Source organism: Lucilia sericata, unplaced genomic scaffold, assembly GCF_015586225.1.
Source record: "Lucilia sericata isolate MDLA Ls3-8-SP2 unplaced genomic scaffold, ASM1558622v1 Contig000389F_arrow, whole genome shotgun sequence".
Classification (NCBI taxonomy): domain Eukaryota; kingdom Metazoa; phylum Arthropoda; class Insecta; order Diptera; family Calliphoridae; genus Lucilia; species Lucilia sericata.
In genome coordinates, this window is record NW_023994407.1 from 112,210 (window position 1) to 184,298 (window position 72,089).

A 72,089-nucleotide genomic window follows, 5' to 3' on the forward strand; every position below is an offset into this window, starting at 1 on the left:
TGGCACGCACGTTTTATTTGACCTAAGGACGAAGCCTATTGAAAATGGTTAAAATCGGTCCATTATTTCACCAGGCCCCCATAGAACAGAACCCCCCGAAAAGGGCTTCTGAGCTTATAATTATGTTAAATATACAGATATATCGATGAAATACGGCACAACTAAGTTTTATAGAAGTCTTGATGACCCTGCCAAATTTCATAAAGATCGGGCCACATTTGACCCTAGCTCCCATACAAAGTCCCCTTCAGAAAATTACTTGAATGTCCCAAATTAGCTAATAAACATGAATATCGCGATGAAATTCAGCACAATAAAATATTATGTAAATATAAATATATTCACAAAATTTTATCGGGCTTGGTCCATATTTGCCCCTAGCCCCATATAAAGCCTTTTTCAGAAAATTAGTTTTTCATCCATAAATTGCTTAAATGTATCGGAACAAGGGAATATTGAAGATAAATGCGATATTATGAAAAATAAATATTCATAACTGGTGAATGGTATCATATGGTCGGCCACGCCCGACTATACTTTCTTACTTGTTTTATATTAGTACCTTTTTAATTAATCAAATATTTGTAGAAATAAGTTTTCTTATGTGACCAATACAAGGGGTCCTTGTAAGGGAGGTATGACCAGTTATGGACCGATCGGAAAAAAATTTCACAGTAATATATCTGTATATAAGAGAAATACTTGTACCAAATTATAATGATATCTTATATCCAAATTATATGGATATCTTAATTTAGTAATGAGTTGTGTGCATTTAAGTGATTTTCGGGAGGGGACCTTGTATTGGAGCTATGTCCAATTATGGACCGATCCAGAATATTTTTTCTCTGAATGAATTCTATTGACGTATGATTTTCATTTGTAAAATTTTGTGAGGATATCAATATTCTGGCGGAAGTTATTAACAATAAACTCATTTTCCGGGAATATGTACTTTTGTATGAGAGGTATATGAAATTGTGGACCGATTCCGACAATTTTTAACAAGAATCAAGCTCTCATGTAGAAACGAATGTTTGATGATTTTCATGGAATTATATCGCATAGTTTTCGTGAAAATTATATCAGAATGTGTAAAAAATGCTTATTTTTTCGGAGTTGTTTTAAATTTTGATTCATAACTTTTCCCGATGTGAACCAATTTTGCTCATTTTCAATACCAAACAACTTAGGAAAATGAAGAACATTTTGGGTGAATTTGGTTAAATTCTATTTTTTCGTTTTATCGTGAGTGTGTTTTACACCGACAGACGAACATAGCTAAATCGACTCAGAATTTGATAAGGGCCCAGAATATATATACTTTGTTGGGTCTCAGATGAATATTTCTTTGTGTTACACACGGAATGACAAAGTTATATATACCCTCTATTACCACTGATGGTGGTGTAGGGTATAAAAAAAACTAGACATTGTGAAAATAGGGGTAAATTTTTATACCCTGGGGCCCAGGGAAATTAGTGGAAAAAATGAGAAAACTAGGGAATATTATTCTTAATGAAAGTTGACAGAGGGCTTTGTCTTGGGGTCTTAATAAGGGGCAGATGTTGCAAAAATTTGGGTTTTCCAATTATCTCGCTTATTTTGATTACTACGACTTCAGATGCTACAATATTTCTGAAGACAATTAAATTTCCTACATTTCAATTGATGACCATTTGTATATATTTTCGATATTATTAATTTATAGCTCATTTTTATAATAAACAATATCAATATGTAAATTAAGATTAATTATTATTAATTGAATAATTATTAATTACTCGTAAGTAATTAAATTCATATATGCATGCTTCGATTCCTAAAGCATCTACCTCCCTTTTCAATCTCAATTACACTAAAAACGTTTAAAGATCGATGATAAATTGTTAACATAATTCAACATTGTAGAACGACACAATTAATAAAGAACCTGGAATGTTGTAAATTATCTGTTTAATCGGAAGGTACCAAGCCAGACGCTGACAAAGAGTTTTAAAATACAAGTGGGCGTCATAACCAAACAATATGTGGTTACGAAACTAAGAACAAAATTCTTGAATTATGCTCATTTTGGCATCATTTGAATATTGATCATTTCCAGTTTTTCTTACCGAGCAAATGGTGAACACGTCGTCGACATCAACCTCTAAGATAAGGGTATCTCAAAAGAATCCGCGAAAAACGAGGAAGTAGAATCTATACGGTCGATGAAAAGAACCGCCATCTTCAAAGTTGCCAAAAAAAAGATACCGGAACGGGTGAGTAAGATAGAAGATCTGATCGATAACAAGATCGTGGACAACGCAATCGCTTCAAAGAATAAAGAACCAATAGAGAGCATGAGCTGCAACGACCTCTGCTATACAGTATACGATGCCGATAACCCAACAGGCAAAATTCCATTAAACCTACAGAGTAAGATAGAAGATATGATCAATAATAAAATGGTGGACAACGTAATCGCTTCAAAGGGTAAAAAACAATAGTGAGCATGTGCTGCATGGGCGTGATGTTGATGAGGTTGGAATCTAACCAATGTGCTGGCACACTGAAGAACTTGGTGGAAAGTATCCCCACCCCCTGAATCCTCCCCATCAAATTTTTTAAAGAGGACCTTATATGAGAGGTATGTTCAATTATTCTCATAACTTTTTATATACTCCTCATAACTTTTTTTAGACCGATTTTGGTTCATATAAAACTTGTTTACATTGAATATCAACGCTGTACTCGCATTGTTATGCCAATAATTAGCGTTAATGTAATTTTCTAAAGAGGGCTTATATGGGGGTAGGGTGAAATACCGACACATTCCGTATGAAATTCGGTAGCAAGATTAAAGTTCGTATAAAAGTTTATTATGTCGAATTTCATAACCGTTTCATAACTCGTATTTTTAAGCCATCGTTTAAGTAATTTTCTGTAGGGGACCTTTTATGGGGGATAGGGTCATTTATGGGCCGATCCAAAAAATAGAAAATTGGTACATAGGTTTTTTTTTTTCTATAATATTGAACCTAAAAACATGAAATAAAGTATTTATAGTGTGTACATATAAAAGGGACTTTTTGGTTAAGAGAAATCTGGAGGAAAAGATTTTTTCCACTTTTTTGTTCTATGAACTGTACAATCTTTGACTTTTATGAACATACGCAAAATCTATAAAAGGGGACTTTCTGATACTTTTTTTTTCGTATTGAAAATGGGCAATATCGGTAACGTTTTCGGATAGCGCCCATGCAAGTGGACCCCCGACAAACAACTTTAATGGGCATATCTGTTTCAAAAGTACGAGTATAGCGATGAAATTCGACATAAATAAGTTTCATATGATCCAAAATCTCCCTACCAAATTTTATGAGGACCCTACCCCCCATATAAGGCCAACTTCAGAAAATTTGTTTAACGCTCATTACTGGCTTAAAAATACTAGTATAACAATAAAATTTGACATAAGTAAGTCTCTTATGTCAAATTTTATGTTGATCGGTCCATAATTGACCCTACCCTCTATATAAGGTCCCCTTCAGAATATGACTTTAACGCTCATTACTAGCTTAAAAATACGAGTATAGTGATGAAATTCGACACACATAAGTTTCAATGAAGCCAAAATCTCTCTATCAAACTTTATGTGGATCGGTCCATAATTGTCCCTGCTCCCTACCCTACTCCCCATATAAGGTGCCTGGCTTAAAAATACAGAATACAGAAAAGTGATGAAATTCGACACACATATTTTTTATACGAGTTAAAACCTCTCTACCAAATGCATTGAGGATCGGTCCATAAGAAAATTACTTTAACGATCTTTGCAGTCTTAAAAATACGTGAACAGTTATGAAATTTTATATAAGAAACATTTATAGGAACGTAAATCTTCCTACCGAATTTCATGCGGAAAGGGTCGGGAAGTGATATTCGATGTAAAGATGTTTTGAATGAACCAAAATTGGTCTAAAAAATTTTTATGAAAACCGGTCAATTTTTAACCCTATCTCTCATACAAAGTCCACTTCAGTTAATTTGATGAGTAATATCACCCTGATGTTTATAGGGGAGCATTCCTTTTAAGGCATACGGTTTAATGGTGGGTATATGAGATTCGGCACAGCCGAATAATTTTTTGTTATAATTTTTTTGTACTGGCTATTCTATTTAACACATCATGGTGAAGGGTATATAAGATTCGGCACAGCCGAATATAGAGCTCTTACTTGTTTGTTTTTAACAACAAACATTTTCCAAGAAAAGGAGCGCATAACAGGCCTGATAGTAGCCTAAGTGGATTTGATGTAGATACTGCAGATCCTCCTATCAGCATAACCTAACCTTATTTCGATTATTCAGGTATTCCAATACGAAATTCGCCAAAAGCTCACCTCAAGCCAGGTAATTGGTTAGAATCATCAAATGATTGTGTACTTCAATGGGAACCACAATCTCCCAACCTAAAACGCATTTGATTAACATGGATCAATGTAGCTCAGTTTATTTAAGGAGATAGAGACTAAAAAGTACGACATCACAAACTAACAAAATGGCTCCTATGCCATCCAGATGAATTTCAAATCAATTCTGTCAGACATGCTTAGACTAGTCTAATCAATAGATAAGTCCATATAGACTACTGCATAGTCCATTCAATAGACTACCCATGGACTGCTGAATGTAATCTATATATATATATAAAATTCTAACGTTACTTACTCACTGACTGACTGACTGATTCATCATCGCAAAGCCTAAACGGTTGAAGCTAAAGAGCAGAAATATGGACAGGAGACTGGTCTCCCAACAAAAAGATCCACTAAGACGGGATTTTTGGAAATTCGAATGTTTAGGGGGTAAAAACGGGTAAATTCGGTAACCTCATATCTCCTAAACTAGAAAAGATACAGTTTAAAGCTTATTGTCGTTCATTTAAAAAATAAGCGGACAGGTGTCTGTATAAACATTTTTCAAATTCGGCCCCTTTAGGGAATAAACGGGTAAAAACTCTATTTTGGTACTTTTTTTGCACCCCATGTATCTTTTAAACCAGAGTACATTCAAAAAATATTTTTAACTCCTTCATAACTTGACGAAAAAATAAAAATATGAATTTAGTACTTTTTTGATTTCGGACGTTCAAGGGGTGAAAATTGTACCTATTTTTGGTACTTTTTGCATAAAACATTGTTTCCTATGTATTGATTTGTATTAACATGTGTATGAATACTTAATGATGGGCTCCTACTACGGTATTACAACTTTTTATAATAAACTGTTTATCACTTCAATACGGAGAAAAAAGTACTAAAAGGGTGAAAACGGGAAATTTGATTTTATTCAAACTCACTGACCCAATTTTAACTAAATATACCAATGGGGTGTTACTTGGAACTCCGGTACAAAGGACAATTTTTTTGGTACTTTTTGTGTTTTTATACCCTACACCACTTTAGTGGGGAGGGTATATTGGGTTTGTGCTGATGTTTGTAACGCACAATAATATTGGTCCTATACCCACCTTAAAGTATACCAATCGGCTCAGAATCATTTTCTGAGTCGATTTAGCTATGTCCGTCCGTCTGTCCGTCGGTCTGTCCGTCGGTCTGTCCGTCTGTCCGTCCATCCGTCCATGTAAACCTTGTAATCAAACTACAGGTCGCAATTTTGAAGATAATTCAATGAAATTTGGTACATGATCTTCTATTGTCCCAGGGACGAAGCCTATTGAAAATGGTTAAGATCGGTCCATTATTTCACCTAGTCCATTATTTCAACTGAACCCCTAGAATAGGGCTTTTAAAACTTGTAATCAAACTACAGGTCGCAATTTTGGAGATAATTCAATGAAATTTGGCACATGATCTTTTATGGTACCGTAGATGAAGCCTGTTGAAAATGGTTTGCATCGGTCCATTATTTCACCTAGCCCCCATACAACTGAACCCCTCGAATAGGGCTTTTAAAATTTGTAATCAAACTACAGGTCGCAATTTTGGAGATAATTCAATGAAATTTGGCACATGATATTTTATGGTACCGTAGATGAAGTCTGTTGAAAATGGTTTACATCGGTCCATTATTTCACCTAGCCCCCATACAACTGAACACGCCGAATAGGGCTTTTAAGTTCATAATTATGTTTAATATACTCATATCTCGACAAAAGTTGTATACAAGACTTGATGACCTCCACGAATTCCATAATAATAGGTTCTCATATGACCCTATGAAAAGCCCCCATCAAAATTTCACTTAAATGTCCACAATTTTATTCATAAACGGCTTAAGTATGTATATCTAAGGCAAGGTACAATTCAACTTAAATGCTTTATTATGTCAACTAAATCACATTATATTTTTGTCAAAGGTGTAGTCGGCCTCGCCCGACTATAATTTTTTACTTGTTTATAATATGATCCTATCATATGATCCTAGAAATATGATATTAAGCATGTGGAGCCCGGTTAATGAGATTCTATTAAAAGGGAGTTTTTCATACTTTTTCGTTCTTTAAAAAGTAATTTTTGAATTTTCTATAACATTGAACCTAGGAACATGAAATTAAGAGACAATGAGAATCTATGAAATGACACTTTTTGGTACTTTTTCGTTCTTCAAAAGGTTCTTTTTGAATTTTCTATAATATTGAACCTAGAAACACGAAATTAAGCATGTAAAGACCGAAGTAAATGAGAACCCATAAAAGGGGACTTTTTGGTACTTGTTCGTTCTTTAACTGGTACTTTTTCAGTTTTCTATAATATTGAACCTAGAAACATGAAATTAAGCATGTAGAGCCCGTAGTAAATGAGAACCTATAAAAGAGGACTTTTTGGTACTTTTTCGATCTTCAAAAGGTACTTTTTGAGTTTTCTATAATATTGAACATGAAAACATAAAATTATACATGTAGAGCCCGGAGTAAATTAAAGCCTATAAACGGGAAATTTTTGGTACTTTTTTGTTCTTCAATGGGTGCTTTTTGAATTTTCTATAATATTGAACCTAGAGACATAAAATTAGGCATTTAGAGCTCGGAGTAAATAGGAACCTATAAAAGAGAACCCTTTGATATTTTTTCATTCTTCAACTGGTACTTTTTGAGTTTTCAATTAGAAATATAGAAACTCAAAACTAAGCATTCGGGGACTTATATGAATGAAAATCTAAAATAGAGTATTTTCTGGTACTTTTTCGTTCTTCAACTGGTACTTTTTGAATTTTCGATAATATTGAACTTAGAAACGTGAAATTAAATAGAAGATGTCTTTTGTTATGTCTTCGAACTTCAACTGTAACTTTCTGAGATTTCTAAAAGATTGAATATATGTATAAACATAAAATGAAACACGTGACCTGTTAGAACGAAAATATATAAAACGAGACTTTCTGGTACTTTTTTTTTAATAATACTTATTGCATTTTCTATAATATTGAACCTAAAAACATAAAATTGGACACGATGCTTCCTGAGTGTATAAAAATGTGTATGAGAGGAACTTTTGGTTGAAAATTTGACATGCACCATCCTTATTCAAATCTAAAAAAGAGAGTTTTTGTTACATTTTCGTTCTCCAACTGATATTTTTTAGAATCAATTATTATTGATTGAAACTCTATGAAAAATTGAACCTAGGAACCTGTATGAAAATCTATAAAAGGGGACTTTTTGATATGCAGATATACATAAATTTATATTGGACTGACTGAAAATTTACAATAATATTTATTTTATTTCATTACGATGAGGGTAGCGAAGCACACTGGGTATAGCTAGTAAGAAATAAAATAATACACAGACTAGTAGTCCGTTTAATTGTCCATACAATACTCAATAAACTACGGCTTAATTCATAGACTAGTCAATAATATATAATATTGATTAATATATAGACTAGTCTATACGTTAGTTAGTCCATAGATAAAGCAAATTGGCAAATTTTATTCCATAAAACCAGCCTAATTTTTACTACACCTAGGTCTTCTCCGAACATTTCTCATTTGGCGCAAATTGTATGTATGAGTTAGAGATAAAGAGAGTAAAATGACTCTTTAGATTATAAATAAGAAAAACTAGTCACTAGATTCAATGTTGAAATCAAACAAAAACAATCGCCAGTTTCATCATGTATTAAATAAGCCTCAGTTGTAGTTTAGCTCAAGTACAGTTTGGATCTGAAACTAAGCGAGCAAATACTTAAAAGCTATAGCAATTGTTTTCTTAAGTAGTTATGTACTGATAAATAAAAAATCGAATTTTATTAATAGAAATCTCATTTGTGTAGATTATTATTATTCTACACAAATTCGGAAAAAAATATTAAAAAACTTTGTTTAAATATTTTTATTAATCTTAAATAAAACTAAATCATGGAACGAACAATAAGTTTTTCATTACTATTTTTAAAAATTTTAATATTTGTAAAGGCGAGCGGGTAAGTGCTTTATTAATTTGAATACCTTAAAATAATAGAAATCTCATCGAAGTCTCTCCGTCTATAGCTTAAGTACATCAAATCAGAATTCTCGACCTACAAACTAAATTTTCCCACCAGATTTTATTCCAATATTTATATAAATTTTCTCTTTCAGTTTCTACTCAATTATAGCTCCTGGCACCATACAGCCTCACTATAACTATTCAGTCATTGTAACTCTACATCAAAATTCTGAACCAGCAACAATTAAAGTGGGAATAAAAGGACCATCATATAGTGAAGAAAAAACCATTTATATTGCACCATCCCATACAAAAGTCGTAAACTTCGAAATACCTAAATTACAAACAGGAACATATCATTTAGAATCGGAAGGCATTAAAGGATTAATTTTCAAAAATTGCACTATATTGAATTTTAAAAATAAAGAACCTAAAACTTATATACAAACGGACAAAGCGGTTTACAAGCCCGGTGATTTAGTACAATTTCGTATTATTGTATTAGATGAAAATACAAGACCTGCCCAATTAGAAGAACCTCTAAATTTGGATTTTAAAGATGGTGCCGGCAATTTTGTAAAACAAATCAAAGATGTCAAATTAATCAAAGGTGTTTATAGCGGAGAATTTCAATTATCTGATCAACCAGTTTTGGGCAACTGGCTGATTGAGGTAAGTTTGGATGCTAATAAAAATCATACCAAAACTAGAAAGAAATTTGAAGTGGCCAAATATATGTTGCCAAAATTTAGTCTTGATGTAGAGACAGTTAAAGATATTGCCATTGATGACCCCCTGAAAATTACGATACGTTCCAAGTACACAAATGGCAAATCGGTTAAGGGTAAAGCTACTATTACAATATATACAAAAAATGTCCAAGCTAAAACTGAAAAAATCATCGATATAGATGGTAAAGGTCATATTGAAATCGATCTGAAGAGAGATCTTGATGAAGTATTACCCAATTTTAAGGATCATTTAGATTACCATTACTATGTACCACCAATCGATATACTGGTTGTCATGACGGAAAAATATACAGGACATAAACAAAATAAAACGGTTTCAGTAAATTTACACCCTTTAAGGTACAACATTGAAGTCCCTCAGAGTATTTATGAATACATTGCCAATGAAACATTTCAGTTAAAGGCCTTTATAAACAATGTTGATGGATCACCTGTTCGGAATGGAAAACATATGGCAAAGCTTTCGATAGGGACAAATCGTCGATATTATCCTGAAACAGTCTTTGAATTTACCAGCAAGCCCAATGAATATGGTCTAGCTGTGTTTAATGTGACTATACCTACGGCCGATTACTTCTACAATGTGAAAGTGACTTATGTCGATCAAACAAGGCTTCTAACCAGTTTAATGGGTAGAAAAATAAGGAAGAAAAATAACGACATCTACTCTGGCGATGAAGATGTGGGGTCTTTGAAGTTGATCAAGAGAACAGCAAAGCAATTGATATATTCTTTAGAAATAAATATTTTAGGATAAATTGTATATAACATTTTCCTTGTTTTTTTAGGCTTCGACTTGATAAAGACGTTGTCGTAGATGTAAAATCAAACAAAAATATTTCATACTATGTATGTCTACTCCGTTGTAGCCCGTGGCAACATTATTAAACAGGAACATGTTAAAGTAACAGAAAATTTTAACTCATGTGAAATTAGAATTAAACCTTCCTTTGCAATGGTACCCGTTTCGCATTTATATGTCTATTTTGTACTTGATGGCGATTTAAAGTTTAAAGAAATGACACTTGATTTTCCCAGAGAATTTCAGAATAAGGTACATACATATCCTCATCTTAATATAAGAAAGACTTTAAATTATAATTCGTAAGGTGAATGAAATCTTATTAAAAACCGATGGTTAAGTTGAAAGAAAAGTTTTAATGCAGTTTAAGATGTTTATTAAACAGTTATTATTTGACAAATCAAAAAAAGCTTTTTGAAAAAAGTTTATACTTGGAAATTATACATAATAGATTGGAAAACTTACATTATTGAAAAACCAGTGTTACACAAGTCTTTCTTATATTAGGGTGACGATATGTTTATATCGAATAATATCAAAATTTTAAGAAATAACAATATGTATTCAAATTATAAAGATTGAAATCACTGCTCAGAAAGAAGCTAAACCAAATGAGAAAGTTACTTTGAATATCAAAACAGATCCACATTCATATGTAGGTCTATTGGGTGTGGATCAAAGTGTACTAATGTCAACATCAGACAATGATTTTGATTCGAATAAAATTATTGATGATATAAGTTTATATGATACTCTAACACCTAATATTGGTGGTTATGGAAACTACCCGGGTAGAACATCGGGTTTGATTACCCAAACAAATGCCAATTATCGTTATTATACTGGTAAGTTTTTTAAAAATTTTCTTCTTTAACACTACTTAATGGAGTGTCCCGAGGAACTGCCTTTTCAAGAATATCATGTAGGAATACCTCTCAATCTATACGTAGTAATTAGCACGAGAAAAACAAAATAAATATCGTTTTGGAAAGAGCCTATGTTCTTTACCAGCGATTGAAAATTTTGATCTCAGTACAATATGTTAAAAATTTTTTGAAATCTTTTCTAAATGGGTCTCAAAAATTATGAGGGATGTATTTTTATCTAAAGGCTAGTTATGCTGAATGTCATCGTGTTATTAATGGTTATTAAAGTAAATTCGGACGTTTAAGATCTTTTTAAAGGCGGCTTTGTATGGGGGCTAGTGACAAACGACGGCCGATCATTATAAAAGTCGGCATGGTCATTTATGCCTATCTAAAACTTAGTTGTGCCAATATTAGTATATTTGACGTAGTTATGAGTTAAAAACCCCAAATCAGAAGGACAGATTGTGTGGGGTCTAGGTGAAATAATGGAGTGATTTCAACCATTTTGGACAGCTAGCCAGCCAGCCGGACAGACAGGCGGACATGTCTTAGTCTACTCAGAAGAAGATTCTGAGTCGATCGGTATATTTTAATACCCTCCCCCATTATAGTGATGTAAGGTATAAAAACATAAGGAAGTATAAAACTCAAATTAAAATCCATTTTCAGACTATCCCGGTATACATTATAAACCAATAAATGGAATAGGGTATCCTGACCTTCTATCAGTACTACCAGATTTTCTAGCAGCTGATCTTCCTACTGCATATCGTGTTTCATCCAGTTCCAAAATGAAACCAAAAGAAAAAGTAATTGGAGAAAATTGGATTTTCAATAATTTAAACAAGTACGAAAATTTAAAATCACTTCTAACATTCTCCAATTAAATTATTTATTTAAATTTATGTCAATTTAATTAAAATATAATAATAGTAATAATAATGTAATATTTTTTTTCATAATTTCATCTATTTTAAGCACCGATAAAAATGGCTTGGCTACTTTCACCAAAAACATACCCGATACCATTACTTCTTGGGTAGTGACTGGCTTCTCTTTGAACGATGAAACTGGGTTTGGTATGGTGGCAAATCCTACAAATATTAAAGTATTCCAGCCCTTCTTTATGACCACTATTCCGTAAAGCCTAGTGAAGTTATATCCATACCCGTAGTAGTCTTCAATTATATGGATAAAACCTTAGATGCTGAAGTTACCATGGAAAACACCGATAACGAATATGATTTCATTAAATTATCTAATGGAATTGAGGAATTAGTTTTAGAGGACAAACAACGTGTTAAAAGAGTAAGTGTGCCCTCGAATAGTGGCAAAACTATGTCTTTTATGATACGTCCCAATAAGGTGGAAGAAATTACTTTAAAAATTAAGGCTGTAACACCCTTGGCTGGTGATGCTATACATCAAAAACTTAAGGTAGAACCAGAAGGTGTTACTCAATATGAAAATCAAGCCATTTTTATAACTCCCTCTAAAGAACCCTTTAAGGAAACTCTTAAAACTGCTATACCCAAAGAAGCTGTATTGGATTCTGAATATTTGGAATTTTCTGTGGTTGGTGATATTTTAGGTCCCACTATTAAGAATATTGATAAATTAGTCCGTAAACCTTATGGTTGTGGTGAACAGAATATGGTTAACCTTGTGCCCAATATTTTGGTTTTACACTATTTGGATGCTATTAAACGTGAAATGCCGACTGTGGTTGAAAAAGCTAAAAATTATATGGAAGTTGGTTATCAGCGTGAATTGAACTATAAACATAAAAATGGTGCTTATAGTGCTTTCGGTGAGGGCAGCAGTGAACCGAATAGTTGGCTTACCGCTTACGTGGCTCGTTCCTTTATACAGGCTAAAAAATATATTACTATTGATTCGAATGTCATTGATGAAGCATTACAATATGTGGTATCAAATCAATTGGAGAATGGTCAATTTAAACAGACTGGACGTTTATTCCATCCGGCTCATCAGAATGATGTTGGTTTTACGGCTTTTGCTTTATTGGCCTTTTTGGAAGACATGGTAAGTATTAGTATTTCTTATACTTTTCATATTTCATCTAAAACTTTAATTATTTATCCATTTTTCTTCTAGGACTATTCTAACAAATACAAATCAGAAGTCGAGAAAGGTATTAAGTATTTGGTGGATAATATTGAAAAGGAAAGCGATACCTATGCTCTTGGCCTGGCAATGGTGGTCTTAAAGAAAGTACAACATCCTAGTGCTGACAAGCTAATGGAAAAACTCGAAAAATTAGCTCATGAAGAAAATAGTATTAAATGGTGGACAAAATCGTCTAAGGATCATAACAACGATATTGAAATAACAGCGTACATATTGGAAGCTTATGTATACACTGAACCAGCTGGAAAACTTTTACCCATTATTAAATGGTTGATAGGTAAACGTAATAGTAATGGTGGTTTCGATTCAACACAAGACACCGTTGTGGGTCTACAAGCTCTAATCAAATTTGCTGAAAAGTATATTGCTGGTGGATATGGTAAAATGACGATTAAGTTTGAGGCTCAAGATGAAGAGGGAAAAGAAACCACTAAGGGTAGTTTTTCGGTAGATAAGGAGAATTCCTTGATTTTGCAAACTCATGTGGTAAGTGTAATAAGATTAATTGTAACTTGCTATATAACTTATAAACTTTTCTTGTTCTTCTATAGCTTCCCAAATCCTCCCGTCAAATAACATTGGAAGCCAATGGTGAAGGCTCATCACTGGTACAATTATCTTATCGTTATAATTTAGCCAACAAAGATGACAAACCTAGTTTCAGTATTAAGCACACAATTCAACCAACCGATTATCCCAGTCTATTAAAAATGGATGTTTGCTCTGAGTTTGTTCCCGGCGCCAATAGTGATTTAAAACAATCTAATATGGCCATTATGGAAATATATCTACCATCTGGTTTTACCGCCGATACCGATAAGTTCGATGCCATACGTCAAGCCAAACAAGTACAACGTGTTGAAACCAAGAATTCCGATACAGCTATTATTATATATTTCGATTATCTAACGGCTGGTGAAGAGGTATGCTTCAATGTTAATGCCGAGAAGACTCATGCCGTTGCCAAGCAAAAGTCAGCCGCCATCACCATGTATGATTACTATAATTCGGATCAACGTGCCACTGTTTACTATGAAGTCAAGTCATCGTTGTGTGATATTTGTAAAGAGGGTGAATGTGGCAAAGGCTGTGAAAATAAAGAAGCCAATAAAAAGGCATAAATACTAAAAAATATTAAAGAAATAAATATTAACAATTTATTAACTTAAGTAATATATATAAAATACTAATATGTATGAATATAAATAATTCACAAAGATTAATAAAAACGGTTGAATTAGAAAAAACAAGTTAGAGTGCTATATTCGGCGATACCGAATCTTAAATACCCTCCACCAGCAAGCTACTTTTTATTAAAGCCCATTTAACTATATAATTTTTAGATAACTTGACAAAATTTTTGTTTCCGTATTGAGGGTACTAACATTTATGCATATGTGGAACTAATTTTGATTAGGTTCATGAATTTTTATATTAATAGGCCAATTGCAAACATTTTAATATAATGATTTATCTATACACAAACATACTCATGTCGAATTTTATCTGGATATAATCATTTAATAATGAATTAAGTGGTATTAGTATTAAGTGATTTTCAGAAGTAAAATTGCGTATAACGATTTATATATACAAAATACACATTTATGTCGAATTTTATCCCTATGACTTTGATTATCAATGTGCGTTTAAGTAATTTTCGTAAATGATCCTTATATGGGAGTTGTGACCAATTATGGACCGATCAAGAAAAAATTTCGTATAATGATTCATATGCAAAAAAAAAAATAAAATTTAAGTCGAATATTACTCCAACTGATTTATTAATTAATAAAATATATGCGTTTAAGTGATTTTCGGAAGTGGACCTTATATAGGAGCTATGACCAATTATGGGAATCTCCAGAAAAATTTCGTAGAGTGATTCATATGTATGTACACAAAACATATTTGTGTCGAATTTTATCATGATAGCTTTATTTGACAATGAAATATGTGCGTTTAAGTAATTTTCAGAAGTGGGGCTAATATAGGAGCTACGACTAATAATGGACCGATCCGAAAGGAAATTTGGTAGAATGATTTGTATGTACACAAAACATATTCAGTTCGAATTTCATCACAAAAGCTTTTTTATTATATACAAAAGCTATATAATAACTTCCGTCACAATATCGATATCGTCACAAAATTTTACAAATTAAAATCTTATATCAATAGAATTCATTCAGAGAAAAAATTTTCTGGATCGGTCCACAATTGGTCATAGCTCCCATACAAGGTCCCCTCCCGAAAATCACTTAAACGCGCATAACTCATTACTAAATTAAGATATCCATATACAATTTGGTAAAAGTATTGCCCATATGCATAGAAATATTACTGTGAAAGTTTTTTCTGATCGGTCCATAATTGGTCATAGCTCCCATACAAGGTCCCCTCCCGAAAATCACTTAAACGCGCATAACTTATTACTAAATTAAGCTATCCGTATAAAGTTTGGTACAAGTATTGCTTATATGTACAGAAATATTACTATAAAATTCTTTTACTATCGGTCCATAACTGTTCATATCTCCTATACAAGGTATCTTCCCGAAAATCACTTAAACGCACATAACTCATTACTAAATTCTTTATAAAGTTTGGTACAAGTATTGCTTATATGCACTGTGAAATTATTTTCCTATCGGTCCATAATTGATCATAGCTGCTATACAAGGTACAAGAAATACATTTAAAGGCACAAAACTCATTACCAAATAGTGATACCCATAAAATATTTGGCATAAATACTATTTTTGTAGACATATGTAAATGTTATTTTAAAATTTTTTCATGATCGGTCCATCCTTGGTCATAGCTCCCATACAAGTTTCCTTCCCGAAAATCACTTAAACGCACATAACTCATTATCAAATAATGATATGGATGTCAAACATTTAGCAAAAATATTGCTATTATATACATAAAATACACTATAAAATTGTTTTACGATCGGTCCATATTTGGTCATAGCTTTCATACTAGGTCCCCTCCAGAAAATCACTTAAATTACCAAATAATGATATAGATACAGAATTTTGAAATTTTGTCTTTATATACATAATTAGTCATAGCTCCCATACAAATAAAGCTATTGATACAAAATTTGGCACAAATATTAGTTTTATGTACAAAAATTCTATTTCAAGATTTTTTTACGATCGGTTCATAACATGTGTGCGGTCGGTCCCATACAAGGTTCCCTTCAAAAAATCACTTAAACACACATTACTTATTACTAAATTACGATATAGATACAAAATTTGACTGAAATATATCTTATATGTACAGAAATTTAGCTTAAAGATTTTTTTACGATTGGTCTATATTTGGTCATATCTCCCATACTGCGCCGAAAATCCCTTTAACCGTATTTAACTAGTTGCATTATCAATTTGTGTAGAACAATATCTATATATATAAAAATAAATGTATGTTTGTTTATTTGTTTGTTTGTACCTTATAGGAGGCTAAACTACTGAACCGATCTTCTTGAAATTTTCACTGTGTGTAGGGGTACGACATGTAAAATTTTTAAACTCGTGCCATTTTTTTGTTTTTCACCCAAATACAAAGATTTTTATATTTTGTGAAAGCGCTCGACGAGATCTTGAAAAAACATGCTTGGACATACTACTTATCTCTTATAATATCCGAGTTATAGGCATTTAAAAATTTAGTGATACAAAATTTACCATACCTTGGTCCGCCTTTTTTTGAATACCGGGCGTAATTTTGGACCAAATGGACTCAATTTTTTCTTGTTAGTTAGACAACAAAATTTCCAATAATATACAAAAAATTTCAGATCAATATTGTTTACAGATCCAAAAATATACGTTTTTTAATTTAAAAATTCAAAAAATTTTAGATTTTTGGCGTTTTTTTTTGCCAAAAATGTGTCTTAACTCTTTTATTAATAAAATAAAATTTTTATTAAGAACATATAACAATTTTATAGTTTTCTAAAAGGTATCTTTACGCAGAACGCTTTGGCGTAAAAAACTTGTCCTATTTTTTGAAAATGTTGCCACTGCGTCCTTCCGAATATGACCTATTTTTTATCAAAACTTCAACTTTGGGCGACATGTTCTAAAATCCCAAAGCTGGGATCAGAAAACTGAAAGCAGTTTTGGAAACCTCAATATGTTTTCTATTTACTCCAAAAGTATTTTCCCAGCCCTGAAAGAAATGTGGACCCTATGGGCAAAAAAGTAAAAAATCCCATTTTTGGGATTTTCATTCCTATTTTTGGGAATTGCGGGATGCCCTTTGACCTTTTCAATTTTTTTTTTTACATATTCTTATTTGAAATGACAAATTTAACAAGCGTTGAAAATTTCATTGAGTTTTGTTCATAAATAAAGATTTTGTCATATATTACATATTTGTTTAATTTCTAAAACTATGATTTATATCAAAATTTTAATAGGATCGCAGATAGCTACAACAATTTAGTCCATATTTATCCCTTAATATCATTTTTTAGTTAGATATGGAAATTCTCGACCCTTTACAAAAAATTTCAAGCCAATATCTCAATTACATTCAAAAATATGTTCATTTAAACCTGTGTCCTTTAATTTCATCTTTTTCATATTTTAGTATTAAGTATGACAGAACATACATTTGGTGTTGAATAAAATATTTGGACAATTTTTAAAAATTATTTAGTTAATTATTTTATTAAAGACTATAAAATTGTACACAGAAAAAATTATCAGTAGTTTATTTTCAATTAACATGTTTTTCTCTTTCTTTAGTTTTAATTTAAGCAATTTTTTATTTGTCTTAATTATCTCGTTGTTTAAAACCTAAGTTTACAAATTTGATTAAATTTTTAATTGATTCAATTAGTTTTTTAATTGATTGAAAACAATTTTCTGGCCAACTTTTCTATTTTAGTTTTTTTTTAAATATTTTATTTTGATTTCTTATGCTAACAATGTTTATAATTCCTAAATAGTCAATACGATTTTAGGCATATAATATTCAAGTTTCCTGACAATTTATAAAATACTTTATATGTTCAAATTTGATAATAAAGTGATATTTTTTGTAAATGCTCAACGCATTGTTGAAGGTCAAGCATTCCTTTAACATTGTGAGTAATCAGTTAATAATTTGATTGTTTTAATCATCAACTTAATTGGTTTTTAATACATTTTCTACCAAACAAACTAATTCATTTGATTAATAAATTAATAAAAATTAGAATTTATTTTTATTAAATATTTAATTTATACAATTAATGAATTAATCAAATTTAAATTTTTTCTCAATTATTGATATTAATTGTTCTGATTAATTCGTTATTTGAAAAAAAAAGTATTTTTTAAATTTTTTTACAAATTTGATAATTGATATCATCATTTTGGTGATAGGTGCAAAACTTGCTTGATACAATTATTTTCATAATTGAAACATATTTTTAGTTTTTTCTGAGTATATACAATAAAAAAATTATAATTTTATTATGAGCCACGCACAACAACACCTAAATCACCCCACACAAATTACCTTTCCCGCCCACCGAAATATAAAACACAATTTAATACAATATCATCAGTTAGTATAATAGCTATTTTTATTTGAACTGTTTATCTTAAACATAATACAATTAATTCTTACAACCTACTTATATAGTTAATTCCTAACACTACTTATTTTCTATAAAATAATCTGTCATATCGGTATACATATCCAGAAGGTAATATAAGTCCTTTAAATCTCCCTTGTTTTGAGATGATAGAGTTTCATAACAAATCCATCTTTTTCGCATAGTTTAAAGAACAGGATCAGAAGATAGAAGTAAACTATTAAAAGTATCTTCATTCTGTGATTGCCTGGAGCATTTTCTTGAGCTGAATAGTTGAACATGCTTAAAATCTCGATTCCTCGCTTCCTGGGCTTCTTCTGTTAACTCTCCAAGTGGAAGAATATTCGATTCAATTATTATTTGACCATGACACAATACTTTGTGTACTGTTGGTGTTAGTTCCCTCCATGGATACAGAGATACAAGTAAATTAGAAATTTCAGATGTGTATTCCCCAAATCGATTTTCATTAATTTTATGTTTACTATTCAGTGCCATTAAAATAGTTTTAACTCTTCGAAGCAACTCCTTGTCGATTCCAGTTATTTTTGAAGTAATTTCAAAATCACGAAAAAACCTTCTCGACGTATTACCGTCATTTGTACTACCGCAACTTGAAAGTGGTTTGTCGACGTTTAATCCCATCTGAACTTTAAATTCTTCTTGGATTCTGCTTTTTTCCGTAGCTCTCAGTTCTTTCAATTCTTCATTATTTTTTGTTGATTTTGTAGGATAGTTTGTTTTTTTTTTTCCTGGATCGCCTTGTATGATGGTAATATATTGTGTCCTTTTTCATGCAGAGCTTTCCTTAATATTTGGTACTTATTTCGACTGAGACCCAGTTCCAACATAAGCGCTATTGCTTCCTCTTCAGTAAAATTTGATTATGATGTTGGAGTTGGTATACTTTCCACAATTCGCTTAAGTCGTTTTGGTGATGCATTAGGAAGAATAGTTGCAATATGTACGACATCCATATGTTGGTTTTCCTTTTTCAGCATTTCGTTAAATGTATCAGCAATTTCCTCATTTGAGATTGAAAAAAGTTTTTGTGTGACCCTCTTTTTTTACCTTGAACATAAGTCTTCGTATGACTTGCAAGGCGCTCCTGTTGATGTGTTGTAAGTTGAGATTTCCGTAGTAGTTTCCATCCAACTACAAAATTTTAATCGAAATTTCTTTTGATTTCCATCCACAGACTTACTTTTTACATCAAAAAGTTTTAAAAAGTTTTCAATTTTTGATATGCCTGTTTTGTCTACTTTTCTACTATATGTAGTTTTTATATAATTTGAAATGTCTTCAATTCTTTCTGGCCCTTTTGAAGATATACTAAATAAAACGGAACACAACTCTTCGTACTTTAATGTAATCTTCATTGTAGATTTATTAAGTATGGTACTTAAAATCTGAGAAGTTTACTTATATACCAATTCTTGTCATTTCCGATACAGGTATTCCAAAGTAAAAAATTACGAATTGTCTACCTATTAACATTTAGGACTATATTACTATAACCTGTAATTCAGTCATTGATATTTCTTATTAGTGAATGAATCGAAATTATCATTACCTGTATATTTTTACCTACATGATCATAAACGAAACAGAACGAAATGATCTGTCGAAAAAATTTAGGTAAAAAATAGTTATAAATTTTTGAAAATTTAAGCATAATAGGACCTTTCAATTATAAGGATAAGCAAACAAATAGAAAATAGGTAAATATAAGATTTAAATATGTATGTGCTGTCATACTTAATACTAAAACATGAAAAAGATGAAATTAAAGGACACAGGTTTAAATGAACATATTTTTGAATGTAATTGAGATATTGGCTTGAAATTTTTTGTAAAGGGTCGAGAATTTCCATATCTAACTAAAAAAACTAAGGGATAAATATGGACTAAATTGTTGTAGCTATCTGCGATCCTATTAAAATTTTGATATAAATCATAGTTTTAGAAATTAAACAAATATGTAATATATGACAAAATCTTTATTTATGAACAAAACTCAATGAAATTTTCAACGCTTGTTAAATTTGTCATTTCAAATAAGAATATGTAAAAAAAAAAAATTGAAAAGGTCAAAGGGCATCCCGCAATTCCCAAAAATAGGAATGAAAATCCCAAAAATGGGATTTTTTACTTTTTTGCCCATAGGGTCCACATTTCTTTCAGGGCTGGGAAAATACTTTTGGAGTAAATAGAAAACATATTGAGGTTTCCAAAACTGCTTTGGGATTTTAGAACATGTCGCCCAAAGTTGAAGTTTTGATAAAAAATAGGTCATATTCGGAAGGACGCAGTGGCAACATTTTCAAAAGATACCTTTTAGAAAACTATAAAATTGTTATATGTTCTTAATAAAAATTTTATTTTATTAATAAAAGAGTTAAGACACATTTTTGGCAAAAAAAACGCCAAAAATCTAAAATTTTTTGAATTTTTAAATTAAAAAACGTATATTTTTGGATCTGTAAACAATATTGATCTGAAATTTTTTGTATATTATTGGAAATTTTGTTGTCTAACTAACAAGAAAAAATTGAGTCCATTTGGTCCAAAATTACGCCCGGTATTCAAAAAAAGGCGGACCAAGGTATGGTAAATTTTGTATCACTAAATTTTTAAATGCCTATAACTCGGATATTATAAGAGATAAGTAGTATGTCCAAGCATGTTTTTTCAAGATCTCGTCGAGCGCTTTCACAAAATATAAAAATCTTTGTATTTGGGTGAAAAACAAAAAAATGGCACGAGTTTAAAAATTTTACATGTCGTATGTACCCTACTTTGAGCCGCCACAGCGTCGTCCCTGGGGCATCTGCAGGGTTCATCTTCCAAACTTAAACTCGAATACTCCTTGGCTACGCTCACGCCAAATTTTATCCCGATCGGATCAGCCGTTTAGAAATGCCAGATTTATTTCCAAAAAATTTCCATTCTGCCCCACTGTGGGATGGGGGTTACCCCTTAAATAACTTATCAAATACTTTACTAATAACAAGGTGTGACAAAATTACAAAAAATCAATACACTAATCGCCACACCTAGTGAAGTTGGTAGGTTTAGTAGAGTAGATTACAGTACAATTTTTAGAATCTTCAATATACCCTAAAAATCGGAAGATATTGGAAAAAACACTTTTTGTTGACTAGACAGACCAAAAAAATTATATCTCAAAATTTTCCTTACCGATTTAATATTTTTCAACTGTTTTGAAAAGAGTTTCCTTTCTTTTTTGATGGTGGGTATAAAAATGGCTAGTTTATTTCAATACTCACGTCACGAGTTTTGAATCTTAAGGATATAATTGTTTCCAAGCACAGTCCAAAAATAATACAGCGACGTTGTTCTGATGGCCAATTAATAGCGCTGAATTTCATGAAATTATGTGATCGAGTATTTGGTTTGAAATAACTTCATTGTGACATGTTGAAACCCCTTTTAGAAACCCCTGTACCTTCTTTAAAAATATATACACATCTTCCAAAATACATAATTAATTTTTTTTTCCATTTATTAGATCACTTTCTTTTTGGGCCAAAATTACAATATTTTTTCCCAAAATATTATTGATATTCTCTTTTCTCCAGATGAACACGCGGCTCTTCTACTAATTTCAAAGATATGTGATTCTCACAAACTAGATCTTCATACTTAAAATCTGTTGTAAATTTGTACGTTTTTATAAGTTTTGCCAATGAAATTTTAAAAAATAGTTCAGCATATCTCTTACCTAAATTATAAAGAAAAAACATATTTTGATATTAATGCTTCAATATTTATTATGTCCCGTACTCGTTTGGGTTGCAAGTTTATATAATAAGACGTTGTTTTTCTGATTACTTCTGACTAAAATCTGCAAAACTGACGAGTGCGGGAACTGCCATATTATGAAGATTTACACAAATATACACCATTTACATATATATTTCGGAACATTCTGAAATATACATTCTTACAAAATGTATCATTTTTATCTACTTACCAATGCAAGACCTTTGACCTTTGGTAAACGGTATATATGCAAACGGGTGCCTTTCAGCAACATTTGAAGGTAGAAAGTTGTCAGGATTAAAAGCGTTTGCATTGGGACCATACAGATGTTTACTGCGGTGCAAAGTATAGAGGTCCATACAAATCATTATACCAACCGGTAATTTCAAGCCATTGCTGAGGATAACATTCTCCTTGGTAACTTTTCGAAACACCATTGGTATTGGGGGAAATAGTCGCATTGTCTCTTTGAAAATCATATCTACATAAGTCGCGTGCTCCATCAATTCTAATGTAATATCGTTTTCATTATCCGGTAATAGACTTGCTACCTCCTCATATGCACGTTCCTGATAATGCGGATGCATAGCCAGCAATGCGATAACCAAATACAATGTAGAAGATGTAGTCTCAAAGGCCTTTAAAAATAATTCATTCAGAGTTATTTTCCTTGAGCTAAAACTATATTAAAACCTACCCCGAAAAAGATATGCATCATTTGGCTTTCAATTTCGTCCAATCGTAAAATGTTATGTTGAACTCCCATAAAAGCATAATCTAAAACGCTATTAACTTCGGGCAAATAACTGGGATCTTTTGTATCATTTCTACGGATAATATCCACTGATTCGCTGATAAGTCTTTGAAACATCACAAAACCATCTTTAGCAGTCTTATAAACATAATTCTCTGCCAGTTTGTATATCCATTTAATCGCCATTATTTGACTAAGGCAGACATCCGCTAAAAACTCTAAGAATCTAAAACAGAATCAGTTTATAGGATTAGGTACAGTTTCAGGTTTAGTTTAGTTAACTTACGCGTGAGCATGTTCTGCCATAATAAAAGAATTAAATTCCGTCTGTTCCAAATTTCTTTTAAGTGTTGTTTCTAAGGAGAATTTTATTTTTTAAGCGAATAAAAATTGATAAAAATCATCTGTACTATATTCAGAATAACTTACTGGAAGCAATTCTCATGGTAAATGCACGAAATATTACCAACATATCAACGTCAACTCCTTTTTCTTGACTTTTCTCTATGTGCTCTATTACATTGTTAATCTCTTTGTGAAAAAGGGAGAAAAATGATTTTAAAGTTGTAGGTGAAAAGGCCTTATTCAGTACTTTACGATGTCTACTCCAATCAGGATCTGTAAATTGTAATTTAGGAACATTTTTAATCATAATAATTTCAGATAATGTTAGAATTCCCAGTTCTATTACCATTTTGAGTTATTAAACCATCACCGGCTATTGTAGTAATTCCTTTATATAAGATTGGTTTATCAATGCAGTTTTTAGATGTTAAAATATCCTTTATGACCTCTGGATCAGTACAGAGAAAAATCGGCCATATTCCTATCCATATTACACAGTTTGGACCATATTTATTGGCATAGTTATAAAAGTATAAAAGACCCTCTGTAAGAAATTTACAAATTATTATTAATTATGTTATTTTTTAACAAATGTCGTGACATTATAGTCAGGTTTGCTCGGGCTTATGATGCCCTACACAAATGATTTTCTGAAAACTTATGTTTTAGAGTCATCGCAAAGGCGTCGTTATGATTTTTTTCAAGGAGAAGTGATTTTGTAATGCCATTTTTAATGCGTGGTGGCAGTGTAATATCTGAAAATAATTAACTTATGCTTGCAAAATCGCTCTACCTTCTTTCTTCCTTGTATCCTTGTACAGGCGGACATGGCAAGATCGTCCTATATATATAATGCGGATAACTTGCTTAAAAAAGCACGTATAGCAACGAAATTCGACATAAACAAGTTTTATGGGAACCGGGGCCTCCGGTAGGTTAGTGGTTAGTGTTCTAGTCTGGTAGACCGGAGGTGGTGGGTTCTATTCCCACCTGAGGCACTGGTAAAGGAGCGCACAACAGGCTCGGTAGAGGCCTGTGTGTATTTCTTCGGATTTGATGTATATACATCCTCCTTTCAAACTAACTAACTATGAGAATCGGCCGATAATTGACCCTACCCCCCATATAATGATCTATTTATATACGATATTCAAATTTAGAATAAATGAGTAAATTGTGGAAATAAGTAACAAAAGAATCAATTCTTATAGTATAGGACCACTTTCCGAAATTCACTTGAAATATATAGCACAATGTTTGATGGTGGGTATATAAGATTCGGTATAGCCGAATAAACCGCTATTGTTTGTTTTTATTAAAATAATTGAGTATCCGTAAAAAAAATGTTTTTTTTCCCAAAAAACATTTTAAAATCTAGCGCAAAATTCCCGTCTTAAGATCACAATTCAAATATTATTCATATACATATACTCAGTAGTGTCCCACAATACATTCTCGGAAATCTGATACAATTTCTTGATGATCCGATACCAATGAAATACAAAATCAAATGTGAGTATCGGGCCCTCAATGCTATCCGATATAGGCTATAGTCCTTCAGGATCTATTATACTTTTTTACATGTTTTCTTTACTTTTCACTTCAATCGTTACCTTTTCTCGTTAAAAATGTGCCAAAACCACGCCACGTATGTAGTCTATTCGAGTTTACTGTATGGGCTAGTCTTATAAATGCTCTGATATACCAAAGATATATGATCCAACCACACAAGATAAATCCAACCGCATATATAAATAAATCCATTTCAAACAAATTATAACACGAATTGTAACTAACTGAGCTTATGTTGCGCTTTAGACTTTCTTTTATATACTTGAAATTTACATACATCTATTAGACTTGAGAAGGTACTCTAGATGGAATTTAAATTTTAATTCATACAAAATCTTTACTAGCTACAAAAATATATTCCATTGATTACAGATAAAACAAGTAAGAGTGTTATATTCGGCTGTGCCGAATCTCATATATCCACCATCAAACCGTATGCCGTAAAAGGAATGCTCCCCTATAAACATCAGGGTGATGTTTGGAATATGGCTTAAGTCAACTATGGACCGAGCTCTTTTGAACTAACAAAATATTAATTTTTAAAAACTAAATATTTTATTTCAATTCAATTTCAAGTCAATTATGAACCGATACTCAAAAAATTTTGTACATAGATTTCGTTTGTATAGAACTTGTTTATGCAAAATTTCAGCGCTATACTCGTATTTTAAATAAGTAACACTCGTATTTTATTAACCAAAACTCTTTCCTGAAGGGAACCTTTTATAGGGGCTAGGGTCAGTTATAAATCAGTCCTCATTAAATTCGGAATGAAGAATTATGTTCCTAAGTATAAACTTTTTTATGTCGATTTTAATCGCTGTACTTGTAATTATCTGAGTTTTCTTCATCAAATTTTCTAAAGAGGATCTCTTATGTGGTGTATGGTCAATTGTTGACCTATCCTCATAACTTTTTGTAGACCGATTTTGGTTCATATCAAAACTTGTTTACATTGAATATCATCGCTGTACTCGCATTTTTATGCCAGCAATTAGCGTTCATGTAATTTTATAAAGGGGCTTATATGAAACTTATTTATGTCGAATTTCATCGCTATACTTGTATTTCTAAAGCAGTTATGACGTTAAAGCTGTTTTTTGGATGTCCACTTGTATGGGGGCTATTCAAAAAAGTGGACCGATATTGCCCATTTTCAATACCAAACAAACCTTAACAATAGATAATATTTATGCAAAATTTCAACTGTCTAGCTCCTCTCGTGTGGTCCCTATTGTGATTTCAACAGACAGACGGACGGACATGGCTAGATCGTCTTAGAATTTAATAAGGACCCGGAATATATGTATATACTTTTATGGGTCTATGACCAATATTTCGATGTGTTACAAACGGAATGACAAAATCAATATATCCCCATCTTTTTCGATGGTGGGTATAAAAATAAAACCATTTAATGTAATGCTTATTGGTACCACAAGAGCTCTTCTGATCGATATGATTGAAAGAAATACAATTAGTTCACTTTAAGCTGTTTGGGTTCCTTCCTTAAGGTGCAATATAATTAAGTCCAATTTATTTTAAATAATTAATAATGACACATTAGTTAATAATTATACCTATGTATATCAACTTATTTACATACAAAAAAGTATAAATTTACCTTAACACAATTACATTTCAATTTACAAAAATTATGCTCAAATGTATTAAAAGTAATTAATAACTGGCTAGTTATGAATCCAATTAAGACAATGTATGTGAATTCTCAATATATATTAAAATTGGACAAGTTAGAGCGCTACATTCGGCTGAGCCGAATCTTTTATATTAATACTTTTTTAATTGATCAAATATTTGCAGAAATACGTTTTCTCATGTCTTAAATAGAAAACCCCCAAGATTTAAACTAGTGTTTATAAAAAACCGACTTTTGGAAAGACCGGTTTTTCGGTTAACCGAAAATTGACCATTTCTAGAAAACCGGTTTGTCGGTTAACCGAGTATAAAAAAACCGGTTAGCCGAAATATTTGGAAATCTTATATATATTATGAATTACTTAATAAGATATTTGCACTTTTTAGTATAGATATGTACATTAATATATCATAAGAAAACAAACTTATACAGATCTGAAGATATTATTGATTCGTTAGGTAGTTAGGAAGTTGCCATAGGAGGGATAAATTGACCTTTGATAAATAATGCATCTATATCAATGTCCAGGACTATCAAGTATAAATAGTGTTCAGGCTCGCGACGATTTATCGGGAACGGAAGTAGACGACGACTGTCTCGACATAGACATTGAGCCGCTGCTTTAATTGTAACCTCCCTCCGCTTGCTACGTCTTTGGTTGTTTAAATTAGTGTGAATGACGCTTAGGAATATTGACAGGTGTCATTCTGACTTCCTGTCAATCAACAGTTTCTGAAAAACCCCAGCAGCATAAATTCTCGGACAGCAGCAACAACCCTTATGTTTCGATAAATAAAGTACGTTTTGAGAACGTTTGAGAAACTTCTCGATTTTTATTATACTCACGCAGTAAACAAGTAAGTGCATCCTGCATTTTATCATCAAAGTTATTTATTCGTCTTAATAAATAACAAATTTCTTCATATAATGGTTGGAATTTGTTTAAATAGTTAATTTTTAATTGGTTTAAATGCCAACTTTTTACTAATTTCCTGATTGTCTGAAATTGTAAATCTTCATTTTATATACATAATATATGTTTAACATTTCCTAACATTTGTTTAACAATCTTAGGCCTGTTTTCATATGCACAAACGGAAAATAATGTTTAGAATTATCCATCCAAAATTTTTAAAAATCACAATTAAAAATCAAAGAAAACATACAATTTTGTAGTAAAAATTAGATTTTTTTGAAACCGATTAACCGAGACTTAAAAACCAAATAACCCGGTAAACCGAAAACCAATGTTTTAAAATTTTGTATCGATAGCTTTATTTGGTAATGAGTAATGTGCGTTTACGAGATTTTCGTAAGAGGACCTTGTATGGGAGCTATGACCAATTATGGTCCGATCGTACAAAAATTTCACAGAACATTATTAATATATATAAAGACAAAATTTTGGCTAAATTCTGTATCTATATCATTATTTGGTAATGAATATTGTGCATTTAAGTGATTTTGTGGAGGGGACCTTGCATGGGAGCTATGACCAAATATGGACCGCTAGTGAAAAAATTTTATAGTGTCATTTCTGTATATAAGAGCAAAATTTGTGCTAACTGTATGGATATCATAATTTAGTAATGAGTTATGTGTGTTTAAGTAATTTTCAAGAGGGGATCTTGTAAGGGAGCTGTGACCAATTATGGACCGATCGGAAACAAATTTCACAGTAATATTTCTGTATACAAGAGCAATACTTCGGATATCTTAATTTAGTAATGAGTTATGTGCGTTTAAGTGATTTTCGGGAGGGGATCTTGTATGGGAGCTTTGACCAAATATGGACCGATCGGAAAAAAATTTCACAGAAATATTTCTGTATATAAGAGAAATAATACTTGTACCAAATTGTATATGGATATCTTAATTTGGTAATGAGTTATGTGCGTTTAAGTGATTTTCGGGAGGGGATCTCGTATTGGATCTATGTCCAATTATGGGCCGATCCAGTATATTTTTTCTCTGAAAGAGTTCTATTGACATAAGATTTTCATTTGTAACAATTTGTGAAGAAATCAATATTCTGACAGTAGTTATTAGCAATAAACACATTTTCCGGGAATATGTACTTTTGTATGGGAGGTATATGAAATTGTGGACCGATTCCGGCAATTTTCAATAGAATTCAAGCTCTCGGGTATATATAAGTTTGTCGTTCCGTGTGTAACACCAAGAAATATTCATCTAAGACCCAACAAAGTATATACATATATTCTGGGTCCCTATGAAATTCTAAGTCGATTTAGCTATGTATGTCCGTCTGTCTGTGTAAAACACGCTCACGTTAAAACTAAGCAAAGGAACTCATCCAAATTCATAAAAAATATTAATTATTATCCTAAGCAGTTCGGTATTGAAAATCAGCAAAATCGATGCACAGCGTAAAAAGTTATGAGTAAAAATTTTAGACTACCTCGAAAAAAATTTCGTTTTTTTTCCTAATTCTTTTGAAGTTTTCTCAGAAACTACCAAAGATATTTCGATGAATTTTGTCAAACATTATTTTTTCGAGGCAGTGATCAATTATGTTCAAAATCTTTACAGTCGATCCATACAAAGGTATATATTCCCGGAAATTAGTTTATCGTTAATAACTCCCTCCAATATATCGGTATCAACACAAAATTTTGTACATGCAAATATAATATGAACAGAAATCATTCTATCAACGTAGACTCAGTCGGTCCACAATTAGGACCACTTCGGAAAATTACCTAAACGTACATATTTCATTTATAAATAAAGCTATTGTGATAAAATTCGACACAAATGTGTCTTGTGTACATACAAATCATTCTACAACATTTTTTACGGATCGGTCCATTATTGGTCATAGCTCCAATATAAGGACCACTTCCGAAAATCACTTAATTCATTGTCAAATAAAGTTATCATGATAAAATTCGACACAAATATGTTTTGTCTTTATGTGAATCACTCTACGAAATTTTTCCGGATAGGCTCCCATATAAATCATTCTACCAAATTTTTTCTGGATCGATCCATATTTGGTAATATCTCCTATATAAAGTAAACTTCAAAAAATCACTTAAACGCACATATTTCATTACCAAATTAAGATATTTTGATAAAATACGACACAAATGTGTTTTGTGTACATATGAATCAACACATATACGAAATTTTTACGGATAGGTCCGTTATTGGTCATAGCTCCTATGATAATCACATAAACGCACATATTTCAATAATTAATAAATCTATTGGAGTAAAATTCGATTTGATTTTTTTTTTTTGCATATATGTAAATCATTATACGAAATTTTTTCCTTATCGGTTGATAATTGGTCACAACTCCCATATAAGAACCATTTCCGAAAATACTTACAATGCATATTGACAATCAAAGTTATTGGGATAAAATTCACATTTATGTCGAATGTATTTTGTATATATAAATCATTCTACGGAATTTTTTTCGGGATCGGTCCATAAGTTGTTTTAGCTCCCATACAAGGTTTACTTCTGAAAATCACTTAATACCACTTAATTCGTTATGAATATGTTCTGTGTATAGATAAATCATTCTATTAAAATGTTTTCGAACTGGCCTATTAATATAAATTTTTCTGGACCTAATTAAAATTAGATTGACATATGCATATACATATTTTAGTACCCTCAATGGGGAAACAAAAATTTTGCCAAGTTATCTAAAAATTAGATAGTAAAATGGGTTTTAATAAAAAGTAGCTTGCTGGTGGAGGGTATTTAATATTCGGCATAGCCGAATATGGCACTCTAACTTGTTTATACCTCATTGTTATAATAAACATTGATACTAATTACTTGGTGATATCAATATGTATTCCAAAAAAATTTCAATCTCAATTACACTAAAAACGTTTAAAGATCAATGATAAATCGTTAACATAATTAAAAGTTCTAGAACGACACAATTAATCAAAATAAGTAACTTGTTAAATTGTTTAATCGCAAACTAATTGAATACAGCCAACTGTGCGCACACGCTGCTGCAATAACTACGTTGACCCATGAGGACACAGAGCTCTAGCTTTCTAGTGCGTGTATTCACTGGACCAACATTCTTGAGCTTTAGAATTACAGATGTCTAGGATCTGTTTTTTATTTACAGGCAGTGAAAATCCACAGAACTGATCTATTGCCAGTTCACTTAAACATAACTGAATTAAAAAGTTTAATGTTTGACTTAAACAATTTGTGTAAGAGCCAAAATCTCTCTATGTAACTTTTCAATGATCGGTCTATAATTAGCCCTTCTTTTCTACTTACCTTAAGGCTACCCATAATTAAGCCGAAAGTTCTTTCAATATACGCGACATGATACCTCTAACGTATACCTCTGATCGGCCAAGTGTACTAATGTACTAGGTCAAAAGGAGTATAAAAATTTCTATATTTAGGGGTCCGCGAAATCAAATGAAGGGGTCTGTGAAGCTAAAACCCGAATTTTTGTCTAAAATCTGACAAAAAACGAGGAAATGGTATCGGAAATGGAATCCTATTTTCGGGACTTCTTGTCGAAACCCTTGTAAGCCCATGAAGTTCAAGCTCAATACCTAAAATCGCCAACACTTTCTCTTCGCTCATGTAAATTTCATTCAAATCGATCAACCCTTTTTGATTTACAGATTTATATCCCTCTTAATTTCTTTTCTATACCACTGTGCAGCATCTAGTGTGATTATCAGTACATCTAACATTGTTTAAAATAAAAAAAAAAACTCTAAAAGCTGGGATTCACTTTTTTAATAAATCGGAAACTGAAATGTATATGTATGTACTTATCTTTAATTATTCTCAACACCACTAATAAAAAAGCCGGCTATAAGAGAATTTTGAAAAGTCTCTCTGTAAATTCGAGAGAGAAACTAGGTACTAACATATAAACAGAATAGGATCGATTAGCGTCATACGTATAGTTATAATTTAAGTCTATATATTCGGAACTTCAAAGTCTAGTAATTTAATTTCGTGGGAAAGATGATGTAGGATGTAAATATCTAAAAGTTGTCTCAAAATCGATAGTTTATCATGAAAAGTTTTGACAAAAGAAGAGTCTTTATGAGTGCACAAAAGAATTGACATTTAAACTTATTTATTCCCCAAATTCTGCCAGTCGCACAAATTTTATTTAAACATGAGATGGAGATAAAAATGTGTAGAATGGCTCTTTAGAGAATACACTAAGTCTAGTCACTAGAACTAATAATCAATAAAATAAAAAAATCACCGGTATCATACATATAAGTAGCTCAATGTATATTAACCTAAACTCAGTTGCAGTTTAGCTCTAGTCCAGTTTGGAACTGACGCTAAACAAACAGTTATTAAATTTATTTACGGAGTTTTGTTTGTTTATAAAGTTTGTTCTAGTGTTTAAAAAAAAATTTGTGAACAAAAATCTAATCTATATTGATTAACTAAACAATTTTAAATAATTAATTATTATTTGAATAAATATTACTAATTTAATTAAAAATCATGAACCGAACATTAAGTTCAGCTTTAATATTTTTACAAATTTTAATATTTGTTAATGCAAGCGGGTAAGTTTTTTTTTATTTTATTATACCCACCATCAAAAAAGATGGGGGGTATATTGTTTTTGTCATTCCGTTTGTAACACATTGAAATATTCGTCTAAGACCCATAAAAGTATATATATTCTGGGTCCTTATTAGATTCTAAGACGATCTAGCCATGTCCGTCTGTCCGTCTGTCTGTCTGTCTGTTGAAAACACGATAGAGTCCAAACGGAAGTAGCTAGCGAGCTGAAATTTTGAACAGATACTTCTAGCTGCAGTTCGTTTGGTATTGAAAATGGGCAATATCGGTCCACGATTTCGCCTAGCCCCCATATAAGGCCCCCTTCAGAAAATGACTTTATCGCTCATAACTTGCTAAGGGAAGCATCAATAGCGGTGAAATTCGGCACAAACATGTTTTATGGGAACATAAATCTCTTCGTAGAATTTTATAAGGATCGGTCCATAATTGACCCTACCCCCCATATAAAGTCCCCTTCAGAAAATGACTTTATTGCCCATAACTGGATAAGAGAAGCATCAATAGCGGTGAAATTCGGCACAAACATGTTTTATGGGAACATAAATCTCTTTGTAAAATTTTATAAGGATAGGCCCATAATTGACCCTACCCCCCATATAAAGTCCCCTTTAGAAAATGATTTTATCGTCTATAACTGGCTAAGAAAAGCATCAATACCGGTGAAATTTGGCACAAACATGTTTTATGGGAACTTCAATCTCTTTGTAAAATTTTATAAGGATAGGCCTACAATTGACCCTACCCCCCATACAAAGTCCCCTTCAGAAAATGACTTTATCGCCCATAAATGGCTAAGAAAAGCATCAATAGCGGTGAAATTCGGCACAAAAATGTTTTATGGGAACCTAAATCTCTTTGTAAAATTTAACAGGGATAGGCCCATAATTGACCCTACCCCCCATATAAAGTCCCCTTCAGAAAATGACTTTATCGGCCATAACTGGCTAAGAGAACCATCAATAGCGGCGAAATTCTGCATTCAAACATGTTTTATGGGAACTTCAATCTCTTTGTAAAATTTTATAAGGATAGGCCCATAATTGACCCTACCCCCCATATAAAGTCCCCTTCAGAAAATGACTTTATGGCCCATAACTGGCTAAGAGAAGCATCAATTGCGGTGAAATTCGGCACAAACATGTTCTATGAGAACCTTAATCTATTTGTAAAATTTTATAAGATAGGCCCATAATTGACCCTACCCACCATATAAAGTCCCCTTCAGAAAATGACTTTATCGCACATAACTGGCTAAGGGAAGCATCAATAGAGGTGAAATTCGGCACAAACATGTTTTATAAGAATTTAAATCTCTTCGTAAATTTTATAAGGATCAGTTCAGAATTGACCCTACCCCCATATAATGACTTTAAGCCTTATTATTGACTCAAAAATGTGAGTACAGCAGTAAAATTATACATAAACAAGTTTTGTCCAAGCCAAAAGTTCTTTATCAAATTTTATTAGGATCGATCCTTAATTAACCCTATCCCACTTGTAAAGTCCCCTTCAGAAAATGACTTTAAAGCTCATTACTTGCTTAAAACTGCGAGTACATCGATGAATTTCGACATAAACAATTTTCGTATTAGCTTAAATCTCCCACTAAATTTTATGAGGATCAGTCTGTAATTGACCCTACCCCCCTATAAGGTCCCCTTCAGATAATGACTTTAACGCTCATTACTGACTCAAAAATGCGACTACAGCAGTGAAAATCTACGTAAACAAGTTTGTACTAGTCAAAAACTAAAAATCGTTTTAAATTTTAGAATTTAATTGACTTATACGGGGGTGGGCGTATAGGGGCGCCTTTAACGATTCACTCCAGAGAATCACTTTAACGCTCATGTATGGCTCAAAAGTTCTTCCAAATTACGGTAGTTTTATAGGAACTGGAAGTTTTCAACTGAATTTGATGAGGATAACTAATCAAACATCCATTTTCGGTTCCCTTCAGATAATTATTTTAAACCTCATGACTGAATTAAAGATGCAAGTACAGCTACATTAGATACAAATAATTATCGTATAAACCGACAATGATAGGTCCATAATTGACTCCACTCTTACAAAAAACAGTTTATGGTTATAAATATTGGATCAAACAAAATTAATATTTTTAATTCGGAAGAGCACGGTCCATGCTTAAGCCCTTATTAAATTTCCTCTACCAAATATTTCCCAAATATTTCCTGACATATGATTCAACATAGATCGATAATATCAAAGTTTATTTATAGGGATGATTTGATGGTGGGTATATAAGATTCGGCATGGCCGAATATAACACTCTTACTTGTGTTTTAATAATTATTATAATTCACTTTTTTGGGGATTTTTGATTAATTAATAAACGTCAATTGTTTTCCCAGAATATGTATTTGTGTTTATAAACAGTTTTAGTAAGAAATCTGTATATATATACGATATGTTGGTGTTGTTTTTTGTAGGTTTTTATTATGTTGCACTAACACTTGTGTTAATAAATATCTTATCAGTTGAATAGGTGTTGAAGGTCAGAACTGGTTCTTTCCCAAACATTATATGGACATTGTATCAAGTAAACTTATACCACGACATATAGTGGAAAGACTATTTATGATGTGTTGTTTGCACATACGTTGCAAATAGGTATTTCTCTTTTACACAATTTAAAATATGCCAATCGATCCAGAATAATATTATGAGTCCCTATCAGCTATGAAGTACTGTTTTGGGATTTAAAATACTTTCTTAATTAATTAATTTCAAAGTCTTACGAGTAGTCTGAACTAGTTTGTTGTCTAGTGTATAGACTATGTACAACTCTACTGTCTAATCTATTGACTAACCTATTGACTAGTCTATAGAGTAATCTATTGACCAGTCTATGGACTTGCCAGTAGACTATCCTTTGGATTATCCTATTGAATAGTCAATTGACTAGTGTATCGACTAATCAATTCATTAGTATATTGTCTAGTCTGTGGACTAGTCTATTGTGTAGTCTGTGGACTAGTCTATTGACTAGTGGACTAGTCTATTGACTAGTGGACTAGTCTATTGACTAATCAGTGGACTAGTCTAGTGTTTATAATATGGATTAACACATTGCATAGAATATTGACTAGTCTGTGTACATATATATATATATATATATATATATATATATATATATATATATATATATATATATATATATATATATATATATATATATATATATATATATATATATATATATATATATATATATATATCTTTATATGTACAGCTAATTAAAATGATGTGTTTGTTTGTATGTATGTATGTATGTTTATATGTTTCGGCTGAACCGATTTTCTTGAAATTTTCACATCATATTCCTGCATGTCTGGAATAGGTAATAGGCTACTTTTTATTTCGAAATTTCAAGTGGGCGGTGAGCCACGCCCATATTAAGAAAATATAAAATCCGTATATTTTAGATAATATAACAGTTAGAGTCCTCAAATTTTGTCGGAGCCACTTTAGTGCCAATATGATCATTTAGGACAAAAAGTAGGCGGACTAGCATAAGGGGGCGTGGTACCTCCCATATAAATTAAATACAAAAATTCGTTTATCTGGGAAACTAATAGAACTAAATTCTTAAAATTTACCACGAAGGACTTTAACATCCATATGAACATTTTGGGTAATAAATTGGCGGACTACCCATGAGGGGAGCGGCACCTCCCATATTAATTAAATACAAAAATTCGTTTATCTGGGAAACTAATAGAACTAAATTCTTAAAATTTTGCACAAAGAACTTGAACATCCATGTAAACATTTTGGGTAATAAATTGGCGGACTACCCATGAGGGGAGTGGCACCTCCCATATTAATTAAAAACAAAAATTCGTTTATCTGGGAAACTAATAGAACTAAATTCTTAAAATTTTGCACGAAGAACTTTAATATTCATCTGAACATTTTTAAGAAAAAAGAGTGGACTTTCATCTGCGGGGGCTTAGAGCCCCCATATGAATAAAATAGAAAAATTCGTATATCTGAGAAACTATTAGAGCTAGAATCTTTAAATTTTACTTGAAGAACTTTGACATTCATCTGAACATTTAGAGTATAACGGGTGGACTTCCAATGGGGTACTTGGTACCTCCCATATGAATTAAATGCAAAATTTTGTTTAACTGGGAAACTAATAGAACTATATTCTTCAAATTTTAAACAAATTATTTCAATATTCATCTGAATATTTTGGAGGAAAAAGGGCGGACTTTCATCCGGGGAGCTTGAAGCCCCCACATGAATTAAATTCGTATATCTGAGAAACTATTAGAGCTAGAATCTTCAAATTTTACATGAAGAACTTTGACATTCATGTGAACATTTAGAGAATAACGGGCGGACTTTCAATGGGGCGCTTGGCACCACATACATGAATTATATACAAATATTTCATAGATAGATAGAAATTGGCGAACTTGCAATAATTTGCTTGGCATCTCTCATATGTAACATATTGTTAATCTGGAAAACTATTATAGTTAGAATTTTCAAAATCGTTAAGTGGGTTTTTTATTTAATCAGTTTAAACGGTTAAACTGATTTTCTTGAAATTTACACAATATCTTCCTGTATGTCTGGAAGGAGTTATAATTGCTTTTTATGTTGAAATTTCAAATGAGCGAGGTCCCACGTATAGAGTCCCCAAATTGTCTACAAGTAACTTTTGTTTAAATACAAATATTTTGGTCAACAATAGGGAGTTCAGCAAAAGCGGTCGTGCCACCTCCCATATGAAGTAATTATTAAAATCTGTATATCTAGAAAACTATAACAACTAGAGTCCCAAATTTTGGTGCCTCTCACGTGAAGTAATTACAAAAAATGGTATATTCTTATCTATCTATATATATAAAAGTGAATGTGTGTTTGTTTGTATGTTTGAACGTTATAGACTACTAAACGGCTGCACTGATTTTATTCAAATTTTCACAGGGTATTCCTGTATCTCTGGAATAGGTAATAGGGTACCTTTTATTTTGAAATTCCAAGTGGGCGAGGAGCCACGCCTAAATTAAGAAAATATTAAATCCGTATATTTTAGATAATATAACAGTTAGAGTCCTCAAATTTTGTCGGAGCAACTTTAGTGTCAATATAATTATTTAGGACAAAAAGTAGGCGGGCTATCATTAGGGGGCGTGGCACCTCCATATAAATTAAATACAAAAATACGCTTATCTAAACTATTACAGTTAGAATCTTCAAATTTTGCACGAAAAACATCCATCTAAACATTTTGGGTAATAAATTGGCGGACTACCCATGAGGGGAGCGGCACCTCCCATATTAAAGACAAAAATTCGTTTATCTGGAAAACTAATGGAACTAAATTCTTCAAATTTCGCACGAAGAACTTAAATATTTATCTGAACTTTTTGGAGGAAAAAAAAGCGGGCTTTCATCTGGGGGGCCTTGAAGCCCCCACATGAATCAAATAGAAAAATTCGTATATCTGAGAAACTATTAGAGCTAGAATCTTCAAATTTTACATGGAGAACTTTGAAATTCATGTGAACATTTAGAGCATAACGGGCGGACTTTCAATGGGGGGCTTGGCACCTCACATATGAATTAAATACAAAATTTCGCTTATCTGGGAAACTAATAGAACAAGATTCTTCAAATATTGAAAGAAGAACTTTATTATACATATGAACATTTTGGAGAAAAAAAGGGCGGACTTTCATCTGGGGGCTGTATGTTCCCATATGAATTAAATAAAAAATTCGTATATCTGAGAAACTATTAGAGCTAGAATCTTCAAACTCTACATGAAGATCTTTTACATGAAGATTTTGAACATTTAGAGAATAACGGGCGGACTTTCAATGGGGTCTTGGCACCCCCTATATGAATTAAATACATAATTTCGTATATCTGGGAAAATATTAGATTTTTTTTTAATTTGTCATCGATTACATTAAAATCTTAATTAACGTTCGGAAAAAATGTATCTCTGGAAAACATTAAAGTTCGAATGTTTAAAATTAATAAGAAGATTTTTTATTTATATTGCCTTTGGGGTAGCAAATCACACTGGGTATAGCTAGTATTATATATATTCTAGATACGTATTGAATTCTAAGACGATTCTGCTGCGTCCGTCTGTCTATAGAAAATAGGGTCCAAATGGGAGAAAGTAGATAGATTAAAACTACGATATATTACTTATTCAAAATAAATATACTTCTTAATTAAGTATTTAATTTCGCTTTACAGTTTTTACTCCATTGTAGCACCTGGAACCATACAGTCCCAGCATGATTATTCCGTCAGTGTCACTCTACATGAAAACACAGAGCCGGCAACAATTAAAGTTGGCATAAAAGGACCATCTTACAAAGAAGAAAAAACCATCGATATTTCACCCTCCCAAACAGAAGTAGTCAACTTTGAAATACCTAAACTACAATCAGGAACATATCAATTAGAATCGGAGGGTATTAAAGGTTTGATATTCAAAAACTCTACTGAATTGAATTTTAAAAATAAAGAACCAAAAGTCTATATACAAACTGATAAGGCGGTCTACAAACCGGGAGATTTAGTACAATATCGTATTATTGTTTTGGATGAAAATACAAGACCAGCAAAATTAGAACAACCCTTGACTGTAGGCTTTAAAGATGGCGGCGGCAACTTTGTTAAGCAAATCAAAGATATTAAACTAAACAAAGGTGTGTATACGGGTAATTTTCAATTATCTGAACAGCCAGTTTTTGGTTATTGGTTAATAGCGGTGAGTTTGGGCCCTAACGAAGATGACACGAAAACTCAAAAGTACTTTGAAGTGTCCAAATATGTTTTGCCAAAATTTAGTGTGGATATAGAGACAGTTAAAGATGTTGTTTATGGAGACCCTTTGAAAATAACGTTACGTTCCAAGTATACATATGGTAAACCGGTTAAGGGCAAAGCTATCATTACAGTAGATGCCGGCTATGACCATGCTAAGGCTGAGAAAATCATTGATGTAGATGGCAAGGGTTATGCCGAATTCGATTTGAAGAAAGATCTGAATTTGGACTTGTCCAACCCAAATAAGCATATCAGTTATTATTTATATGTGCCACCCATCACCATCTTGGCTGTCATGACCGAAGAATACACAGGCAATAAACAAAATAAAACGGCTTCGGTGAATTTACATCGTTCTCGATATATAATTGAAGTACCACAAAATGCTTATAAATATGTCATCAATAAACCATTTGAAGTGAAGGCATTTGTGAAAAATCTCGACGGAACACCCGTTCAAAATGGAAAACATGTAGCGAAACTTTCGATACGTAGAAATCATTACTATGGTCAACGATTTTCTCCTTTACCAATTGAAACTGATTTAGAGTTTACTAGTGAACTCGATAAAAATGGCATGGCCTTGTTTAAACTGACTATACCTTCGGTCGGCTACTACCATGATGTGAAAGTGACATATGCAGATCAAATTAAGTATCTAGGCCATTTTATGGGTAAAGAAGATGAGAAGAAGACTAAAGACAATGAAATTAAAGATGATGAAGAAGATGTAGGACCTCTGAAATTGGTAAAGAAAACTGAAAAGTAAGTAATGGAGCTTAGAAATATTCGTAGAAAAATTTATTATAAATTCCTCATAATTTCAGACTTCAGCTTGATCAAGATGTTGTTGTCGATGTTAAATCGAATAAATATATTCCCTACTATGTCTACGCCCTCGTGGCTCGTGGTAACATTATTAAACAAGAACACGTTAAATTACCAGAAAATGTCAAATCGCATGAACTTAAATTTAAACCCACATTTGAAATGGTACCCAAGACACATTTATATGTTTATTTTGTACTTGATGGTGATTTAAAATTTCAAGAAATTATACTTAATTTCCCCAAAGAATTTCAAAATAAGATGGAAATCACGGCACCCAAACAAGCCAAACCCAGTGAAGAGGTTACATTAAATATCAAAACTGATCCAGATTCATTTGTGGGTCTTTTGGGCGTGGACCAGAGTGTGCTATTACTACAATCTGGAAATGATTTGGATATGAGAAAAATTATTGACGATTTAAGTACGTATGATACTTCGACTCCTTATATTAGGGGTTATGGAACTTATCCGGGTAAATCATCGGGTTTGATTACCCAAACCAATGCAAATTATCCTTATTCCACTGGTAAGTTGTTTCTTTTTTAACATTTTCCTTAATTAAACCGATTATAAAGACAATATATAATGTAAATTTACTTAATCTTAAATATCACTTTCAAAGAGGAAGCATTTTACATAAGTGATTCTGAAAAATTTCCCGATATTGAAGATTTGATAATAAACCGATTTCAAAGTGAAACTGGTATAATAAAATCCGAAACTAGCAGTGATTTAAATTTAAAGATACGTAAAGAGTTTTCTGATATATGGATTTTTAAAATTATGAATAGGTTGGTTCAATCCCTACTCCGGCTATTTATACAAAATATGTAGGATAAAAACTTTATCTTTCTGGGTGTTGGTTTTACCTATGTAGATCCCAGGGCTTTAATTTTTGTATTTTTATTAAGATTTTTCTGAATAATTTTACTGATTTTAAAATATTTTTTAACTAAAATATTTTCTATATACTATTCTATTGAAATTCTTATATTAAAATTGTTATACATATGGATGTAGTTGTAGTAATTAAAACCAGAACCACTTCTTAAGTAACATCCTTAAAAGCACTTCTTTATGGAACGATTAATTGATTTTCCCCTATTCGGCTATTGGACGCTATTTTGTATGAACCAAATTTCATAAGGACCGGTCCATAATTCACCATACTTTATTGTCAATAAATCGTTCAAGGTATTCAGAGAAATTCAACAAATATTTCCGTCATTAGTTAATCGAGCTTCCCACAAAAGATCCACTTCCTAATATCATCCTAATGTTCATGGTTGTGTGTCTTCTTTTGGAATGAAAGTCACAGTTATCCATATTAATTAATCGTCTAAATTTTATAAAATGGCTCAATTGCAACAAAACGTTTAGTAACTATAAAAATAAAATAAAATTTTCAGATTATCCTCGTATCTATTATAGTAGACCAGCTTCTGGAATGGGCTTTTCAGGAGCAATGGGCTTTCCAGGACCAATGCCTCAACATGGAATAAGGGGATTCGGATTGGTTCCTCATATCCTTGATTCAGCACAACCACAATATTCAACAGCTGGCCTTCCTAGTTCCAGTATGATACCAAAAATACGTAAAGAATTTGTCGAAAATTGGATTTTTAATAATTTAGATAAGTATGAAAAATCAAAATTCCAAATGTTATGATATATGCTACTAATCTTCCAAAAAAATTGGATCTGTTTAGCATTATTTGTGCGTGTGTGTTATGTGATTGTTTTATTTTTAAGAAGATATTCATTGGGTTTAAATTTTTATTTTCAGAAGTTATTTATTAAGTTATCAATGCGCTAAATCAGAAATATTATTACATCATTAAAAAAAAAAGTGGAACTTTGATATTTTCAGACTTTTATCCCATATATGTATTTTGAAATGCCTTTGGGTTCGGATATTGTACCTTTTAATAGTGTAAGCATCACAGGAGGTTCTCTTTTTGGTATAGCACAGCCACAAGCTAGCTTTGCTGGTTCTTTTGCTGCTGCTCCTCCTCCACCTCCTACTAGTACCAGCAAAATCCGTAAAGAGTTCATACTTAGAAAACTGGATTTTTAAAAACCTAAATAAGTACGCAAAACAAAATATTTTTATTAAATTCAAATTGTCAACTTGCTAGTACAATTTATGTTAAATTTAATTCAAAATTTAGTATAATAGGTTTTTGTTTAAATTTAGAGCAAATCGGGTGGATTTATCTAATTGGGTCAGCTTAACAAAGTTTTTGTAAGAAATTCGAAAATTCATTCTGGTTTTGGGAGTAGCATTCGTAAGGTCCATTTTATCATAACAAATTAAACATATTAAAAGCACGATAGGATCTGAACGGTGGGAGTTCTAGAAAGTTAGCTTGATATTGAAAATAGGAAATAGTTAGTTCCGGTTGAAAGTACTAATCAGTAGACTGTAGACTATGGAATAGACTGTAGACTAGACTATAGACTAGAGTCTAGTCTATAGTCTAGTCTATAGTCTAGTCTAGTCTATAGTCTAGTCTATAGTCTAGTCTATAGTCTAGTCTATAATCTAGTCTATAGTCTAGTCTATAGTCTAGTCTATAGTCTAGTCTATAGTCTAGACTAGACTATAGACTAGCCTATAGTCTAGTCTATAGTCTAGTCTATAGTCTAGTCTATAGTCTAGTCTATAGTCTAGTCTATAGTCTAGTCTATAGTCTAGTCTATAGTCTAGTCTATAGTCTAGTCTATAGTCTAGTCTAGTCTATAGTCTAGTCTATAGTCTAGTCTATAGTCTAGTCTATAGTCTAGTCTATAGTCTAGTCTATAGTCTAGCCTATAGTCTAGTCTATAGTCTAGTCTATAGGCTAGTCTATAGTCTAGTCTTTAGTCTAGTCTATAGTCTAGTCTATTGTCTAGTCTATAGTGTAGTCTATAGTCTAGTCTAATAGTCTAGTCTACAGTCTAATCTAGATTAGACTGTAGACTAGACTATAAACTAGACTATAGACTAAATCAAATCTAAAACTTATAAATGAATAAAACGTGGTTTGATACGAACAATCCCCTGATTTTATTTTATTATTATGTATTTTTGTTCCTTATTGAATTTCTATGATCTTATTAAAATCTCTTATATTACAGTATATCTCACAAAACGAAAGATCATAGTAGAATCTGAAAACAGTATATTATTAGATCTTAGTCGTAATGATTCTCTTCCGGTAAGTCAGCTGCCAGTAAATATGATTAAAGGTCCTCCAAGTAATCCATCAACCATATTCGTAATACGTGAAAGTTTTATAGAATCTTGGATTTTCAACATCTTTTAAAAGTAATTATATAAGAGGTAATAAAAACCTTTTAACAGGGTTTTGCATTTAATACAGTTATATAATCAAATAACCAACTAAACATAAAATCAAGATTTCCCATTAAATTATTGAAAAAAATCTCTGTGTAGAACATAATTTGCCAAAATCGGTTGCGGTAATCATTATAATAATTGGAAAAATCTGCTTTTGCGATTCATGGATATTTTTGAACATTTATATAGCGAGAAATATGAAACAATAAATTTGTATGACTGTGACCCCAAATATTTAGCGTGGTAGCCACTTACACAATACGGTTGAAAGCATTTAGGTCTGTTTTTCAGTCTACTTCTATTGTATGTATGAGCGTATTAAAAATTGTCATAAATTGTTTCAGAGGAATACGATTTAGTTGACTTTGCATTTGTGGAAGAACTTGAAGGTGAATTACAATTTCATATATTATCAGAAGGAGGTTCAGAAACGATGCCGCAAGCTGAACAAGTCACTACGCACCTTCGTATTCGTAGCAACTTTGAAGAAGTTTGGATTTTTCATAGACCTAATAAGTAATTTCAATACATAAATTGTAATATTCTAGAGTTATTATATACTTAAATTAAACATATTCATTATAAATTCGACAGAATCGATAGTTACGAACAAAAGTTACTGACAAAATCTTTATTTAGAATTGATCGGTTATAGTGGGGGCGATTTGGTTCGTCGTCACCCTTCAGGCATTTTACAATAAAATAAATTGTTCATTTACTAAACAAACATAATCCATTTTTAACCATACAAGGGTTTATGTCTTAGATAAGCATTTAAACTCGGCTTAGATTTAAATATTTCCTAGCTCATGTTCTCTCTGAGAACTCTATATTTAGCTTATCACTACTATATATATAATTATTAACACATTTTATAACTTCTGCACGTTTTATGTCCTAAATCGTACAAATTATTGCAAAAACGTACATATCTAAAGCTTTTTGTGTTGCAAATCAATTCACGTTTAATTCACAAAATATTTTTTAAATTTAAATTAATAATATATTCTCTTTCCCCTTTCCTAATAATAATTCTCTCCCCGACAACTATGTTTAGCACCGATAAAAATGGCTTGGCTACTCTAACTAAAAAAATTCCCGATACCATTACTTCATGGGTAGTGACCGGTTTTTCTTTGAACGATAAAACTGGTTTTGGAATGGTGACAAATCCTACTAACATTGAGGTATTCCAACCTTTCTTTGTGAGCACCAATTTGCCTTATTCCGTAAAGCGGGGTGAAGTTATATCCATCCCAGTAATTATCTTCAATTACATGGATAAAGCTTTAGATGCTGAAGTTACCATGGAAAATACCGATGACGAGTACGACTTTACTGAAATTTCCAATGAAATTGAGGAATTAGTTTTGGAGGAGAAACAACGTGTTAAAAGAGTAACTGTACCCTCGAATAGTGGCAAAAGTTTATCGTTCATGATTCGTCCCAATAAGGTGGGAGAAATAACTTTGAAAATTAAGGCCATAACACCCCTGGCTGGAGATGCTATACACCAGAAACTTAAGGTAGAACCAGAAGGTGTGACAAAATATGAAAATCATGCCATTTTTATAATTCCCTCTAAAGAACCTATAAAGGAAACACTTGAGGCTGTTATACCCAAAGAAGCTGTTTTGGATTCAGAATATTTGGAATTTTCTGTAGTTGGTGATATCTTAGGTCCCACTATTAAGAATATTGATCAGCTGGTGCGCAAACCTTATGGTTGTGGTGAACAGAATATGGTTAATTTTGTGCCCGATATTTTAGTTTTACATTATTTGGATGCTATTAAACGTAATATGCCGACTGTGGTTCAAAAAGCTAAAAATTATATGGAAGTTGGTTATCAGCGTGAATTGACCTATAAACATAAAAATGGTGCTTATAGTGCTTTCGGTGAGGGTAGCAGTGAACCGAATAGTTGGCTCACTGCTTATGTGGCTCGTTCCTTTATACAGGCTAAAAAATATATTACCATTGATTCCGATGTCATTGATCAAGCATTACAATATGTAGTATCAAATCAATTGGAGAACGGACAATTTAAACAGACGGGACGTTTATTCCATCCGGCTCATCAGAACGATGTGGGTTTTACAGCTTTTGCTCTGTTGGCTCTTTTGGAAGATATGGTAAGTATTGTATAACAATAATTTTGTAATTACATGAAAGTCAGGTTCTTTAGAAAATATCTCCCCTAATAACTGATTCACAATTAACCCAAATTTTGCCTTCTATATATAATATTCTTTATTAACCCCTTTTTAATTTAGGATTATTCCAACAAATACAAATCTGAAATCGAGAAAGGTATTAAGTATCTGGTTGCTAATATTGACAAGGAAAGTGATATTTATGCCCTCGCTCTAGTAGTGGTGGTCTTAAAGAAAGTACAACATCCTAGTGCTGACAAACTTATAGAAAAACTTGAAAAATTAGCTCATGAAGAAAATGGTCTTAAATCGTGGACAAAAACATCAAAGGATCATAGCAACGATATTGAAATTACAGCATATATATTGGAAGCTTATGTATACACTGAACCAGCTGGAAAACTATTACCCATTATTAAATGGCTGATAAGTAATCGTAATAGTATGGGCGGTTTTGATTCAACGCAAGACACAGTTGTCGGTCTACAAACTCTAATCAAGTTTGCTGAAAAGTATATTCCTGGTGGAGATGGTAAAATGATGATTACTTTCGAGGCTTTAGATGGAGAGGGAAAGGAAACCACTAAAGGTAGTTTTTCAGTGGATAAGGAGAATTCATTGATCCTGCAAACTCATGTGGTAAGTTAATTAAACCTTAGAGATAACTTTACAATTTACATTATATTCCTCTTTGCAGCTTCCCAAATCCTCTCGCCAAATAACATTGGAAGCCAGTGGTGAAGGCTCATCAATGGTTCAATTATCTTATCGCTACAATTTAGCCACCAAAGATGACAAACCTAGTTTCAGTATCAAACACACAATTCAGCCCACCGATTATCCCAATCTATTACAAATGGATATTTGCGCTGATTTTGTTCCCGGAGCCAACAGTGACATAAAAGAATCTAACATGGCCATTATGGAAATATATTTACCATCTGGTTTTACCGCCGATACCGATAAGTTCGATGGCATACGTCAAGCCAATCAAGTGCAACGTATTGAAACTAAAAATTCCGATACAGCTATTATTATATATTTCGATTATCTAACGGCTGGTGAAGAGGTATGCTTCAATGTTAATGCCGAGAAGACTCATGCCGTTGCCAAGCAAAAGCCAGCCGCCATCACCATGTATGATTACTATAATTCGGATCAACGTGCCACTGTTTACTATGAAGTCAAGTCATCGTTGTGTGATATTTGTGAAGAGGGTGAATGTGGCAAAGGCTGTGAAAATAAAGAAGCCAATAAAAAGGCATAAATACTAAAAAATATTAAAGAAATAAATATTAACAATTTAATAATAAAATACTAATATGTATGTTATTTATATACATATATTCACAAACATTAATAAAAAAGGTTGAATTAGAAAAAAAAGTACTTTTTCGAGATAGTCTGCTATTTGTACTCATAACTTGTTACCTTGTGTGTTGTTACACACGGAACGACAAACTTATATATACCCTTGTTGGAGTATTAACATTCACTTTACTTTGTAAACATTAATAATTTCCTTTCTTGTGTAAATCAAGTAAACATTGTATTATATATTTTATGTACACCCTGTTGTTAAATTGAATACCGTTGTAAATTTTAACTACATTATAAATATTGTAATAAATACTCATTCCAATAAACTGAATTGAACAGAAAAGATCTTTCGTGCCATTTTTTTTAAATAACTTTAACAACCCTATATCAACACTGATGTTGGTGGAAGTTATAAAACGTATCACACACCAAATTTTCCACATTTTGATGTTATAGACCCCGTGACGGTAAACTTGTGTCTAAAATATTTTATTCTTTAATTTTACAGAAGTTGCGAAAATTTAACGTGAAGTTTTATTAAAATCGAATAATTTTTGTCTATAAACTGTGAAGGTCAAGTCATGTAATATTGGGAAATTTTCTTGAAACCATAGGGAACAATTATTTTGTTTTCCACCTAGTATAATGAAGACCCGTATTTATGCCATAAATTAAATACACATATTTTTATAATATGAATATATGAACTAAATATTCAATACCATATTTCGAGAAAATGGATGATATCGAGAAACTGATATCAGATTCTGATTTGACATCTAAAACTGTATAAAATTAGGTCAAATTGCTTTAAAAAGATTTCCCAAACCTTAATTTCTTTGGCTTGTGTTATATATGAGCATACTTATTGCTCTTTATAACAAAAATGAAAACTGTGTCCAGGTCCATCAACATTTGGTCCTTGTAACGATTCTTTGAGTTGGTAAATTCCCATGAGAACAGTGCTACCTAATAGATCGGCCGTGCTCGTCGGTGGGAGGGGTATATTATGTTCCCAATTGTCATCATATCAGAATAATAGAATCGTATACCAAAGATTTTACCTTAGGTAGCAATATAACTATAAAACAACTCATACAAATAATAAGAAAATATGTTACATGTTGACGATCTTGGTGAAGCTAAGATGGAATATGCATCACCATTCTGTCACCCACCCTCCATGCTGACAGGAAACCAATATGTTGTCAGCCCAATAAAAAAAAAAAAAATACTCTAATTTACCTCATACTTTAACTTCACCTTTCACAAATCAAAACAAGTAAGAAAGTATAGTCGGGCGTGGCCGACCATATGATACCCTACACCAGTTATGAATATTAAATGTGATTTATTTTTCATAATATCGCATTTATCTTCAATATTCCCTTGTTCCGATACATTTAAGCAATTTATGGATGAAAAACTAATTTTCTGAAAGAGGCTTTATATGGGGGCTAGGGGCAAATATGGACCAAGCCCGATAAAATTTTGTGAATATATTTATATTTACATAATATTTTATTGTGCTGAATTTCATCGCGATATTTGTGTTTATAAGTTAATTTGGGACATTCAAGTAATTTTCTGAAGGGGACTTTGTATGGGAGCTAGGGTCAAATGGGGCCCGATCTTTATGAAATTTGGCAGGGTTATCAAGACTTCTATAAAACTTAGTTATGCCGTATTTTATCGATATATCTGTATATTTAACATAATTATGAGCTCAGAAGCCCTTTTCGGGGGGTTCTATTCTATGGGGGCTAGGTGAAATAATGGACCGATTTTAACCATTTTCAATAGGCAGACAGCCAGCCAGACGGACGGACGGACGGACGGACGGACATAGCTTAATCGACTCAGAAAACGATTCTAAGCCGATTGGTATACTTTAAGGTGGGTCTAGGACGAATATTTTTATATGTTACAAACATCAGCACAAATCCAATATACCCTCCCCACTAAAGTGGTGTAGGGTATAAAAACAAATTAGTATTTCATTTTGAAAATCACACAAAAACTAATATAAAATTTATTCAATTCATGGTAAAAATAATTAAATAAAAATAGTTTTGCCGAAATGCAAAATTTTAACTACTGGTTAATAAATTTTCAAGATTCTCAAATTATAATTAAATGATGAACTTAAGGTCACCTTATTACCAATAGAAAATTTTCAGAAATGTCTATATATTTATATAATTTACAATTCAAAATTAAGCAATAAATGTAATTAGTATTAATGTGTGTAACATATTATTAATATCAACATTAAGGTAGTAAATAATTCAAAATCAAAATGTAAGATATTCGAAATGGTGATGTTAATAATATAATAGTATTTTAAACTAATATTAATGACACATATTTCATTTTCATAAATTATTTTATGAAATTATCATTAATAATAGTTAATAATTTATTATAGCCTTTTCTTTTGTATTTTTTTATATGTATGTAAGTATATAAAAAAAAGAAACTTACATTATCCAGTATCCCTCGAAGTCGACAGGCGCCAGTGGACAAAGATGAGATCTGCTACAAATTTTAATTTTCCTTTTCGTATTTATAATTATGATAGTGTATGGAAAGTTTATATGGGTGTAATTTTGAATTTACATATTATAAACAATATATATATATTTTTTTTAATTAAAAAAAAGGTGACCAAATTTTCAACAGAAATTTAACAAAATAATATTTACAAAAATGGCAAAGAAATTTAGTATTAATTAACAACAAAAAACAATATGAATTTTAAACAATTTAACGCAAACTTCAATTATAAAAAGATATGGTCACTCTAATAGATGACAAAAAACAATTTTAAATTATTTTCAGCAACCAATTTAATATGTTGAAATTTACAAATTATGTGGTCGAAGTGTTTGTCCAACGTTTTGAAGATTCCAAGATTATACTCTTAAAATTTCTTCAGTATATTGACTATATGCCATCAATTTGGATTTCCTTTGATCAAATGTTCGCTTCGATAATACAAGACCATTTGACTTAGATAAAATTTTGTCATTGGATTTTCCCCAAATCGTACTCAATTTTCCAAGGAGACTATTCCAAACCTCCAAAAGATCATAAAATATAGTTCCCCCAGAGCACCGAGGAATTTTCCTCGTGGATTCAAAAATCAGATTTTCAATTTTAGTTGGGCAATATACACCGCAATAATCTTTCCTTTCTCAGAGAAATCAGGACTAAAACAATTTCCAAAATTAAATTGTGTTCTTTTTCTTCCGTTTTTCTTTGATTCACCAATTAAAATTTCAAATTTTTTCTTCAACAAAATTGTGTCTTATCCCTTCAACAAAAATCCCGAAATCAATTTTTAAATTAAATTTGCAAGTGCCCGTGCATTTAAAACTGAATACCCTATTCTGTTGTTTTAAAAAAAACAACAAAATAGAAGTTGTTTATTTTGTTTTAATTTTTTTTCCCTTACAACTGCATTTAGAGTTGGAAAACAACCAGCCAAGTGTAGAAAGGAATGTAAGAAAAAAATAAACTCACTGTTATTGTTGGTGTTTTGTCAAAACTTTAATGTTTTGTGAAAGATGCGTTTTGAATTCTTATTGAGTTTAAAATAATTCTTTCATAAGACATTTCTAGTTTTCCTAAAATATTGGGAAAGGTTTCCTGATGAGCTGGCTTAAGCAACCGGCGAAATGCGCATAGGAACTAGCTTCCCCACCATCAATACATTACAGTGAATTTATTTAAAAATTGGGGTTGAAAGCACGATAAGAAACTCTTTAACTTATTTGAAAAAATAATGAAAATCCCGAAATCAATTTTTAAAATATAAAAAAAAAAATTTCCTTTTTTTTCAAATTTTTTTACAAATCAAAAAAATATCATAAAAATCAACGCTAACTAAATCAATAACAAAAAAATTTTCAGAAAGTAGAATTTTATACAAAAATATACTAATCAAAAACTTAATAAAATATAAATACAGGAATTTGGAAGTCGCTATCACAAAGCAGATTAAATGCAAACCATAGTACAGGATTTAATCTGAAAAAAAGCGACTATAATATGCAAAATAAAAAATATTCCAAATTAGGTCCAAATATCCTTCAAATGGTATATACTTGTGTCGCCCCCATTAACGTCCTCAAGCTCATAATTTACATTTCCTATTCGTCTTTTAACTGTAGCCTTTATTCCGACCGGTGCAAGTTTAGCATTAAAGTTATCCGCCGAGGAGCTCTGTACAAAATTTCGCCGTATAACCACCTGACCAACATTAAACTCTCGCCTACGTGATCTTAAGTTGTACGATTTCACGTTTCAATCATAGGCCTCCTTAATTTTTTTCCGTATTGAGTCCCGTAATAATGTAAAATTGTCCTGTCTTTCAATTTGTGTGTCCGTTTCTGCCAAAAGTTTTAAATTTCGTAAAATTTCATAGTCCTGTCCATGCATTACCATCGTCTGTCCAAAAACTAGTTCGTAAGGAGTGCGTCCTGTCGTCTGGTGTACACTGCTGCGAATTGCACAATTTATACTTGGCAAGTACTCGTCCCAATTCCGTTGATCGTTACTAACAAACGATCTAAGAGCCTCGTTTATGGATCGATTAACTCGCTCACTTGCGTTAGATTGTGGACTGTGGACCGCAGTAAACTGATGCTTAATGCTAAATTTGTCTAGTAAGGATCCAAATTCCCTGGACCTAAACTGACTCCCATTATCAGATATTATAATTTCGGGGACACCATAGCAGGGGAAAATGTCATTCTTTAGAAAGTCCACTATAGGTTTAGTCGTAAATTTCCTTAACGGTCTCAAAAAAGTGAATTTGCTGAAATGGTCCAAAATAATCAAAATGCCCATATTGCCATTCCTGCTACGCGGAAAAGGCCCAATAAGGTCCATATAAAGACGTTGGAATGGTCTTTCCGTGTGGACCATTTCACCCATAGGTGGTTTAAGAGATGAGGTCGGAGCTTTGGATGTCCTGCATGACTCACAATTCATCACATAATTCTTCACATCAATGACCAAACGAGGCCAATAAAAATATTGCCGAACACGATTAACAGTCTTGGCTATGCCACCATGGGCCGTGTAAGGGGTATTATGTGACGCATAAAGGATGTCACTTCGAAGTTCTTCAGGAACGAAAAGTTTCCACGATTCAGACTCATCGGTATCACCCGAGGAAAAGTTAGTTCGTTTGTAGATAAATTTACCTATTACGCGATAGTCAGGTAATTGTGAATTAGCAAATTCATTCCTCAAACGTGTATACTCGCCACTTTCGAAAGCCTTAGATTCTAGGTCAATGGATGGAAGCGTCTCCAATTCTAACTCATCTAGGTTTGTTTCATTCTCGAAAGCCCTCGATAATGTGTCCGGTACAACGTTGTCCCTTCCTTTTCGGTGTTCTATCACAAAGTCGAATCCTTGCAATTTGAGAGACCATCTGGCCAACCGTCCTGACAAATCCTTTTGCCTCATGAGCCACTTGAGGCTTGCGTGGTCAGTAATGACCTTAAATTCGTGACCCTCTTTTTAATTGCAAGGATGACCGCCAAACATTCCAATTCGGTAATCGAATAGTTTCGTTGGGCCTTATTCAATTTTTGCGACATGAACGCAATCGGCCTCTCGTTACCGTTATTATCAAGTTGTGCCAACACGGCGCCGATACCAAAAGTACTTGCGTCGCATTGGAGGATAAAAGGCTTCTCAAAGTCAGCGTGTACTAACACCGGTGCTGATGTCAATTTGTTCTTGATAGTGTCAAAAGACTTTTGGGCTTCTTCCGTCCACACGAAAGTTTTACGTTTGGATAAAAGTTCAGTCATCGGAAAGGAAACATTGGCGTAGTCGTCAATAAAACGGCGATACCAGCCGGCCATGCCGAGAAACTGGCGAAATTGACGCACCGATTTGGGAGTTGGAAATTCGGAAATGGCCTTAACCTTTCCCGGGTCAACTTTTAAGGAACCTTCCCCTACAATATACCCAAGATATTGTACATTCCTAATACCGAAGCTACTCTTCTTTATATTGATGGTCAAATTGGCTCACCTTAGCTGTGTAGCCACTAGGGATGCCAAACGGGAATTCCCGATTCCCGAAAATCCCGGGATTTTCGGGATTTGAAAGTACCGAAAACCGGGATTTTAAAAAATGAAATCCCGGGAAATTTCGGGATTTTAAAATCCCGAATTTTTAAGTATTTTTCCGCTATTTTATACATTATAAAGTACTAAATAAGAGAATTTAAAAAGTTTTTGGACTTAAGATGACTCTACTAACTTACAAGCTGAAATATCAAAAAAAAAGTAAGAGTGCTATATTCGGCTATGCCGAATATGCTTTTCTATAAACATCAGGGTGATATTACTCATCAAATTTACTGATAGGACCTTATATGAGAGGTAGGGTGAATCATTGACCGTTTTTATAAAATTTTTCATAATTTTTTTAGACCAATTTTGGTTCATACACTTTTCGGTAGGAAGATTTACGTTCCTATAAAAGTTTCTTAGCTTTTGGCGAGTAAGAAACTTACTTATCTCAAATTTCATCTCTACACTCGTACTTGTAAGCCAGTAATGAGCGTTAAAGTATTTATCTGGATGGGACCTTATGTAGGGGTAGGGTCAATTATGGACCGAAACACATAAAACTTGGTAGAGAGATTTTGACTCGCATGAAACATATGTGTATCGAATTTCATCGCTATACTCGTATTTTTAAGCCAGTAATGAGCGTTAAAGTCATTTTTTTAACGGGACCTTATATGGGGGTAGGGTCAATTATGAACCGACCCACATAAAATTTGGTAGAGAGGTTTTGGCTCGTCAGGGATTTACGAATATCAAATTTCATTGCTATACTAAATAGGCATAGATACTATCGGATATATAAAAATAACAAGTACGAAATTATAGGCGGGCGAGCCCGACCATACACCAGTTATGAGAGTAAAATGTAATTTAGTTTTCATAATAAAAGTATACCTCGCCTCCGATATATTCTAGCACTTTATTGTTAAAAAACTATTTTTCTGAAATATGCTTGGGGGAAGGACGCCATCATATGAGTCGATCCTCATAAAATTTGGAGGGCGAATTTACAGTTACATAAAATGTTTTATCTGAATTTCATTGCGACAGTTCTCTTTTTAAGCGAATTGTGGACACTAATTCTCTTTTAAAGCTGTGTTTTGTATGGGGGCTCGGATCAAAAGCCCGATCATTTCAAATTTCATCAGCGTATTTTAGGACAGTATAAAACAAAAGCACTACTCCGGAGAAACCCAATATACTATCCCTACTAAGGGTATAAAAAGGGCAATAAATAGGCATTGATACTATCGGATATCTATAATGGAAGTCAACCTGTCAATAAGATGGCGAGAAGATAATTCCCTTGGTTAGTGAACACGGGATATAAGGTGGAGGAGATATAGGTGCAGTACAGGTGCTCTATGTAGCCTCGTATGGATCCCCATTACACATACTATTTAAATATTATTTGGAAACCATTGTAAGTTTGGATATCATGGGTATTATTTCAAGTTTTTATTCTACTATTCAGTGCCTGGGATGGAAAGATTTTTATTCTAAGTATGTACTTTGAATTAATTTGTTTTTCTTTTCACAAAATGCTTATTGGAAAGTAAACACCTACTAAGAGTATTCATATTGCAATATGAAATAAAACATTTTATATTTGTCGGTAAATTATTAATATTTTTTGAATTTTTTTTATATTTTTCGGGATTTAGAAATCCCGAAAATCCCGGGATCCCGATATCGGGATTCCGGGATTTATTTAAAAATCCCGAATCCCGGGATTTCTAAAAACCAGTCCCGATTGGCATCCCTAGTAGCCACCTCCTGTAAGTGTTGGATGTGTTCGTCGAAGTCTTTCGAAATAATTAAAAGGTCGTCTAGGTAAACAAAAACATTTGTTTTTAAATTGTACGGAATGACTTGGTCCATTAGTCTGCACATCGTTTGTGGTGCATTGCACAATCCAAACGGCATTCTTGTAAACTGGTACAATGGCCGATTAGGGATTGTAAACGCTGTCTTAGGTCTGGAAGTTTCGTCCAATTTAATCTGCCAAAATGCATCTTTAAGATCTACTTTGGAGATATAATAAATTGGAGGAAGCCTCGAAATAAGTCCTTCTATGTTCGGTATAGGGTATGCGTCTTTTGTCGTCACGGAGTTTAATTTACGGCTGTCGAAACAGAATCTAACTTTTCTTGGTTTAACTATTAAAACCCCAGGAAATGACCATGGAGATGAAGGACATTCTTCAATGACACCTAATTTGAACATCCGATCTATTTCCCCACACAAAAGCTTCTCCCTAGCAGGAGATATCGGATAATATCTTTGTTTGATCGGAGTTGCCTCACCGGTGTCTATCCTATGTTCAATCAATGAAGTACATCCTAACCCATCAAGTTCAGAGTTCGGAAAGGAGTCAATTATTCTTTGCAGCCTTTGTTTCTGTATTGGAGTCATAGGTATTTTGTCGGAATCTGTCTCAGAAACTATCCCACTAACAGTGTTAATTGGTACAATTTGTAGTTCCCAATATTGCAGTTCCCAAAACCCGCTGTTTCTGTCCATCCGCGGTTTTAACATTACCTACACCATGCAAATAATCCTTGGCATTCACAATTTCCGAACATAAATGTCCACCAATAACATTCACATTCGCCCACTGTCCAGTAGTGCAAAGTGGTCTTTACTCTTTATTTTCAACAATATATATGGTCTGTTGTCATTAGTTTTGTTAACCAGTGATGATATAATACATTTCCTAAACTGTTTCCATTGATTATAGTATGCCCGAATCCTCCTTGAAGATCTGTTGGGTTTACTAACTACGTTAATATTGTTGAAAATCCTATCCCTGGCGCGGTTATACTCTTCTAACCGTACATGATAAGGTCGTTGGAGAGGGTGAATTTTTGTCACAACAGGTGAATTTGTCATTTCAGGTGAGTTTTTCAAAGTTGGTGAATTTGTAAAATCAGGTAAATTTGATGTCATATCCTGGGCGTTCAAAGCAGTTAAAATGTGATCAGTCATATTTATTTCTGTCTGGGATGCCCGTCCTTCTTCGTACGGACATCCTTTAATACGTTTCCCCGCTTCTCGATACAATTTGGACACTTAGGTCTATATGTATTCTTAGCTCCACAACCGAAGCAAAACACAGTTCTTTGTTCAAGACAATCAATAAAACTGTGACCAATCTTGTCACAATTCCAACATTGCCCATTACGAACTACTAAGCACACCTCAGATTCATCATCAACGAGTTTATCATAAATGTCATTCTCACTAACAATATCATTGTCGACTACCTCTGATACATGTCCCTTTTGATGCGAGCGTTTATTTGTACTGGACGCAGACATATCCTTCACAAACTTCTCATGTCTGCGAACTGCACGTCTAAGTTGAGCTACACGAGTGATTTCGAGATGTAGAAGCTCATGTCTCACCTCAGGTCTTAAATTTCTCTGAATGGTCTCACATAACTCGTAGTATAATGGTATACGTAATCTATCACACAATATCATTATAGCGTCATAATACTCGTCAAAAGTTTCATTGACCCGTTGCTTCCTCCTTATGATTTCGTCCTTTATATCAAAGTCCGTGTTATAATCTTTATATTGTCTTTTAAGAGCCTCACATAAATTGTCCCATACAATTTCACCCTGGTTTCGATGGAAACGCCAAAACCATTTTAACGCTTTTCCCTCGAAAAGAATGTGAACATGTTCACACAAAAGGTCATAATCACAGCGTAAGTTTGCCTCCGTAAGAGTATTAACTCTATAAATAAATTCATCGACGGAGACTTCTGATGTATCACCGGTGAAACGAATTCGCCAATTACGAATTATATTGAGAACTCTATCGGAATTTCTGTGAAATTCACCACTAGCATAATGGGAATCTCGATTTGATCTTTCATGATGTCCATTTCGTGAATTTCCTACCCCCTGATCGTTATCCTGTACTCTAAAATCAGGCTGACTATTCTGATCGGTCGGTCCATGATTTGCCACTGACAATTCTCGAAATCCGTCCGATATCATATGAATGATCTCATCCCTAAATCCTCTTAATGATTCGTCAACAATACGACGTACGCTACCTTCATCTACACTACTTTGCTCTACAGCCTCTCTACGAGCTTGTTGTCGTGTTCGAGGTCTAGATGACGGATTCATATGAACCGTATCTCCACCAACTCCTTCTTCGAAAGGAACTGTTGCATTAACATTCTCTCGTTGAACTTGTGATGGAATATCACCTACACTACGTACTAACGGCATAATAAAATTTAAAACAATAAAATTCGACAAATGTGAACGAAAAATTAGAATTGAGGTAAAAAAAATATTTAATAAATGAAACAATATTATGGAATAAATGTAGTAAAATAACCAAACACTCAAATTGATAAATATAATGGAGATTTATTGCTACTCGGTGAAGTATAAGTCTCGATAGAGGTAATTTCAGAAATACAATTTAATAAAATCATAAAAAAATAAAAAATTCTGAATAATGAAAAATCAAAATCAAATGAAAATAATCATCAACATGTTCACAAAAGAATAAAGATGTAGAAAAAAACTAGTTAGCTGGAAGATTTCGACATATACCAAAAAAAACATTAATATCCGAAGCATACTAAGCCATAAGAGATCATAAAGAAGTAAACTATTTACTGCGGGAAAATAATCGATTAAATCCAATATATTTTAGATCCAAACAATAAAATGTCAGACAGATGCAAATAAAGAGAAATTTTAATAGAGAAGAAAACCAAAACTAAAAGTGAAGGAAAAGTTAAGATCGATCGACAATTGAGCCGATATAAACCAATTCAACATCTCAAAATCGAACCCAAACCCTGATTAAACTAGACTTATAAATGTCAAATGAGGAATTGACTGTCATAGAAAAACAACAAACAATTTTATCCAAATTTAACAAATTAAGTATATAAAAAAATTAGAAGAGAAAATATTCATATGAGTTACCACCCACAGAAGATTCAAAGGCCCTCAGTATCTAGGTGAAACAGCACAAATTATCCTAAAATATACGACTACTGAGGCCCCACGTTGGGCGCCAAAAATCTCTGTAACGATTCTTTGAGTTGGTAAATTCCCATGAGAACAGTGCTACCTAATAGATCGACCGTGCTCGTCGGTGGGAGGGGTATATTATGTTCCCAATTGTCATCATATCAGAATAATAGAATCGTATACCAAAGATTTTACCTTAGGTAGCAATATAACTATAAAACAACTCATACAAATAATAATAAAATATGTTACATGTTGACGATCTTGGTGAAGCTAAGATGGAATATGCATCACCATTCTGTCACCCACCCTCCATGCTGACAGGAAACCAATATGTTGTCAGCCCAATTAAAAAAAAAATACTCTAATTTACGTCATACTTTAACTTCACCTTTCACAAATCAAAAAAAAAAAACAAATTAGTATTTCATTTTGAAAATCACACAAAAACTAATATAAAATTTATTCAATTCATGGTAAAAATAATTAAATAAAAATAGTTTTGCCGAAATGCAAAATTTTAACTACTGGTTAATAAATTTTCAAGATTCTCAAATTATAATTAAATGATGAACTTAAGGTCACCTTATTACCAATAGAAAATTTTCAGAAATGTCTATATATTTATATAATTTACAATTCAAAATTAAGCAATAAATGTAATTAGTATTAATGTGTGTAACATATTATTAATATCAACATTAAGGTAGTAAATAATTCAAAATCAAAATGTAAGATATTCGAAATGGTGATGTTAATAATATAATAGTATTTTAAACTAATATTAATGACACATATTTCATTTTCATAAATTATTTTATGAAATTATCATTAATAATAGTTAATAATTTATTATAGCCTTTTCTTTTGTATTTTTTTATATGTATGTAAGTATATAAAAAAAAAGAAACTTACATTATCCAGTATCCCTCGAAGTCGACAGGCGCCAGTGGACAAAGATGAGATCTGCTACAAATTTTAATTTTCCTTTTCGTATTTATAATTATGATAGTGTATGGAAAGTTTAATACAATATTTTTTTTTTTAATTAAAAAAAAGGTGACCAAATTTTCAACAGAAATTTAACAAAATAATATTTACAAAAATGGCAAAGAAATTTAGTATTAATTAACAACAAAAAACAATATGAATTTTAAACAATTTAACGCAAACTTCAATTATAAAAAGATATGGTCACTCTAATAGATGACAAAAAACAATTTTAAATTATTTTCAGCAACCAATTTAATATGTTGAAATTTACAAATTATGTGGTCGAAGTGTTTGTCCAACGTTTTGAAGATTCCAAGATTATACTCTTAAAATTTCTTCAGTATATTGACTATATGCCATCAATTTGGATTTCCTTTGATCAAATGTTCGCTTCGATAATACAAGGCCATTTGACTTAGATAAAATTTTGTCATTGGATTTTCCCCAAATCGTACTCAATTTTCCAAGGAGACTATTCCATACCTCCAAAAGATCATAAAATATAGTTCCCCCAGAGCACCGAGGAATTTTCCTCGTGGATTCAAAAATCAGATTTTCAATTTTAAATTAAATTGTGTTCTTTTTCTTCCGTTTTTCTTTTTTTTTTCTTTTCTTTGATTCACCAATTAAAATTTCAAATTTTTTCTTCAACAAAATTGTGTCTTATCCCTTTAACAAAAATTTTCCTTTTTTTTCTCAAATTTTTTTACAAATCAAAAAAATATCATAAAAATCAACGCTAACTCAATCAATAACAAAAAAATTTTCAGAAAGTAGAATTTTATACAAAAACATACGAATCAAAAACTTAATAAAATATAAATACAGGAATTTGGAAGTCGCTATCACATCCTAGCACCCATTTAAGGTCCAATGTGGTTTGTGGCTGACGGTGATCACCTGACCAACGAAATATGGACTAGTCCATAATCCACACCACACAAATTCATCCCTAATTCGTTAATTTTGTTTGCTGAGGTCATTCAATATACTTATGAGCATCATCGCTGAAGATGACTCTTTTTGAAAAAATCGTTTGGTTGAGATTCAATTTTATCATTTACATGTCTTGTGGGGATCTTCATATACTCGTCCATGTTTATTTAATAAGTTAAACAGAATAAATGATAAACAATTTGACAGATGTAGCTTCAACAATATGACCTATTGTAGCGTATTGGGTAAAATAGTCGCATTGTCTCTTTTAAAATCATATCTACATAAGTCGCTTGCTCCATCAATTCTAATGTAATATCGTTTTCATTATCCGGTAATAGACTTGCTACCTCCTCATATGCATGTTCCTGATAATGCGGATGCATAGCCAGCAATGCGATAACCAAATACAATGTGGAAGATGTAGTCTCAAAGGCCTTTAAAAATAACTCATTCAGATTTATTTTCTTTGAACTAAAGCTATATTAAAAACTACACCGAAAAAGATATGCATCATTTGGTTTTCAATTTCGTCCAATTGTAAAATATTCTGTTGAACTCCCATAAAGGCATAATCTAAAACGCTATTAATTTCGGGCAAATAACTGGGATCTTTCGTATCATTTCTTCGGATAATATCCACTGATTCGCTGATAAGTCTTTGAAACATCACAAAACCTTCCCTAGCAGTCTTATAAACATAATTCTCTGCCAGTTTGTATATCCAATTAATCGCCATTATTTGACTAAGGCAGACATCCGCTAAAAACTCTAAGAATCTAAAACAAAATCAGTTTATAGGCCAAGTAAGAAATTATAGTCGGGAGAGGCCGACCATATAATACACTACACCTTCGACAAAAATATAACGTAATTTAGTTGCCATAATAAAGCATTTAAGTTGAATTGTACCTTGCCTTAGATATACATACTTAAGCCGTTTATTGTTGAATAAAATTGTGGACATTTAAGTGAAACTTTGATGGGGGATTTTCATAGGGGCTAGGGTCATATGAGAAACTATTATTATGGAATTCGTGAGGGTCATCAAGTCTTGTATACAACTTGGTTTTTGCAGCTTTTTGTCGAGATATGAGTATATTAAACATAATTATGAATTTAAAAGCCCTATTCGGGGGTTCAGTTGTATGGGGGCTAGGTGAAACAATGGACCGATGTAAACCATTTTCAACAGGCTTCGTCTACGATACCATAAAAGATCATGTGCTAAATTTCATTGAATTATCTCCAAAATTGCGACCTGTAGTTTGATTACAAATTTTAAAAGCCCTATTCGGGGGTTCAGTTGTATGGGGGCTAGGTGAAATAATGGACCGATGTTAACCATTTTCAATAGGCTTCGTCTACGATACCATAAAAGATCATGTGCCAAATTTCATTGAATTATCTTCAAAATTGCGACCTGTAGTTTGATTAAAAGGTTTACATGGACGGACATAGCTAAATCGACACAGAAAATGATTCTGAGCCGATTGGTATACTTTAAGGTGGGTATAGGACCAATATTATTGTGCGTTACAAACATCAGCACAAACCCAATATACCCTACCCACTAAAGTGGTGTAGGGTATAATTAGGTACAATTTCAGGTTTAGTTTAGTTAACTTACGCGTGAGCATGTTCTGCCATAATAAATGAATTAAATTCCGTCTGTTCCAAATTTCTTTTTAGTGTTGTTTCTAAGGAGAATTTTACTTTTTAAGCGAATGAAAATTGATAAAAATCTGTACTATATTCAGAATAACTTACTGGTAGCAATTCTCATGGTAAATGCCAGAAATATTACCATCATATCAACGTCATCTTCTTTTTCTTGACTTTTCTCTATGTGCTCTATTACATTGTTAATCTCTTTGTGAAAAAGGGAGAAAAATGATTTTAAAGTTGTAGGTGAAAAGGTCTTATTCAGCATTTTACGATGTCTACTCCAATCAGGATCTGTAAATTGTAATTAACGAAAATTTTTAATCATAATAACTTCAGATAATTTTAGAATTCCCCGTTCTATTACAATTTTGAGTTATTAAACCATCGCCGGCTATTGTAGTAATTCCTTTATATAAGATTGGTTTATCAATGCAGTTTTTAGATGTTAAAATATCCTTTATGACTTCTGGATCAGTACAGAGAAAAATCGGCCATATTCCTATCCATATTACACAGTTTGGACCATATTTATTGGCATAGTTATAAAAGTATAAAAGACCCTCTGTAAGAAATTTAAAAATTTTTAACAAATGTCGTGACATTTTAGTCAGGTTTACTCGGGCTTATGATGCCCTACACAAATGATTTTCTGAAAACTTATATTTTAGAGCCATCGCAAAGGCGTCGTTATGATTTTTTTCAAGGAGATGTGATTTTTGTAATGCCATTTTTAATGCGTGGTGGCAGTGTTATATCTGAAAATAATCAACTTATGCTTGCAAAATCGCTCTACATTCTTCCTTGTATCCTTGTACAGGCGGACATGGCTAGATCGTCCTATATATACATATAATGCGTATAACTTGCTTAAAAAAGCATGTATAGCAACGAAATTCGACATAAACAAGTTTTATGGGAACCGTGGCCTCCGGTAGGTTAGTGGTTAGTGTTCTAGTCTGGTAGACCGGAGTTGGTGGGTTCGATTCCCACCTGAGCCACTGGTAAAGGAGTAAAGGATAAATCCGAAGAAATACACACAGGCCCGATAGATGATGTATATATTGATGTATATACATCCTCCTTTCAAACTAACTAACTATGAGAATCGGCCGATAATTGACCCTACCCCCCTATAATGATCTATTTATATACGATATTAAAATTTAGAATAAATGAGTAAATTGTGGAAATAAATAACAAAAGAATCGGTTCATATAGTATATTAGCATTTTCCGAAATTCACTTGAAATATATAGCACAATCTTTGATGGTGGGTATATAAGATTCGGCATAGCCGAATAAACCACTATTGCTTGTTTTTATTAAAATAATTGAGTATCCGGAGAAAAAATTTTCTTTTTTTTCCAAAAACCATTTTAAAATCTAGCGCAAAATTCCCTTCTTAACATCACAATTCAAATATAATTTACATACATATACTCAGTTGTTTCCCACAATACATTCTCGGAAATCTGATACAATTTCTTGATGATCCGATACCAATGAAATACAAAATCAAATGTGAGTATCCGATATAGGCTATAGTCCTTCAGGATCTACTATACTTTTTTTTTCTTTACTTTTCACTTCAATCGTTACCTTTTCGCGTTAAAAATTTGCCAAAACCACGCCACGTATGTAGTATATTCGAATTTACTGTATGGGCTAGTTTTATAAACGCTCTGATATACCAAAGATATATGATCCAACCACACAAGATAATTCCAACCGCATATATAAAGAAATCCATTTCAAACAAATTACAACACGAATTCTGACTATTTGAGCTTATGTTGCGCTTTAGATTTTCTTTTATATACTTGAAATTTACATATATTTGACTTGGGAAGGTACTCTAGATAAAATTTAAATTTTATTTCATACAAAATCTTTACTAGCTGCCAAAATATATTCCATTGATTACAGATCAAAAAAGAAAACATTTTAATGTATGCTTATTGGTACCACAAGAGCTCTTTTGATCGATATGATTGAAAGAAATACAATTTTTTTATTTTAAGCTGTTTGGGTTCCTTCCTTAAAGTCAGACCTGGGATAAATGCATTAAATGTGTTAATGCATTAACAATTTTTTCTACATTAAAAAAAATAATGCAAGTTTATTGCATTAACATTAACATGGGTACATTTAATGCATTAAATTTGCATTAACATTAAATATTTTTAAATTTAATGCATTAATTATACATTAACATTAAATATTTGTGAAATTAATGCATTAATTTTGCATTAACATTAAATATTTTTGAATTTAATACATTAATTTTCCATTAACATTAAATAATAAATAATAAAATTAATGCATTAATTTTCCATTAACATTAATGTATAAAATAATTTATAAAAATAAGAATACAGCGCTAAAGACCTCGGTCTAACTAAATTCAAGTAAAATTGAATGTGTTAAAGTCCTTTCTAATAAGTCCTATACTCGATAATACATATTAGAAGAATAGTATAACTTCCCAGATATTTCATTTTTAGTTTATTTTGTTAAAGTCCTTTCTAATAAGTCCTATACTCGATAATACATATTAGAAGAATAGTATCACTTCCCAGATATTCCTTTTTTAGTTTATTTTGTCTGTGGAATCTTACATAAATATCATATTTAAAACACACAAGTTTGAATGGAATATAGGAGTTATTAGAAAGGACTTTAACCTATTTAATTTTAGTTGTATTTAGTTAGATCGAGGTCTATTGTGCTGTATTTTTATTTATGTTTATCAATTTTTATATATGTTAATGGAATATTAATGCATTAATTTTATTGCTTATTTAATGTTAATGTAAAATTAATGCACTAAATTCAGATATATTTAATGTTAATGCAAAATTAATGCATTAATTTTAAAAATATTTAATGTTAATGTAAAATTAATGCATTAAATTCAAAAATATTTAATGTTAATGGAAATTTAATGCATTAAATTTTACAAATTTAATGTTAATGCAATATTTTTTACATTAAATTAATTTTTTTTTAATTTAATGTTAATGCAAAATTAATGGAAATCGCCTAGGTCTGCTTAAAGTGCAATATAATTAAGTCCAAATTATTTTAAATAATTAATAATGACACATTAGTTAATAATTAAACCTATATCAACTTATTAACATAAAAAAGTATAAATTTACCTTAACACAATTACATTTCGATTTACAACAATTATGCACAAATGTGTTGAAAATAATTAATAACTGGTAGTTATTAATCCAATTAAGACAATGTATGTGAACTGTCAATATATATTAAAATTGAACAAGTTAGGGCGCTACATTCGGCTAAGCCGAATCTTAAATACCCTCCACCAGCTACTTTTATATTAATACTTTTATAATTTATCCAATATTTTTAGAAATACGTTTTCTCATGTCTTAAATAGAAAAAGCCCAAGATTTAAACAGCTTAAATTACAATTGTAAGATTTATGAACATTACAAACGCCATTTTTTTATATTTTTATAGCGCCCTAAGATATGGTTGGTTGTTCAGGCTGCAATAGATGCACACGTGGGTCCTTTTGGTCCCTTTGTGATACCTGTAAATATATTAAAAGAAAAGAGTTAGAGGACATAGAAAGTTATGGTAATAGAGATAGTGAAGAGAAATTATGGGGGTATCAATAGTAGTAGAAAACACTGAAAGACGGAGATAAGATAGTCAGAGTGAGATTGAAGTACTTAAACGGAAAAGAGTCTCGAACTCGGAAAAGCTACTGATCAGTGCTATTTGAGTTTGTGTCATCAAACCAACCGCAATGCCTGATAAAGGCGTTTAGGTTATCTATTTTAGTCCCTGATAACTCTGAGGTGTCCTCCAGAAATCGATGTCCCAGATAACGAAGTCGGATATCCTCCAGTACCGGCCAGTGGCAAAGAAGATGTTCTATTGATTCCTCTTCTTCCTCATCTTGACAGCTTCTGCAGTAGTCATTATAAGGTAATCCAAGTCGCATTGCGTGGTTACCAAATTTACAGTGTCCAGTGATGACAGCTATAGTTTTGCTGAGTTGGGTTCGGCTGTATCGTAGAAGATGGTCCGTGCGCTCTTTATCAAGCTTTGGCCATATCTTCTTTGTCTGAGTACAAGTTGGCTTATTTTCCCATCTTGCTTGTGAGAGTTCATTAAACATGTTATCTATAAGTCTTTTACATACTCCTATCGGAGTACCGCAGAAATGGTCTATGTCCGGGTCGGGCAATTGCGTACCCGCCTTCGCGAGCTCGTCAGCGATACAATTGCCTGTAGAGTCCCCGTGTCCTCGTACCCATACGAGTACGATGTTTGAATGTCTCGCCATCCTATTTAAGGATGTCCGGCATTCCTGGACTAGTCGTGATGTAGAGTATACACCTGTCAGGGACTTAATTGCAGCTTGACTGTCGGTAAAGATTAGGATATCTCTGTTTGATATCTTATAATACCAGAGCCAGTTTGCTGTTCTTTTTATGGCCGATATTTCAGCCTGGATTGGATTACAATCATTACCGATTCTAAAAGTAATCCTGATTCCAAATTCCTAAGATATACTTTAGCGATATTTATTATTTGCACGTGTGCATGTGTGTGAAAGATTTAAGGAAATTCAAAATATATATAATATTGTTCTACACAAATTGATAATGCAACTAGTTAAATACGGTTTAAGTGATTTTCGGGACAGGACCTAGTATGGGAGGTATGACCAAATATAGACCGATCGTAAAAAATTCTTCAAGTAACATTTCTGTACATAAAAGCTATATTTCAGTCAAATTTTGTATCTATTTCGTAATTTGGAAATAAGTAACGTGTGTTTAAGTGATTTTCGGAAGGGAACCTTGTATGAGACCAATCGCACCCATATTATGAACCGATCGTGAAAAAATCTTGAAATAAAATGTTTGTCTACAAAACTAATATTTGTGCCAAATTTTGTATCGATAGCTTTATTTGGTAATGAGTAATGTGCGTTTACGAGATTTTCGTAAGAGGACCTTGTATCGGAGCTATGACCAATTATGGTCCGATCGTACAAAAATTCCTCAGTAACGTTATTAATGTATATAAAGAAAAAATTTTAGCTAAATTCTGTATCTATATCATTATTTGGTAATGAATATTGCATTTAAGTGATTTTCTGGAGGAAACCCTGTATGGGAGCTATGGACCGCTAGTGAAAAAATTTTATAGTGTCATTTCTGTATATAAGAGCAATATTTGTGCTAAAAGTATGGATATCTTAATTTAGTAATGAGTTATGTGCGTTTAAGTGATCCAGTATATTTTTTCTCTAAAAGAATTCTATTGACATAAGATTTTCATTTGTAACATTTTGTGAAGACATCAATATTCTGACGGTAATTATTAGCAATAAACTCATTTTCCGGGAATATGTACTTTTGGATGGGAGGTATATGAAATTGTGGACCGATTCCGCCAATTTTTAATAGAAATCAAGCTCTCGGGTATATATAAGTTTGTCGTTCCGTGTGTAACCCCAAGAAATATTCATCTAAGACCTAACAAAGTATATACATATATTCTGGGTCCGTATTTTTTCTGGATCGATCCATATTTGGTTACATCTCCTATATAAAGTGCACTTCAAAAAATCACATAATCGCACATATTTCATTACCAAATTAAGATATTTTGCTAAAATTCGACACAAATATGAATAAATATACGAAATTTGTTCGGATAGGTCCGTTATTGGTCATAGCTCTTGTGACAATCACCTAAACGCACATATTTCAATAATTAATAAATCTATTGGAGTAAAATTCGACTTCGAAAATTACTTACAATGCACATTGACAATCAAAGTTATCGGGATAAAATTCACATTTATGTCGAGTGTAATCATTCTACGCAGTTTTTTTCCGGATCGGTCCATAAATTGTCTTAGCTCCCATATAAGATTTACTTCTGAAAATCACTTAATACCACTTAAGTCGTTATTAATCAATTAATAACGAATATCCGGATAAAATTCGACATGAATATGTTCTGTGTATAGATAAATCATTCTATTAAAACGTTTTCGAACTGGCCTATTAATATAAATTTTTTTTGACCTAATTAAAATTAGATTGACATATGCATATACATTTATTAGTACCCTCAATGCGGAAACAAAAATTTTGCCAAGTTATCTAAAAATTAGATAGTTAAATGGGTTTTAATAAAAAGTAGCTTGCTGGTGGAGGGTATTTAATATTCGGCATAGCCGAATATAGCACACTAACTTGTTTATACCTCATTGTTATAATAAACATTGATACTAATTACTTGGTGATATCAATATGTATTCCAAAAAAATTTCAATCTCAATTACACTAAAAACGTTTAAAGATCAATGATAAATCGTTGTAGAACAACACAATTAATCAAAATAAGTAACTTGTTAAATTGTTTAATCGCAAACTAATTGAATACAGTCAACTGTGCGCACACGCTGCTGCAATAACTACGTTGACCCATAAGGACACAGAGCTCTAGCTTTCTAGTGCGTGTATTCACTGGACCAACATTCTTGAGCTTTAGAATTACAGATGTCTAGGATCTGTTTTTTATTTACAGGCAGTGAAAATCCACAGAACTGATCTATTGCCAGTTCACTTAAACATAACTGAATTAAAAAGTTTAATGTTTGACTTAAACAATTTGTGTAAGAGCCAAAATCTCTCTATGTAACTTTTCAATGATCGGTCTATAATTTGCCCTACTTTTCTATTTACCTAAAGGCTACCCATAATTAAGCCGAAAGTTCTTTCAATATACGCGACATGATACCTCTAACGTATACCTCTGATCGGCCAAGTGTACTAATGTACTAGGTCAAAAGGAGTATAAAAATTTCTATATTTAGGGGTCCGCGAAATCAAATGAAGGGGTCTGTAAAGCAAAAACCCGAATTTTTGTCTAAAATCTGACAAAAAACGAGGAAATGGAATCCTATTTTCGGGACTTCTTGTCGAAACCCTTGTAAGCCCATGAAGTTCAAACTCAATACCTAAAATCGCCAACACTTTCTCTTCGCTCATGTAAATTTCATTCAAATCGGTCAACCCTTTTTGATTTACAGATTTATATCCCTCTTAATTTCTTTTCTATACCACTGTGCAGCATCTAGTGTGATTATCAGTACATCTAACATTGTTTAAAATAAAAAAAAACTCTAAAAGCTGGGATTCACTTTTTTAATAAATCGGAAACTGAAATGTATATGTATGTACTTATCTTTAATTATTCTCAACACCACAAATAAAAAAGCCGGCTATAAGAGAATTTTGAAAAGTCTCTCTGTAAATTCGAGAGAGAAACTAGGTACTAACATATAAACAGAATAGGATCGATTAGCGTCATACGTATAGTTATAATTTAAGTCTATATATTCGGAACTTCAAAGTCTAGTAATTTAATTTCGTGGGAGAGATGATGTAGGTTAAGTTTGGAAATTGTTTCCAGTTATGTAAATATCTAAAAGTTGTCTCAAAATCGATAGTTTATCATGAAAAGTTTTGACAAAAGAAGAGTCTTTATGAGTGCACAAAAGAATTTACATTTAAACTTATTTATTCCCCAAATTCTGCCAGTCGCACAAATTTTATTTAAACATGAGATGGAGATAAAAATGTGTAGAATGGCTCTTTAGAGAATACACTAAGTCTAGTCACTAGAACTAATAATCAATAAAATAAAAAAAATCACCGGTATCATACATATAAGTAGCTCAATGTATATTAACCTAAACTCAGTTGCAGTTTAGCTCTAGTCCAGTTTGGAACTGACGCTAAACAAACAGTTATTAAATTTATTTACGGAGTTTTGTTTGTTTATAAAGTTTGTTCTAGTGTTTAAAAAAAATTTGTGAACAAAAATCTAATCTATATTGATTAACTAAACAATTTTAAATAATTAATTATTATTTGAATAAATATTACTAATTTAATTAAAAATCATGAACCGAACATTAAGTTCAGCTTTAATATTTTTACAAATTTTAATATTTGTTAATGCAAGCGGGTAAGTTTTTTTTTTTATTTTATTTTAATAATTATTATAATTCACTTTTTTGGGGATTTTTGATTAATTAATAAACGTCAATTGTTTTCCCAGAATATTTATTTGTGCTTATAAACAGTTTTAGTAAGAAATCTGTATATATGTATATACAGTATGTTGGTGTTGTTTTTTGTAGGTTTTCATTATGTTGCACTAACACTTGTGTTAATAAATATCTTATCAGTTGAATAGGTGTTGAAGGTCAGAACTGGTTCTTCCCCAAACATTATATGGACATTGTATCAAGTAAACTTATACCACGACATATAGTGGAAAGACTATTTATGATGTGTTGTTTGCACATACGTTGCAAATAGGTATTTCTCCACAATTTAAAATATGCCAATCGATCCAGAATAATATTATGAGTCCCTATCAGCCATGGAGTGAGTACTTTTTTGGGGTTCAAAATACTTAATTAATTAATTAATTTCAAAGTCTTGCGAGTAGTCTGAACTAGTTTGTTGTCTAGTTTATAGACTATGCACAACTCTACTCTCTTATCTACAACTCTTATCTATGGACTAACCTATTGACTAGTCTATAGAATAATCTATTGACCAGTCTGAACGAGTCTATGGACTTGCCAGTAGACTATCCTTTGGATTAGCTTATTGAATAGTCAATTGACTAGTGTATTGACTAATCAATTCATTAGTATATTGTCTAGTCTGTGGACTAGTCTATTGTCTAGTCTGTGGACTAGTCTATTGACTAATCTGTGGACTAGTCTAGTGTATATAATATGGATTAACACATTGAATAGAATATTGACTAGTCTGTGGACTAGTGTATTGAGTATACTATTTAATAGTAGACTATAGACTAATCTGTTGACAAGCCTGTTGTCTAGCCTATGGACTAGGCTCTTTATTAATCTGTATAGTAGTCTATTGACTATACTATAAGATAGTCTATTGACTAGTATAGGGATTAGTTTATTGACTAGTCTATGTACTAGTTTATTGACTTGTTTATGGACTAGTATATTGAATTGTCTATAGACTATAAAGTCTGTTGACATGTCCGTTAATTAGTCTATGGACATGCATATCTGTTGAATTTTATCAAACCTTTGGTAAGACATCAATCAAAAAATATTTTTAGGTAACAAAATCGCCTAAGTATGTACATATATCGTTATTTACCTGAGCACTCATACAGGACCTTCTTTGCTCGATCATTATAAATCTTGAATTCACATTTAAAGAAAAATTCTAATAAAATAGACTTCAAAAACAACAGCCATCATTGAAATTCTATAAAGACCCTATAAGACCGTTCATAAGGCCGGTTGAGGGTAATCAAATGGTCGGTTATGTCCGACTATACATTGTCACCTGTTTTTATTGTCAACAGTTTTCAAAGTATTTTCTGATAAAGCATTTGTTTTGATGATCCTCATGATCTTGTTAATTATAGGTTAAGTTTAAAATTGATAATGAAAATATATAAAATGACATAAAACAAATATGAAAGTACGACTATATGATAACCTACATCGATATATAGCAATTTAGGTATAAAGTTTTTTGTATATAGGAAACTTATATAACGAACTGTGGTGAGACTGTCAAATAATATACCGGTTCCAATGGTGTTCTATGGACTAAATTTTCGACGATGTTTTTATATACTGCTAATTAAAATGATGGTTTTAGATCCGTGAAATTATATATATTCTAGATACGTATTGAATTCTATGACGATTCTACGTCCGTCTGTCTATTGAAAATAGGGTCCAAATGGGAGAAAGTAGATAGATTAAAACTACGATATATTACTTATGCAAAATAAATATACTTCTTAATTAAGTATTTAATCTCGCTTTACAGTTTTTACTCCATTGTAGCACCTGGAACCATACAGTCCCAGCATGATTATTCCGTCAGTGTCACTCTACATGAAAACTCAGAGCCGGCAACAATTAAAGTTGGCATAAAAGGACCATCTTACAATGAAGAAAAAACCATCGATATTTCACCCTCCCAAACAGAAATAGTCAACTTTGAAATACCTAAACTACAATCAGGAACATATCAATTAGAATCGGAGGGTATTAAAGGTTTGATATTCAAAAACTCTACTGAATTGAATTTTAAAAATAAAGAACCAAAAGTCTATATACAAACTGACAAGGCGGTCTACAAACCGGGAGATTTAGTACAATATCGTATTATTGTTTTGGATGAAAATACAAGACCAGCAAAATTAGAACAACCCTTGACTTTAGGCTTTAAAGATGGCGGCGGCAACTTTGTTAAGCAAATCAAAGATATTAAACTAAACAAAGGTGTGTATACGGGAAATTTTCAATTATCTGAACAGCCAGTTTTGGGTAATTGGCTAATAGCGGTGAGTTTGGGCCCTAACGAAGATGATACGAAAACTGAAAAGAAATTTGAAGTGGCCAAATATGTTTTGCCAAAATTTAGTGTGGATATAGAGACAGTTAAAGATATTGCTTATGGAGACCCTTTGAAAATAACGTTACGTTCCAAGT

The 72,089-nt window shown here is 32.0% G+C and overlaps 6 protein-coding genes across 10 annotated transcripts in view; 3 read left to right on the forward strand and 3 right to left on the reverse strand.

Moving 5' to 3' along the window:
• Positions 1-8,135: 8,135 nt before the first annotated feature.
• Positions 8,136-14,263, forward strand: LOC119604398 (alpha-2-macroglobulin-like). Its single transcript, XM_037956962.1, is given in 10 exon segments — positions 8,136-8,432; positions 8,590-9,906; positions 9,978-10,035; positions 10,037-10,243; positions 10,569-10,836; positions 11,530-11,707; positions 11,839-11,990; positions 11,993-12,906; positions 12,979-13,497; positions 13,563-14,263. Coding segments are annotated over 10 exon segments (4,248 nt in total). The 5' UTR covers positions 8,136-8,367; the 3' UTR covers positions 14,133-14,263.
• A 7,879-nt stretch (positions 14,264-22,142) lies between these two features.
• LOC119604405 (probable cytochrome P450 313a4) lies at positions 22,143-22,849 on the reverse strand. Its single transcript, XM_037956986.1, has 2 exons — positions 22,614-22,849; positions 22,143-22,361 (listed from the first exon to the last, which is right to left on the reverse strand). The coding sequence occupies exons 1-2, from the start codon at positions 22,837-22,839 to the stop codon at positions 22,195-22,197; spliced, it is 393 nt and encodes a 130-aa protein (XP_037812914.1). The 5' UTR covers positions 22,840-22,849; the 3' UTR covers positions 22,143-22,194.
• Positions 22,849-25,283, reverse strand: LOC119604393 (probable cytochrome P450 313a4; the record flags this gene model as incomplete). The annotated part of the gene is made up of 6 exons (XM_037956958.1): positions 25,115-25,283; positions 23,848-24,045; positions 23,586-23,774; positions 23,443-23,512; positions 23,100-23,382; positions 22,849-23,040 (listed from the first exon to the last, which is right to left on the reverse strand). Coding segments are annotated over exons 1-6 (1,083 nt in total), but the record flags the coding sequence as incomplete, so codon positions are not given.
• Positions 25,284-32,018: 6,735 nt separating this feature from the next.
• Positions 32,019-47,143, forward strand: LOC119604388 (pregnancy zone protein-like). 3 transcript variants are annotated; one of them, XM_037956952.1, is made up of 8 exons: positions 32,019-32,158; positions 32,196-32,294; positions 38,572-39,915; positions 39,978-40,507; positions 41,391-41,619; positions 44,382-45,459; positions 45,601-46,119; positions 46,178-46,795. In XM_037956952.1, exons 2-8 carry the CDS (start codon positions 32,230-32,232, stop codon positions 46,745-46,747), a joined length of 4,335 nt encoding a protein of 1,444 aa, XP_037812880.1. In that variant the 5' UTR covers positions 32,019-32,158; positions 32,196-32,229; the 3' UTR covers positions 46,748-46,795. The 3 variants fall into 3 exon arrangements, with proteins under 3 accessions (XP_037812880.1, XP_037812881.1, XP_037812879.1); XM_037956953.1 differs by lacking the exon at positions 41,391-41,619 and adding an exon at positions 43,669-43,840 and having other exon boundaries at positions 32,019-32,294; positions 46,178-47,143; XM_037956951.1 differs by having other exon boundaries at positions 32,019-32,294.
• Positions 47,144-60,057: 12,914 nt separating this feature from the next.
• Positions 60,058-62,112, reverse strand: LOC119604395 (probable cytochrome P450 313a4). The gene is made up of 5 exons (XM_037956959.1): positions 61,875-62,112; positions 61,613-61,801; positions 61,473-61,542; positions 60,339-60,621; positions 60,058-60,279 (listed from the first exon to the last, which is right to left on the reverse strand). The coding sequence occupies exons 1-5, from the start codon at positions 62,110-62,112 to the stop codon at positions 60,058-60,060; spliced, it is 1,002 nt and encodes a 333-aa protein (XP_037812887.1).
• Positions 62,113-69,252: 7,140 nt separating this feature from the next.
• LOC119604386 (CD109 antigen-like) overlaps positions 69,253-72,089 on the forward strand; it is a 10,428-nt gene continuing 7,591 nt past the window's right edge. For 2 of the 3 annotated variants that reach the window (XM_037956948.1, XM_037956949.1), the window contains exons 1-2: positions 69,253-69,547; positions 71,422-72,089. The exon at positions 71,422-72,089 is cut by the window's right edge and continues 670 nt beyond it. In XM_037956948.1, coding sequence (XP_037812876.1) covers positions 69,483-69,547; positions 71,422-72,089 — 733 coding nt within the window. In that variant the 5' untranslated portion in view covers positions 69,253-69,482. The remainder of the gene's footprint in view (positions 69,548-71,421) is intronic. The other variant, XM_037956947.1, reaches the window with a different exon arrangement.

What these genes read in the sequence shown, in the direction of transcription:
- LOC119604405 (XM_037956986.1), bottom strand. Translation starts at nt 22,839, where the DNA reads ATGGTGTTTCGAAAAGTTACCAAGGAGAATGTTATCCTCAGCAATGGC. An exon ending in AGGTCAAAGGTCTTGCATTG is followed by an intron (nt 22,362 to 22,613) that starts GTAAGTAGATAA and finishes TTTATAATTTAG; the next exon opens with GTAAGAGATATGCTGAACTA.
- LOC119604388 (XM_037956951.1), top strand. Translation starts at nt 32,230, where the DNA reads ATGAACCGAACATTAAGTTCAGCTTTAATATTTTTACAAATTTTAATA. An exon ending in AAATTATCCTTATTCCACTG is followed by an intron (nt 40,508 to 41,390) that starts GTAAGTTGTTTC and finishes TAAAATTTTCAG; the next exon opens with ATTATCCTCGTATCTATTAT. An exon ending in TGATCCTGCAAACTCATGTG is followed by an intron (nt 46,120 to 46,177) that starts GTAAGTTAATTA and finishes TCCTCTTTGCAG; the next exon opens with CTTCCCAAATCCTCTCGCCA.
- LOC119604395 (XM_037956959.1), bottom strand. Translation starts at nt 62,112, where the DNA reads ATGTCACGACATTTGTTAAAAATTTTTAAATTTCTTACAGAGGGTCTT. An exon ending in TGGTTTAATAACTCAAAATT is followed by an intron (nt 61,802 to 61,874) that starts GTAATAGAACGG and finishes TACAATTTACAG; the next exon opens with ATCCTGATTGGAGTAGACAT. An exon ending in TACCATGAGAATTGCTACCA is followed by an intron (nt 61,543 to 61,612) that starts GTAAGTTATTCT and finishes AATTCTCCTTAG; the next exon opens with AAACAACACTAAAAAGAAAT.